General features: G+C 48.0%; 2 protein-coding genes across 4 annotated transcripts; one reads left to right on the plus strand and one right to left on the minus strand.

Annotated features, from left to right (window-relative positions):
- Nucleotides 1-1,617: 1,617 nt before the first annotated feature.
- LOC137299412 (beta-1,3-galactosyl-O-glycosyl-glycoprotein beta-1,6-N-acetylglucosaminyltransferase-like) lies at nucleotides 1,618-18,093 on the plus strand. Its single transcript, XM_067968132.1, has 2 exons — nucleotides 1,618-1,815; nucleotides 11,915-18,093. Exon 2 carries the CDS (start codon nucleotides 12,088-12,090, stop codon nucleotides 13,426-13,428), a length of 1,341 nt encoding a protein of 446 aa, XP_067824233.1. The 5' UTR covers nucleotides 1,618-1,815; nucleotides 11,915-12,087; the 3' UTR covers nucleotides 13,429-18,093.
- A 265-nt stretch (nucleotides 18,094-18,358) lies between these two features.
- On the minus strand, nucleotides 18,359-52,636 carry LOC137299413 (caytaxin-like). 3 transcript variants are annotated; one of them, XM_067968133.1, is made up of 14 exons: nucleotides 52,453-52,636; nucleotides 52,198-52,313; nucleotides 46,781-46,845; nucleotides 45,225-45,446; nucleotides 38,990-39,175; nucleotides 37,710-37,812; nucleotides 30,915-31,046; nucleotides 28,379-28,465; nucleotides 27,238-27,336; nucleotides 25,774-25,809; nucleotides 25,616-25,639; nucleotides 24,863-24,898; nucleotides 24,594-24,626; nucleotides 18,359-22,273 (listed from the first exon to the last, which is right to left on the minus strand). In XM_067968133.1, exons 2-13 carry the CDS (start codon nucleotides 52,272-52,274, stop codon nucleotides 24,596-24,598), a joined length of 1,098 nt encoding a protein of 365 aa, XP_067824234.1. In that variant the 5' UTR covers nucleotides 52,275-52,313; nucleotides 52,453-52,636; the 3' UTR covers nucleotides 18,359-22,273; nucleotides 24,594-24,595. The 3 variants fall into 3 exon arrangements, with proteins under 3 accessions (XP_067824234.1, XP_067824235.1, XP_067824236.1); XM_067968134.1 differs by lacking the exon at nucleotides 25,616-25,639; XM_067968135.1 differs by lacking the exons at nucleotides 52,198-52,313; nucleotides 52,453-52,636 and adding an exon at nucleotides 47,531-47,632.
- Between the last annotated feature and the right edge of the window lie 19,223 nt (nucleotides 52,637-71,859).

Genomic DNA, 71,859 nt, shown 5'->3' on the forward strand with positions numbered 1-71,859 from the left:
TTAGAGGATAAGTTTGACACACATTATTAAGAATACGTAAGAAAGTTCTCCTGACTGCAGCTGATGCTGACCTGTTTGAGGTGTGTATTGCAGTCTTCTCTTATTTAATTGTAGTTGTCCTTTGGGAGGAAACCTTGTCATGTACAGCATACATAGTACAGTGGTCCATTGAGTCAATGAGTGGTTGATTTTGAATGTGACCCCATGGCTCCACCCATAACTGGGTGGAATGAGGCAGGCCCCTGTTATAATCTGAGCTTATCCCCACACTCATATTCACAGCAAAAGATTGTTTCCACAGGCAGAGCCATTCCTCCTATGATTCCAAACTTATAGCGTTGAGTGGAGTGAATAAGTTTAGTGTGCCTGAGTATTAACATTCACCATTTTACCAAGTTATTTTGCATGAGATACCAACTATGCATATCTGACCTCTTTGATAGTTGGGAAAACACCACATTGTAATACTTTATAGTTCAGGCTAATCCACTTCATTACTAGAAATAAATTTACACAGAAGCAAAGTAGATGCAACAGAACAGCACTTAACTTACACACAATTTATTTCTGGACTTGAAAATAACAAAGTGTTCCAGAATCTTGGAGCTACTACGTCTGACATTCTGAACTGAGTTTATTGATGCTCTTTAACCTGGAGTAAACCCCTGCCCTACTAATTCTGTCTTACTGCCATGATATGGAAGCATATGGTTGAAGTCAGTGAACTGTAAAACCTAGGACTGCTGTCCAGATATACTCCTACTTCCCCTTCCTTCAAAGTGGAGGGGCTGTCTTTGAAAAATCCCCCAATCAGCCCAATCCTTTCAGACTAGGCCTGTAAACGTGTTATTGATCAATTTATTTCTTATCAGACAGCTAAGAATATGAATCATCCAACACTCAACTTGGTTATTAAAAGCTCGGCTCTCAACATCCCAAAGTGAATCATTGTAAAATCAAGAAGCATTTTTTCACACAAAGGGTAGTTTGAAATCTGGGACTCTCCTCCAGAAGGCTGTGGATGCTGGGTCAACTGAAATTTTCAAAAACTGAGATCAATAGATTTTTGTTAGGTAAGAGCATCAGGGATATGGATCAAAGGTGGGTAAATAGAGTTCAGATACAGATCAGCCATGATCTGACAGAATGGCAGAACAGGCTGGAGGGGCTGAATGGCTGACTCCCCCTGTTCCTATATATGTTTATTGTGAATCTCCCAGCTGTTGCTTTGTGTTATAATTAACTGTCATGACTTTGAACAGTATTTTATGCATTTTGCTCTACTGCTAGGTCACAAGACAGGGTGCAACGACAAGTTACATTTAGACTTCCCAATACATGTTTCTAGTTAAAAGAATGCATATGTGAAAGAGTTAAATGCAGATCTTTTACGACATGAAGCATGTCCCTCCGTCACAGTCTCTCTAACGTGATGCTAAATCTGTTCAAATTAAACCAGATCACTGAATACTGTAGACTGCAAACTTTCCAACATGAACATGAAAAAATATCGGAAGCAAAGTACAGTTGAGATCAGATTCAGTTTCAAAAACCTACCTGATTAATACATAATTCCTGAATATTTATTTCAAAATTTACAATTTCTGTGACAGGTGAAATGGACCCTTGGGTAATTGACACCGTAGGTAGCCATTCAGAAGAAAAGATGGGTGTTCGTTGGGCCAATCAGCTTGGCAGAGAGACGGGACATCTGGACAGGTGCACCGAGTGCTTTCTACCGTCTCGAGTTAATGGAAAGCGAAAGTTGGAGTGGGAACGGTTGCATTACTGTGTCAGTCTGGCGTCTAAAACGTGGTGAGTACTGTTTGAAATCAGGATTATTCGCAATTAGCAGGAATCTCTGTGCTTGAAGATAAAGGTTGGGGTCCTTGAAAAAAGTTGGCTTATTTTCAAAAATAAGGGGATGGATTTTTAAAAAATCATTGGGAGGAATTGAGTCTTAACATTTCTCCCCTGTAATTCAGGGTTTCTAACGTAGTTTAATCAATGTGTTGGGAAATTGTATATGTTAATAACGAACTTCTGGTTCTGATTAAGTTATGCGGAGGGGTGAGTCATCACGAGGGGTTAATACTTCACTTATATAGGTCTCATGTCTATAAGGTTTTTATAGCAAGAATTAAGAGAAATAAATCTGCAAAAGCAGAAAATACTGAAATTGCACAAGAACTGAAAGCTGAAGCGCCAGCAAGTACTTTAGTAGGATTGGAGGGGGGAAGAAACAACAGATACTCCAGTCAGAGGGGAAGTTAATGGGTTGAATGACCTACAAACTGTTTAGCAGTCAACACTTTTACTCCGTTTAACTCCACATAACCATTTTTGTAGAAATTTTTCAAGATTGCAAAATAAATGAACCTAATGGTCAGCATAATTGGTGAGTAATGAATATAATGTTTTAAGGGCACCACTGATTTTATGTGGCTACATGTGAATTTGCATGTTTAATTAGGTTTCAGTACTTTAACCTGGCAAAACAGGACTCTGAAGCACAAATTATATTGAAATGGGGGAGCATGCTTGATGATTCAATGGGTAAATGCAGTGTTCGGTTGAGCCAGATTCAATCACTGGTCTAGACTGAGTTAGCTGATCTCACCCAGGATGCCAGTTGGGCACTACAGTTGGTTTCTGTGCCCCTGGGAAGGGGGTAAAACCCAGCCAGGGTTCCTGCTCCCAATCTCTGTCTAGTGCCTCCTGCTGGAAAGTGCCTGTATCTCGATTGCCCCTCTCCTTCACGATAGGGACAGCACACACTGTCCAACTCCCTCACAGAGAAAGCTGCTTGAGCAAGGTATTGGAGGGTAACCAACAGAATTGTACCCTGGCAAGAGTCAGCTCATTCTGGAGAGGAAGGCTAGAGGGGAAGTAAAATCAGAATATAAGACCATCTATATTTAGTGTTTGATTAGCACAAGTGAGCACCATATTCAACTGAGCACTAAGTAAAATTTGGGTCTCCCACATTCATATATTGGATTTCAGATAGAGGGAAGCTTGAGCTGGTAGGAGGATGAGGAGTGGAGGTGGATGTCATCTGGTCAAACTTCAGCTTTGCTGACCAGTTTCTGAGTGTTCTGGAGTTCATTGAGTGCCTCCTTGGCTGATAGGTTTTGGGGAGAGGGCACCATCTCTGGTCCCTAAACTGCTGCCATTGATTTTGTGGTTCAGTTCTGAGCCCAGGCTGACTAATCTGGGGCTGGAATCTTAGTTGGAGCCTCCCATCCCAGTCCCAGAGCTGAGGGTATAGCCATAGTGAGGAGGTTGGCCAGGAAGGACACCAGGACTAGATAGGGGTTGAAATGAGTCATATGCCTGTAAAGAAAGGGCACTGCTCCGGAGAAGAAGGCAACCTGAAAACATCAGGGAGACCGGCATTGCAATGTAGGCCTGAGGCTAAGAGAAGGTCTAAGGATAAAGATACAAAGAGCTGTACAGGCGGCCATTGGAATCCCTGCGCATCAAGAGAAAGGGAATTGGAATAACCCTAGCTGGCAAGGATCACCTCGGGCTCCGCAAAATCACCTGCCACAAACACAATGAAGAAGATAGCAAGATCTAAGTATTCCCTGACGTATTTAAGAGTGGTAACCTGGTGTTTAATACTGCTGAAAATTGATTATCAGCAAAAATTAGCATTTTTAATGTGTGTCCAGTCTTCCACATGAGAATAACCTGAAAATCACTTTAAAATGGTTCAGTATCATTTTTTTAAAAGTTTCATTGGTGTACACTTGTCAATTTCTTAGTAAATTAAATATTTTTTGATATATTAAAAACTTTTTTAAAATGTGCTTACTAGTGCCTGTGCACGTAAGAAAATGACCACAATTTGAAGAGCCTTCCCGAACCAGCACAATTGGCAGAATGTCGACCTGGGGGGGCCGCGCGTGTCCAGTTTTGTTGGGGGGTGAGGGGCGGCCCCGCGTGTCCAGTTTTGTTGGGGGGGGGGAGGGGGCGGCCGCGCGTGTCCAGTTTTGTTGGGGGGGGGAGGGGCGTGTCCAGTTTTGTTGGGGGGGGAGGGGCGTGTCCAGTTTTGTTGGGGGGGAGGGGCGTGTCCAGTTTTGTTGGGGGGGGTGGCCACGGCGCGTGTCCAGTTTTGTTGGGGGGGGTGGCCACGGCGCGTGTCCAGTTTTGTGGGGGGGGGGCCGCGCGCGTCCAGTTTTGTGGGGGGGGGGGGCCCCAGCGCGCGTCCAGTTTTGCTGGGGGGGGGGGGCGGCCGCGCACGTCCAGTTTTGCTGGGGGGCGGCCGCGCGCGTCCAGTTTTGCTGGGGGGGGGGGGGGCGGCCGCGCGCGTCCAGTTTTGTTGGGGGGGGCCGGCGCGCGTCCAGTTTTGCTGGGGGGTGTTGGGGGGGGGGGGGCCGGCGCGCGCGCGTCCAGTCTTGTTGGGGGGGGGGGGCCGGCGCGTGTGTCCAGTTTTGCTGGGGGGGGGGGGGGGCGGCGCGTGTCCAGTTTTGCTGGGGGGGGGGGGGGTGGCCACGGCGCGCGTCCAGTTTTGCTGGGGGGGGGGGGGGTGGCCACGGCGCGCGTCCAGTTTTGCTGGGGGGGGGGGGGGGTGGCCACGGCGCGCGTCCAGTTTTGCTGGGGGGTGTTGGGGGGGGGGGCCGGCGCGTGTCCAGTTTTGCTGGGGGGTGTTGGGGGGGCCGGCGCGTGTCCAGTTTTGCTGGGGGGGGGGCGGCCGCGCGCGTCCAGTTTTGCTGGGGGGTGTTGGGGGGGGGGGCCGGCGCGTGTCCAGTTTTGCTGGGGGGTGTTGGGGGGGGGGGGGGCCGGCGCGTGTGTCCAGTTTTGCTGGGGGGTGTTGGGGGGGGGGGCCGGCGCGTGTGTCCAGTTTTGCTGGGGGGGGGGGGGCGGCGCGTGTCCAGTTTTGCTGGGGGGTGTTGGGGGGGCCGGCGCGTGTCCAGTTTTGCTGGGGGGGGGGGGGGGCGGCCGCGCGCGTCCAGTTTTGCTGGGGGGCGTTGGGGGGGGGGCCGGCGCGTGTCCAGTTCTGCTGGGGGGTGTTGGGGGGGGGGGGGGGGCGGCGCGTGTCCAGTTTTGCTGGGGGGCGGCCGCGCGCGCGTGCGTCCAGTTTTGCTGGGGGGGGGGAGGGGCGCGTCCAGTTTTGCTGGGGGGGGCGGCTGCGCGCGCGCGTCCAGTTTTGCTGGGGGGGGGGAGGGCCGCCGCGCGCGCGCGCGTCCAGTTTTGCTGGGGGGGGGGAGGGGCGCGTCCAGTTTTGCTGGGGGGGGGGGAGGGGCGCGTCCAGTTTTGCTGGGGGGGGGAGGAGGGGCGCGTCCAGTTTTGCTGGGGGGGGGGAGGGGCGCGTCCAGTTTTGCTGGGGGGGGCCGGCCGCGCGCGTCCAGTTTTGCTGGGGGGGGGGCGGCCGCGCGCGTCCAGTTTTGCTGGGGGGGCTGGCGGCCACGGCGCGCGTCCAGTTTTGTTGGGCGGGGGGCCCGCGCGCGTCCGGTTTTGTTGGGCGGGGGGCCCGCGCGCGTCCGGTTTTGTTGGGGGGAGGGGCGGCCGCGCGCGTCCGGTTTTGTTGGGGGGAGGGGCGGCCGCGCGCGTCCGGTTTTGTTGGGGGGAGGGGCGGCCGCGCGTGTCCAGTTTTGCTGGGGGGTGTTGGGGGGGGGCCGGCGCGTGTCCAGTTTTGCTGGGGGGTGTTGGGGGGGGCCGGCGCGTGTCCAGTTTTGCTGGGGGGGTGGTGGGGGGGCGGCCACGCGCGCGTGCGTCCAGTTTTGTTGGGGGGGTGGTGGCCACGGCGCGTGTCCAGTTTTGTTGGGGGGGGGGGGGGCCCGCGCGCGCGCGCGTCCGGTTTTGCTGGGGGGGGACGGCCGCGCGCGTCCAGTTTTGCTGGGGGGTGTTGGGGGGGCCGGTGCGTGTCCAGTTTTGCTGGGGGTTGGCCGCGCGCGAGTGCGTCCAGTTTTGCTGGGGGGGGGGGGGGGGGGCGGCCGTGCGCGTGCGTCCAGTTTTGCTGGGGGAGGGGAGGGGCGTGTCCAGTTTTGCTGGGGGGGGGCGGCGGCGCGCGTCCAGTTTTGCTGGGGGGGGGGGGGGGGTGGCCACGGCGCGCGTCCAGTTTTGCTGGGGGGTGTTGGGGGGGGGGGGCCGGCGCGTGTCCAGTTTTGCTGGGGGGTGTTGGGGGGGCCGGCGCGTGTCCAGTTTTGCTGGGGGGGGGGCGGCCGCGCGCGTCCAGTTTTGCTGGGGGGGGGGGGGTGGCCACGGCGCGCGTCCAGTTTTGCTGGGGGGTGTTGGGGGGGGGGGCCGGCGCGTGTCCAGTTTTGCTGGGGGGTGTTGGGGGGGGGGGGCCGGCGCGTGTGTCCAGTTTTGCTGGGGGGTGTTGGGGGGGGGGGCCGGCGCGTGTGTCCAGTTTTGCTGGGGGGGGGGGGGGGCGGCGCGTGTCCAGTTTTGCTGGGGGGTGTTGGGGGGGCCGGCGCGTGTCCAGTTTTGCTGGGGGGGGGGGGCGGCCGCGCGCGTCCAGTTTTGCTGGGGGGCGTTGGGGGGGGGGCCGGCGCGTGTCCAGTTCTGCTGGGGGGTGTTGGGGGGGGGGGGGGGGGGGCGGCGCGTGTCCAGTTTTGCTGGGGGGCGGCCGCGCGCGCGTGCGTCCAGTTTTGCTGGGGGGGGGGAGGGGCGCGTCCAGTTTTGCTGGGGGGGGCGGCTGCGCGCGCGCGTCCAGTTTTGCTGGGGGGGGGGAGGGCCGCCGCGCGCGCGCGCGTCCAGTTTTGCTGGGGGGGGGAGGGGCGCGTCCAGTTTTGCTGGGGGGGGAGGAGGGGCGCGTCCAGTTTTGCTGGGGGGGGGGAGGGGCGCGTCCAGTTTTGCTGGGGGGGGCCGGCCGCGCGCGTCCAGTTTTGCTGGGGGGGGGCGGCCGCGCGCGTCCAGTTTTGCTGGGGGGGCTGGCGGCCACGGCGCGCGTCCAGTTTTGTTGGGCGGGGGGCCCGCGCGCGTCCGGTTTTGTTGGGGGGAGGGGCGGCCGCGCGCGTCCGGTTTTGTTGGGGGGAGGGGCGGCCGCGCGCGTCCGGTTTTGTTGGGGGGAGGGGCGGCCGCGCGTGTCCAGTTTTGCTGGGGGGTGTTGGGGGGGGGCCGGCGCGTGTCCAGTTTTGCTGGGGGGTGTTGGGGGGGGCCGGCGCGTGTCCAGTTTTGCTGGGGGGGTGGTGGGGGGGCGGCCACGCGCGCGTGCGTCCAGTTTTGTTGGGGGGGTGGTGGCCACGGCGCGTGTCCAGTTTTGTTGGGGGGGGGGGGGCCCGCGCGCAGCGCGCGTCCGGTTTTGCTGGGGGGGGACGGCCGCGCGCGTCCAGTTTTGCTGGGGGGTGTTGGGGGGGGCCGGTGCGTGTCCAGTTTTGCTGGGGGTTGGCCGCGCGCGAGTGCGTCCAGTTTTGCTGGGGGGGGGGGGGGGGGCGGCCGTGCGCGTGCGTCCAGTTTTGCTGGGGGAGGGGAGGGGCGTGTCCAGTTTTGCTGGGGGGGGGGGCGGCCGCGCGCGTCCAGTTTTGCTGGGGGGGGGGGGGGCGGCCGTGCGCGTGCGTCCAGTTTTGCTGGGGGAGGGGAGGGGCGTGTCCAGTTTTGCTGTGGGGGGTGGGGGCGGCCGCGCGCGTCCAGTTTTGCTGGGGGGGGGGGGGGGGGGCGGCCGCGCACGCGCGTCCAGTTTTGCTGGGGGGGGGGGGGGGGCGGCCGCGCGCGCGCGTCCAGTTTTGCTGGGGGGGGGGGGGGGGGGCGGCCGCGCGCGTCCAGTTTTGCTGGGAGGTGGGGGGGGGCGGCCGCGCGCGTCCAGTTTTGCTGGGAGGTGGGGGGCGGCCGCGCGCGTCCAGTTTTGCTGGGGGGGCAGGGGGGGGCGGCCGCGCGCGTCCAGTTTTGCTGGGAGGTGGGGGGCGGCCGCGCGCGTCCAGTTTTGCTGGGGGGGCAGGGGGGGGGGGGCGGCCGCGCGCGTCCAGTTTTGCTGGGGTGGGGGCGGCCGCGCGAGTCCAGTTTTGCTGGGGGGGGGGGGGGAGGGGCGGCCGCGCGAGTCCAGTTTTGCTAGGGGGGCCGGCCGCGCGAGTTCAGTTTTGCTGGGGGGGGGGTGCCGGCCGCGCGAGTCCAGTTTTGCTGGGGGGGGGGGGGGAGGGGCGGCCGCGCGAGTCCAGTTTTGCTAGGGGGGCCGGCCGCGCGAGTCCAGTTTTGCTGGGGGGGGGGGGGGGCCGGCCGCGCGCGTCCAGTTTTGCTGGGGGGGGGGGGGGGGGGGGGGGCGCGGCCGCGCGCGTCCAGTTTTGCTGGGGGGGCAGGGGGGGGCGGCCGCGCGCGTCCAGTTTTGCTGGGAGGTGGGGGGCGGCCGCGCGCGTCCAGTTTTGCTGGGGGGGCAGGGGGGGGCGGCCGCGCGCGTCCAGTTTTGCTGGGAGGTGGGGGGCGGCCGCGCGCGTCCAGTTTTGCTGGGGGGGCAGGGGGGGGGGGGGCGGCCGCGCGCGTCCAGTTTTGCTGGGGTGGGGGCGGCCGCGCGAGTCCAGTTTTGCTGGGGGGGGGGGGAGGGGCGGCCGCGCGAGTCCAGTTTTGCTAGGGGGGCCGGCCGCGCGAGTCCAGTTTTGCTGGGGGGGGGGGGGCCGGCCGCGCGAGTCCAGTTTTGCTGGGGGGGGGGGGGGGAGGGGCGGCCGCGCGAGTCCAGTTTTGCTAGGGGGGCCGGCCGCGCGAGTCCAGTTTTGCTGGGGGGGGGGGGGGCCGGCCGCGCGAGTCCAGTTTTGCTGGGGGGGGTCGGCCGCGCGCGTCCAGTTTTGTTGGGGGGGGGTGGCCCGCACGCGTCCGGTTTTGCTGGGGTGGGGGCGGCCGCGCGCGTCCAGTTTTGCTGGGGTGGGGGCGGCCGCGCGCGTCCAGTTTTGCTGAGGGGGGGGGGGCCGGCCGCGCGAGTCCAGTTTTGCTGGGGGGGGGGGGCCGGCCGCGCGAGTCCAGTTTTGCTGGGGGGGGTCGGCCGCGCGCGTCCAGTTTTGCTGGCGGCGGGGGCGGGGGGGGGGGCGGCCGCGCGCGTCCAGTTTTGCTGGGGGGTGTTGCGGGGGGGGGGCCGGCGCGTGTCCAGTTTTGCTCGGGGTGGTGGGGGGGGCCAGCGCGTGTCCAGTTTTGCTTGGGGTGTTGGGGGGGGGCCGGCGCGTGTCCAGTTTTGCTGGGGGGGGGGTGCGCGTGTCCAGTTTTGCTGGGGGGTGTTGGGGGGGGGGGGGGGGTGGCCAGCGCGTGTCCAGTTTTGCTGGGGGGTGTTGGGGGGGGGGGGGCGGCGCGCGTCCAGTTTTGCTGGGGGGGGGGTGGTGGCCACGGCGCGTGTCCAGTTTTGTTGGGGGGGGGTGGCCCGCACGCGTCCGGTTTTGCTGGGGTGGGGGCGGCCGCGCGCGTCCAGTTTTGCTGGGGTGGGGGCGGCCGCGCGCGTCCAGTTTTGCTGAGGGGGGGGGGGGCCGGCCGCGCGAGTCCAGTTTTGCTGGGGGGAGGCCGGCGCGTGTCCAGTTTTGCTGGGGGGTGTTGGGGGGGGGGGCCGGCGCGTGTCCAGTTTTGCTGGGGGGGGCCGGCCGCGCGCGTCCAGTTTTGTTGGGGGGAGGCCGGCGCGTGTCCAGTTTTGCTTGGGGTGTTGGGTGGTGGGGGGGGGCGGCGCGTGTCCAGTTTTGCTTGGGGTGTTGGGGGGGGCCGGCGCGTGTCCAGATTTGCTGGGGGGTGTTGGGGGGTGTTGGGGAGAGGGGCCAGTGCGTGTCCAGTTTTGCTGGGGGGTGTGGGGGGGGCCGCCGCGTGTCCAGTTTTGTTGGGGGGGGGTGTGGCCGCGCGTGTCCAGTTTCGGGGGGGGTGGCCGCGCGTGTCCAGTTTTGTTGGGGGGGGGGTGTGGCCGCGCGTGTCCAGTTTCGGGGGGGGGTGGCCGCCGCGCGTGTCCAGTTTTGTTGGGGGGGGGTGGCCGCGCGTGTCCAGTTTCGTTGGGGGGGGGGTGTGGCCGCGCGTGTCCAGTTTCGGGGGGGGTGGCCACGCGTGTCCAGTTTTGTTGGGGGGGGGGGGTGGTCGCGCGTGTCCAGTTTTGTTGGGGGGGGGGGGGGCCGCGCGTGTCCAGTTTTGTTGGGGGGGGGCGGGGCGGCCGTGCGTGTCCAGTTTTGTCGGGGGGCGGGGCGGCCGCGCGTGTCCAGTTTTGTCGGGGGGGGGGGGCCGCGCGTGTCCAGTTTTGTCGGGGGGGGGGCCGCGCGTGTCCAGTTTTGTCGGGGGGGGGGCCGCGCGTGTCCAGTTTTCTTGGGAGGGGGGGGTGGGGGGGGGGCGGGTCCAGCAAATTGAATTTTGAACCAGCGTAAAGTATTGGAAAACACGAATGTATGTGGGTTTGGGCATAACTCACTTGTGTTTAAAATTCCCCGATCTTTTCCGCTGGTTCGGCCGATTCCGACCAGATTGTGTTGATGTAACTATCGGAAACTCAACCCTGTGCACCCTGACCTAGAAAGCAAGCTGCTTCTGGCCTCTGTGCAGAGACTGCAAAGTTTTGCAGGCTTTTAACTTTTAGAGCTTAACATAAGATGGACTCTTACTAAATGGATTCCTTTACTCGCTCTCTATCTTGATCCCTAACAATATGGACTCTATACCCACACCCCTCACTGTAACACTTGCTGCTTCACCCCACACCTCTTTTGCATATAGAAGCCCAGGCTGAAAGAAAGGACTTGCATTTATATAGTGCCTTTCTCATCCTTAGGATGTCCCAAAGTGCTTCACTGCCAGTGACTACTTTTGAAGTACAATCATTGTTGTTTTGTAGGCAAACACAACAGCTAGTTTTACACACAGCAAATGAGATAAATGGCCAGTTGATCTGTTTTAGTAGTGTTGGTTGAAGAGTTAATGTTGGCAAGGATAGAGTGAATGAAAGCCTCCTCTCCATGATTGGAGAGTGAGTCATGCAGTAGGCCAGACACTTCTTCACCTCTGGGACGTGGGTTTAAATCCAGCCTCCGAGAGGTGAAAGTGTCTAGAAAAAAAAATTTCATTGGGGAACAAAATTGTCAGGTGAGCAGTGCCCTCCCTGGTGCCGCAGGGGATACTGGATAGTGATGAGGAGGAACCATGACTGAATACCCCCTTACCCCAAAGTAATGTCTTTATTGCCACCGCAGGTGAGATCAGTTAATTCAACACAGATTGAGGGTTAAATCTGGGACCTTCCTGTTCTGTATGGGTCAATAGTTGAAGTAAGACATGTGAAAGCCTTGTACTATTTATTAACCCCACCTTTTAAGTAAACACCCTTATCAGTGAACATAAGGTGATTCTTCTTATCCCACTGTATTTTTGAGATGAGTAATAATCTGACATTCTGCACAATACCTATCTATTGCCCCATGATGCTTGTATCACAGACCAGTTATATTGCAGCATCGTTATCAATGCAGCATGGTTTTTGTATCATGTTCATGCTTGTTTGAAGGCTGTGGTGTGAGTGGATTCTGAGGTTTGATGTACACAGTCCTTCACCACATGGGCTTCCCACCAGCTGCGATATAACTGGAAATGTTTCCATTTTAAAGTCCAAAGAGATCCCAGGCAGGACATACCCCTGCACTTAATATTAGTAAGGACCAGGTAGGACCCTAACAGCATGAAACAGGCGATCTGTTCCTCCGTGATATTAAGGGTCCATCTCCTATGGCTAATGGCTGGAATAATTAAAACCTTCTTGAAGAAAGACAGAATTCTATTTATATAGAACTCTATCACATCCTGAAAGTGCTTCACATTCGATTAATTACTTTTGAAGTCCAGTGACTTCTTAAGTAGGTAAAGGTGGTGGCCATTTTGCACAGAACAAGATTCCACTCTCGGTAATAAGATTGTTTTTGGTGATATTGGTTAAAAACACCAGGAAAGCTCCATCTCTTTGATTTTTACATCCACCTGATGTTTTTGGGAAGTGCTGTTTATTTATAAAGTTGTACAATATTGTCTGTTTTTGTTTCAGCTTTACACAAATAAAGGAATCCCATTGTCGAAATAAAACCCATAATTATATCCATGATAAACTTCATTTAACACAGTTCGCATTGAGAAAGACATTGAATCATCAATCAAAATCGTCCATTCACAATTCAACGTTGTTTAAGTTTTTTTTTAAAGCTTGTTTTCCGTTTCTTGATGATGCGGAAATGTAAAAGGTGTCTACGACAGTCCCCCATAATCCTTGTGCTGACTTGTGTCATCTTTTTAGTACTAAACCACTTTGCCAGAAAGGGCCTCGTAACCAATGACCAGGATCAGTTTCCTAAACAAATCCAACATTTTTCAGGGAATGGCAACCTTTCCACGTCCGGTGCTCACAACATAAGGTGTTCAGAGCTGGAGATATCTACAGAATCTCTTTATGTTGTAAATTGTACAGCTGTCTTACAAGGGGAAGCCGGGGCAATCAAGAGAAGTCAGTTATTGAAGACTCCACATAAGGCTGTAACTCACAATGACTCCTATTATACTGATGCCATACAAAACTGTGAGAATTTCATAAGGAGCAGAAAGTACATCACATTTGCCCTCAGTAAAAGAGAGGAGCAAGTTTCAATCGCTTATTCTGTAGTCATTCATCAAAGAGCTGACCAGTTTGAAAGACTATTGAGGACAATCTACATGCCCCAAAATATTTACTGTGTACATATTGACAACAAATCGTCCATTGATTTCAAAACTGCGGTCCGCAACATCGCATTCTGTTTCCCAAATGTTTTTATTGCAGGGCGACTGGAGAATGTTGTCTACAGCTCATGGTCCAGGGTTCAAGCAGACCTGAATTGCATGGAGGAGCTACTGGCAAGACATTTAACCTGGAAGTACTTCATCAATCTGTGTGGCATGGATTTTCCCATCAAAACTAACTCTGAGATTGTCCACCAACTACAGGATTTGAAAGGGAGGAACAGTTTAGAGTCTGAAGTAGCTACGGAGAAGAAACGATTGCGCTGGAAATTTCATTTCAACGTCGTCAATGGGAAAATGGTAAAGACGAATGTGATCAAGAAACCAATATCTACTGTGGCCTCCATATTCTCGGGCAGTGCCTACATTGTAGTCAGTAGATCATTTGTTGAGCACATCTTAAAGGACCCAATAGTAAAGCAACTTATTGAATGGTCAAAAGATACCTACAGCCCCGATGAGTTTATCTGGGCCACTCTGCAGAGGATGCCCAGCGTTCCTGGCTCTGAACCTTCCCATCCCAAGTATGATGTGAGTGATATGAGGTCCATGGCCAGGCTGGTGAAGTGGAAATACTTAGAAGGTGATGTGACAAAAGGGAAACCCTACCCATTGTGCACTGGTTCCCATCGTAGGTCGGTCTGTATTTATGGGGCTGGTGATCTCAACTGGATACTTCAACAACACCATCTATTTGCCAATAAATTTGACGCAGATGTGGATCCCATCGCACTTCAGTGTCTGGAGCAGTACATACGGCAGAAAACCTTGCTGGGCTGCAGCACATAAAACTTAGATCACACCTTCTCACAATGCACCTTTGCACTATGTACGACTGACTGTCTCAATGATCCTTAAAACCCCAGGGGCCACGTGGAGTGGAGTAGGTTGCAGGCCTGCCCAGGTAAACAAGTGTAGCTGTTGTAAAGTGGAATCAGCTGGAATGTAAATGGTTTATACAGCACCCAGGACATTGAACCAGTGCAGATTAAACAGTGGATCGGCAAACTGTCAAAGCCCTCATGCACTGCTCAACCTCTCCATCCCCTCAGAGTACCTGAGGAATTTTAGAAATTTAGCAGAAGTTTGTTGAGCAACTGTTTAAACTGTCAGTAAAAACTAGAGAAGAACTGGATTTAATGCAGCAAGTGTAAATGAGCTACATCTTATCTTGGCACCTCAAGGCTCTTAATGAGCACTTGCTGTCAGTGATCTCAACAGCCAAGCAGCATCTGCTCAAAGTGTCGCACTGTGGGACTGACTCCTTATCATTCCATTATAATGAGCATTTGGGGACCTGTGCAAAATTGTGCACTATAACTGGATTCTATTCTACTGCAACTAGGCAGCAATACAGGGCCGTACTATCCGCGTGTCTCTAGCTGTGGTCACTATTCAGTGATTCTTGTTGGAGTGCATCTGTATGAATGTCAGGTAAGGACAAGATTGGCTTCGGTAGTGATGCACCCCATAGTTGAGTAGCCTTTTGACATTCACAGCCTAGGGTCGCAGATGAAAAACGGATGCTTGGGTGTGGGGGCCTGCTGCCCATAGAAATGTGTCCCGGCAGGAGTCAACTGGACTACATTTTTGGGTATTGCAGATCAACTTTTAATAATCAATGGGACAGCTGCAGAATCCAGCCACTGGAATGTCCCTCATAGCACATAAAGCCATACTACAATTAACCTGCACAAGGTGACAGATGTTAGTGCTGGGAATATTTCATATATTGCAATTCAGACATTCAGTGTCAACATCATGCACTCCCAAGGCAGGTACAGTATGGGTTAGATGCAGTGTACGTACAGCACAGGTTAGATTCAGTGTAGACCATGCTCTACAGACAATGTAGATCGCTCTACACTGTCCCATCCAGCACTCCCAGGTCAGGTACAGCATGAGTTGGATGCAGTTGAGCTCACCAAAAATGTGCCCGGCTCCAATCTCAGAAAAGTTACCCCAACTGCACCAGTTTGACATTTTTCCATTGCCCAACACTGACATCTCTGAGTTAGATTGTGTCAGTTAGTGCCAAATTAGGAGCAGTTTTGTGCTGTGGGCCCATGACACTGGGTGAAACTACCCGTAAATATATCTCTGGACCTGCAGACTGAGGAGCCTTTTGTTCTATTAGTTTAAACTGAATTTGGAACCATGTCACAGGGATGAAAGGGTAGATAGAGGTGCCTAGTCACCCACAAGGGTTGAATTGTCATGGGGATACTTTTTCCAGTAGGCAAGATGGAGATGGAGCCACTGTATTCCAAAACCTCTTATCAGACGCTGAACCTGGGCACGCTCTATATTTAGATCTTAATATGCAGGATGTGCCCATCAACAAAGGCCTCCAATTCCTGGCTTCAAAAGTCGACTTTTCTGTGCATGGATAAAGTGATGAGCTAGATGAAACAGAGCAAGCTCACAGCTGAGTGGAATCAGATTAATTCTGATAGAAACCAGTTTTCTGTGCTCTGTGTTCAGTTTGAATGAAAACATTTGTCCTCCTTCCATGTTTCACTTCACTCCAGGCAGAGGTACAGCTGTGCTTTCTAGTCTTATGCAGTTTGCGCCTGCAGTTTATTCCCGACTCCCTGCAGGTGCCAGCCACCCTCTGCATCCGGAATAGTGATTTTTTTTCATGTTAATACAGGCTGAGTTCCAGTAGACTATTCAACTACAATGGGCATCACAGCCAGACTGAATCCTGCCTTCACTCACTCCATAGAAATGCACTTTCCAGGAGAGGTTGTTGGACGGTGATCCAAAATCCTTATTTTGTTCCCCCTCAGAAGGGGAAGATCCTGCCTGACCAATCTCCTTGACTTACTCAAGGAAGTATCATCCCAAGTGGACTGCAGAAACCCCATGACGAGGTGTACCTTGGCCTTCCAAAAGCTTTAATGAAGTTCCACATGAAAGGCTGTTAGAAGGATCCTGGGTAAACTTTGGAAATGGATAAGAAACTGGCTGATGGGTAGGAAACGAGGAATTATGCTGGAATGGGGTGGTGAAGTACTGAAGCTCAATGCTGGGATAACTACTGTTTTTAACTTACATAAATAACCTGGAATCAGAAACTCATTCAAAGTGGTCAAATTTGGTGATGATGCTAAACTAGGAGGAGCAATGGAATTGGAAGAGACAGCTCAGAAAATATAGAATGAGGTGGGCAGAAAATGGCAAAATAAACTTAAAGCAAAATGCTACACGTAGGCAGGGGAAAGTACACAACACGCATACTCCACAAATGATACTGAAATAGACGTAGAAATTTTAGTAGACTCGTGCTACTCATATCCAACCATTGTAGGCAGCAAGCAACAAAGCCAATGAAATGTTGAACTGTATAGTTTACAAGTCAGAGAATGTAATAATAAGAACATAATAGGAGTATGCCATATGGTCCCTTGAGCCTGCTTTGTAATTCAATCAGACCATGGCGGATCTTCGATCTCAACTCCACTTTCCCGCCCGATCCCCATATCCCTTGATTTCCCCTCGAGTCCAAGAATGAAACTTTATAGTGCTCTGGTCAGACCACACCTAGAATGCAGCATCCAGATGCCAAGAAACAAGGAAGACAGTCAATGCTGGAGATAATGCAGAGAAGAGCCACAAGGTTTATCCTTAATGTCAGAGGTCCGAGTTATGGAAAAACTTGGGCTTTTCAGCCTAGATGAAGGCATATGAGAGGAGATCTTATAGAAATGTATAAGATTGTTAATAGAATGGAAAAGGTAAACCTAGAATGTATTACTTTGAATTATATAAGTAGAACAGGGGGACACATTCAAACTAGTAAAAGATCATTTTAGGGCTCTCAGGAAATTCTCCACACAGAGAGTGATCGCTGTGTGAAATAAACCTTCAGATAGAGTAGTGGAGGCAAAAACCCAGTAATCATTTAACAAGTAATTGAATGCTACAATGGAGAGGATTTTAGGTTCTTTTTGGATTGATGAATTAAGGTGGGTCAAACAGCCTTCCTAATCCATAATTATCTTGTGATTTAAACTATGTAACTGTAGCCTGTATTCACTCCATTCATCACCACCCCTTCAGGAGCTTTTCACTAGAAATTTGAGTCAGAAGGCAGTTCTGCAGGGAGTGCCTCAGCACTGCTCTGGGTTTGCTTCAGCAAGAATTACAAACCCAACATGGGAAATAAGGGGAGAAAAAATATTTTTTATAATCATGTAAATAACTGAGAAAAGGATTATGCAGAAGGGAGAGAAAAATAAAGTATTTGCATCTTAAGCAAGAATAAGAGGTTTTTGTGACGGAAGAACAAAGTTACTTACATTTTAACTAATGAGGATCCAACTTGTAGCAGAAATGCCCCAAGAATTGCCTTAAATGTGTCCTCAAAATGGAGTCAATAGTCAGACTGAATGCTAGGAAAGGAAAAGGCTAATGCTAAGGTTTATGTAAACAAAACATTCCTTACCAGGGATAGAAGACAAGCCATCAAGATACAGGCCCAGAGACAGCTCATTAAGGGGGATATAAATACGTCCTATCTTCTTGGGATCTGTGTCCGACCCCTTTGTTCGCAAAGACCGGAGAAGCTATGGAATAAACTAGTAACCAGGCATGTCCAGGTGCTAGTGCTTCATTGATTTGGGGGGTCATCGGGAGAACTAAGAGGGGTGTGTGAGGTGATTGACACCAGAATGGCTGAACTCTTTTAACACGTCACTCAGATTGGTCAATAGAATTAAGGAGGTTTCTTTGGAAATTAAGAACATAAAAGGTGGTGTTTTTAATACTAAAGTTTAGTGTTCAGTTCCTAGTTTTTAGTTTAGTTCTAGTTCTTTTAGTAGTCTTTGCAGTCGAAGGTGTTGGCGTTCTGTGTCTAGTGCATGTAGAAGAGTATCTGTAAAATCAGGAAGTGCATCTCTGATTGAGAGAGAGGAAGGTTACAGAAGGTAAGATTGTATGGCTATACCAGCCAGATACAAGCTTCCCTGAGATCAAGGGAGATGAGATTTAAGACAGCTATCTGTGCAGAAGGTGAATTTATCCAGGAGGAATGGATAGCAGCTCTACAGATGGAGGCTCAGCCTTCTGAGACATCAGATTGATAACACTATCCTCCCAGAGGAAGGTGAGGCAACCAGTTCATCCATGCCGGCTCATAAGGATGAGGTCGCATAAGTTCTAGAAACATCGCCAACTACAAGGATATAGACTTTAATCCACTTAATAGGCTATCTAATGCTGTTAACTTGTTAGCTATTCAAGGAGTCAAATCCTAAATTAATCTCACAATTCATATCAATCTCAAATACTGATCTCAACTGTAAATTTATAATCAGCCAGCAGTTAATTCTGAAGTGTCTTTGTAACCAACGTTACTTATTTTGTCAATTAACCACTATCTACTAATTATTTGCATACTCAAGTGCTGCTAACTATGATTCTAATCTTAATAAATAATTTAGTTCAGGACGTTGACATTTTCTTCGATAATTGGTAAGAGGGTTAATTTATTCACTCACTCAGTAACTTATGCGAAGCCTGATGGGACGTTGATGGTGTAAATGCTAATATAATTCAAACTGGTTGATGTAAAAGTTTGGTGAGCCAAATTTAGGTGTCATTAACTCCTAGGCATAAACTGGGTGGTAAACTGGAACCAAGCCATGGATGAACACTGTTAGGAGCCTATTTTACCAAAAGAAAAGCTCCATCTTAATAGTGATTACACTGAGGCTGTACCAACTGATTTATTTTTATAACATTTGAGAACATTGAATAACCATAACATGAGGCATCAACTGGTTAAATGTCCAGTTCACATTAACAGTATCTCTAACATTGTAAACAGGGCCACAACCAAAGCCAGTATCACACTCAAGGGACACTCAGGAATGATGCAGCACACTGCTCCGTGTAGTGATGGGTATGGGGACCACACCTATGATTTCCCCAATACAGCGAGCTGCTGATTTAAGTCATGCTGCTGTAGGCATTTGCCAAATGGAGGGCAGGTCCTTCCATAGAAGGAAGAGTAAAAATACAAACCCAATAGTTTATTTTAATAGGGCCCTTTCACCCTATATGGAAGCTGGGATAACCCTGCCTCCTAAAAGCCCCTTGCTGCCTTTGCCTCAGGAAGGGACACATTGAATCCTAGGTTGGTCAAAATCCCACAGCCGGTCTGGTCTTGAGTAGAGGCCCATGGAGCAGCAAATCTTGGGGAACACAGGTGAAGGGGAGGTGGCAGGAAATTACTGTACTCTGAGTATTAGTGGCTTGAGAGACTTCCCCGTGTCCCAATCCAACCCACTTAAAATTTTAACCAATCTGTATCTTTACTGCCCTGTTGTTATGTTAGACTAGAATACAGTTCAGTTTGTGACCTGCTATTACAACAATGTCACCACACCTTGTGGAACAGGATGTTAATGACCAGGTTCAATGCATGAGGTACTAGACCATGGCGAATCAGACCCAATGAGCACAGTACTAGATCACAGTTAATTAGACTTAACAAGCACAGAACTAGACCACAACCAATCAGACCCAACACGTGCATTACTAGACCACAGCTAACCAGATCCAACGTGTGCAGTTCTAGACCATGTCTGACCATCTAGTTGGACAAAACCGTTCATTTTCAGTCAAAATATAAAATTGATTGATATGAATTTAGTTGCCACAGCTGAATCCATGTAATTAAGAGATTTTGCACAAGGTTCGAATCCAGTAGGATAGTTATCTGAAGACCACAAGGTGGATTTGGATGAAGATGGCCCATCAGCCCATTTGACCTCATCCTTCCAGAATATTAATTCTACCATCTCCCATTTACACCATCCAGCTGCTTCTTAAATGAGTCCCAGTATCCTGCCTCAAGCACCCTCCCTGGTAACCTAGAAAATCAATATAATGCAGTGGTATTTATAATGTGGCCCAAAGGCCATTTGCAGCCTGTGGCACTGGGCAGACCCATTGCTCCAGCTATCTGCCTTCGGGGCTCTGTTCAAAGACTGGGAATTATTATCAGAGCTGGGATTCATTTTTTTATTCATTCATGGGATGTGGGCGTCGCTGACAAGGCCAGCATTTATTGCCCATCCCTAATTGCCCTTGAGAAGGTGGTGGTGAGCTGCCTTCTTGAACCGCTGCAGTCCATGTGGTGAAGGTTCCCTACCTAATAGCCCACGGTGCTATTAGGTAGGAAGTTCCAGGATTTTGACCCAGCGACGATGAAGGAACGGCGATATATTTCCAAGTTGGGATGGTGTGTGACTTGGAGGGGAACGTGCAGGTGGTGTTCCCATGTACTGCTGCCCTTGTCCTTCCAGGTGGAAGAGGACGCTGGTTTGGGAGGTGCTGTCGAAGAAGCCTTGGCGAGTTGCTGCAGTGCATCCTGTAGATGGTACACGTTGCAGCCACTGCGCGCCGGTGGTGAAGAGAGTGAATGTTTAGGGTGGTGGATGGGGTGCCAATCAAGCGGGCTGCTTTGTCCTGGATGGTGTCGAGCTTCTTGAGTGTTGTTGGAGCTGCACTCATCCATTGCGATCCCCTCCTCCCGTTTTCCAATGACAGAAAGCGAACAGGATGTTATTAGGAGGTGGAGATATCCTAGAATCCATAATGCAGGTTCAAAGGCCCTATTAGGATTGTGGGACCCAGTGAGTTAATGGAACTATTAATTTTCTTGGTTTTCTCTTCTTCCCAAGATCAGAACCCCAACATTTGGGGGAAACCTATGTCCCATTGTTCCCTGGTATAGAGTTCCTAAAAACAGCTGTGACAGATGCTGAAAAACACTGACATGACAGAATTTGGCTGTAAAATCTTCAATAAGAAGGGGTTTCACAAGAGTTCTCCACTAAAAATTCTGAAATAGACAATAGGCAAAAGATCATCACGGTGTCACCTTTAAGATTACAATGTGGGACAAATACTTCCAGCAAGTTTTACAATTTCTGCAGCTGTTAATTAAACACTGGGCTGTTCACACTGAGTTGAGGGAGAAAGCACTTTAGGCGAGAGCTTGGATTTAACTCCACAATTCTGAAAAATTGGTGACAATAAAAGACTAAATCAAAAAAATGTTTTAAAACTGTACACATAAATACATCCAAAGTGTTAACTGTGATCGATTACAACTAGAATCATTAAACAAACGAAAAATAGCTGCAGTAACTGATCCATCAATGGAGCATTTTTCAACTTATTTGACATCTGATTGTCAGCTAGGTGTATGTCTACCCTGATCGATCAGCTCCTCACTGTCTGCTTCCACAGCGGGTTAATCTCCAGTCAGTCCTGTCTTCCACTCATTAGCTGATCCAGTGAAACAGTATTTCTGTGGTTTTGCTTCAAATTCTCCCCCCTTCCTCTCCTCAAAGTGCTGACTCTCGCTGCGGTACAGGTTCCACAGGCAGTGGCCGCCCTTCAGCACCTTGCCCATTCATATGTGAGCCTAGAGAGTGAGTAGTGGCAGGCTACTTGATCATAGGAAGCATCACAGTTGAGCTCGACCATTTCCTCTCCTAACATCCCGCACACTTTCCGGCAGGGGTTACTGGACTGTGATCAGGAGCTATTCCCCCCCCCCAGCAGCACAGAGGCAAGTTGTAGTGCCCCTGTACTGCCACCCTGGCTGAGATCAGCTAACTCAGCACAGACCAGAGATTGAATCTGAGACCTTCCTGATCACACCAGAGGTGCACTAACCCAGCCACCAGGGGGAGCATTTTATTTTCATTGTAATTTAAGTACTTTGTCCCTCGCAGAATCCTAAAACTATTGGGATCGCTGTACTACTAGAGAATGCACTAGTCGTGACTCCCCACAGTCTAATTCATTTTTTATATTTAGTGCTAATCAGGATGATGCTGGCGACTGCAACAATGTTTTACCTTTGCACCAATGTCAGCCTCAAATGATTATGGGTCGGATGCCATAAACGCTCCTACTCTGCCTCAACTCCAACCCCTAATGCACCAATGTGACCTTTCCACACATCCTTGTGGTCTCTGAATCGGCCATTGCTGCTAAAGGTGGAGAAACCTTTTGTGGAGCCTTTTAATAAAGGGAAAGTGGGTTAAAAACATCTGGAGCTTACTTCACCTAGAGGTCTTATAGCCTTCAGTCAGTGTTGGATTTTTATCCAGTGACTCCTGTCGTAAAGCAGGAGCATGAGTGTCGGGCGAGGAGAGGTTCGAGCCTGGCTGTGATACCGCCACAGTGGAATATCCTACTGAGATTTGATGCCTGAGCTAACGTGTGAAGAGGTTGGTGCCTATGGAACCCATAGCACAGTAAAAGTCTGTGTCTTCAGGAGATACGGGGGGAGGGGAGGTCTGGAGTACTAAATGATTCACCCACATCTATGCAAAGGGTACTCTTTTGGCAATAGAATTATGGACATACCCCAAACATTTTTCATAAGCCCCATGTCATGTTAAAATGGCCTGATTAATGGCAGCTGAGTTCAGATGTACTCGGGGCCCAGAGTCTGTTGCCTGAATCCTGGAGTCAGTGGCAGAGAGTGAAAGTCAGGTTTTTATAGCCATCAACCCCAGTCACATCTTTCAAAAGAACTTTCTTGTCACGAACTTCATCCAGTTTTCTCTGAATTCCAGCCAATGATGTGAAGCTTCTTAATTTCCTAAAACCGAAAGATAATTAGATCACTCTTTGGTCAAAACCCTTCTTAATGTTTCAATAATCCTTATTGAATTCCTTCGTTTAAGCTTGAACTTCAATATTTCATGTCAGAATTGTCAACCTCCGTGATGCCCTGGTAGCAAACTCACTGCTACACAGACAAAGAAGGTCCCAATAAAGGGACCAAAATTTAACAGTTTCCTATTTCCCCACTGCCCTCACTTTTTTTTGCTGTCCCCCAAGTTGGTGAGGGGAATAATCAGCCAAGGTTCCCGCTCATTATTACTGTGCAGCGACCTCTGCTGGGAAGTGCATGGGTTTGGATGTTGAGTCCAGGCAGGATTGGGTCAGCTGCAATGCCCCCACGGGGGAATATCCTGGTGACACTTACCGTCTAGGCTCACACATAAAGAATGGTCACATCAGCGAGGCACCAGAGGTCAGAGAGACCTGTACCCCAGTGAGAAACAATAAGATCACTGTCTTTTTATACACGCATCTGTGCCTGTTCCTTCTGCCATGCAGCACTGGGTTGTGGGGCTTTGTTTTAAATTGTTCTCTCTAACTTACACTGCTCAGAATTTAAAACTTTATTTCTAATCTGGAAGAACTTTTTCTTTAAAAGATAATGCATCTCGATGTTTTTGAAAAATAATTTAAATGTGTGGACTTGAATTTTATATTTTACAATTGTGCTGATCTGATTACATAGAATTTACAGCATAGAAACAGGCCATTCGGCCCAACTGGTCTATGCTCCACATGAACCTCTTCCCACTCTACTACTTCTATTCCTTTCTCCCTCATGTATTTTCTAGCTTCCCCTTAAATGCATCTATGCTGATTAGGTAAGGAAAGTCTGATTCTCTTTTTTATGGAATGTATTTCTGAAGTAATTCAGATCAGAGGGATGCACAAAGGAGCAGAGCTGTGGTTTAGGGTATAGGGTTACAGTTCAGAGTTTCCACCCAATCTCAGAAACAGGTTACAAGAGGCATCAAGTAATGGGAACAGCTGTCTGGTTCCTTGCTGAGAAAATCATCGGGGACTGTCCCTAGGCCTTGCTCAGTTGCCAGCAGGACACCAAGAAGTATCGAGAGAGATGCTGCAGCAGGACAACCATCTGGGTGGAGGGACGTAAAGAGAAGAAAACACAAAGGTGTAGAACAGCATCCAATTCCAACAACCTGGGAGCACTGGAATTCAAAACATTTGCAAATAGACACTGATGAGAGTGATTAGGTGCCCATGCTGGTCTCACTGAGTACTGCAGGATTACACCTCCTCACAGAGCCATCAGAATCCTTTAATAATGCCAAGAATTCAGATCGACTTGAAATATTTAAGAATTAAAGTGACTAATGCAAGAATGTTAGATTGAAAACAAGATTTTGAAAATATTAAATCTGCATCAATTCTCAAACTCTTAAAATCTAGGCTTAAAGTGGCAAACTTGCTTAATAATTTATAAAACACTTAGCTTAGAAAACATCTGAAGGCACTTTAAAAAGAGAGAGAAAAATGAATGAAATAGATAAAGAAATGGGTGCCAAGCCATGGTGGGAGAATTAGGAGAGGTGACCGAAAGTTTGGTCAAACAAGTGGGCTTTGAGAAGGTTATTAAAAGTTCAGATGAGAAGTAGTGCGATGGAGGGATTTAGAGGGAAAGCAGGGCCGAGACTTCTTAAGGATCTGCCACAGTGGTGGGTGAAGGGGAGGGATATACACACAAGGCCAGAGTCAGGACTGAAGAGTACAAGGAGATATAAGGATGGAGGAGATATCAGAGATAAGATGCAGCAAGGCTATGGAGGGATTTGAGGATGAGGACAAGGATTTTAAATTCAATGTGGTGATAGGGAGCCAATGTAAATCAGAGAGGACAAGGGTGAGGGGCAAGTAGTTCTTGTTGCAGGACAGAATACGTGCAGCCGAATGTTGGACATGTCGGAGATTTTGGAGGTGGGAGGCCAGCAAGGAGAGCATTGGAGAAATTGAATCTAGAGGTGAGGCAAGTGTGGAAAAGGGTGTAAGCAGCAGCGAGTCAGAGGTAGGATCCTTGCAACAAGCACGCAGAGGGAACTCTGCTGGATTTAAGCAAGCTCTCACAGATGAAAGGATAGCAGCTGCCAGCTTAAAGGTGAAACTTTAATTGGGGGGTTCAGAGAACAAGGGAATGTGATATAAAGAATGAAGAGTTATATACTTTTTCAATGTTACATTTTCAGATATAACACGACTTATTTGCACCCTAACTCTCAGTTTCACTATCCTTTCAATGAATCCCTGAGAACCCACTCTGAGCACTACAAGGTACAGACCTTTACTCCTCCTCTTCAGCTGCAGCTCCAGATCTGAGTTAAAGAGAAGAAAAATCTCATTAATTCCTGCACAGCCAAGCTACAAAAATGCCATCTCAAATCTAATGCTATTTTTCTCCTTCAGATACTGACTGGCCTGCTGGGCACTTTAAATTTTAGCTTCGCTCCACACTTCCTCCCTTCAAATTAATCTTCATTTGGTTTACAGTTTCTTCTCACAGATTGTGAGAAAAAACAATAAACTTGTACTTTTAAAATGATTAACTCACCTGTTTTTCTCCGTCACGTTCTGATCATCCTCTGTCCTGGAAAGAACGCACACAAAAGAATTTCATTAATAAACAAACATGCTGTTTTAGTGTACAGGACAGTCAGCCGCTGAATCTATTACACCAGCGACTTCTACTCATTCTTCCGCAATGTTCTACCCTAGAAAATAGTCATCAAAATTCTTCCCTTCCACTGCATCTCAGGGGATAGAGAGGTGAAATTCAATAAAGTCACGTGTTCCCTCCACCCCCACCCCCCTGCTTACTACCCAGCAACTCCTGTTGGTGTGGCCTCTGGGTGAGGGACAGGATCAGGCTTGGCTGTGTCCACGCACTGGTACTTTCCCTCTACATTTGAATAGCCTGCTGACACTCACTGTCTAGGCTCATCACAATGTGGCCACTTATGTGAGGTATTGGAAGAGTGTGAGGGCCCATGGAATCTGTCCCCCAGCTCAAATCAGGACAGGAGGGAAGAAAATTGGAGGAGAATTATATTAAGACAAATGGACCTTATAGAAGTTGATTTTTCCAGCCCCGCACCTGCCAACAAATCCACGAAAATGGGGCCTAAAAACTCGGTACCAACTGGACAATCTTATATATGGGAACAGAACAGAAAAGCAGTGAACGAGTTCAAGAGACAATTATCTGTGCTCCTGGCGAGTGGATTTATTGAGAGATATAGCAAAAAGGAAGGTAGGTAGATGGGGTTCAGATTAGTTGAGAAGGGACAAACTTGTTGGGCCTTACCTTATTATCCTGCTTCCAAAAATTCTTATGTAGTAACAGAAAACACATCATCAGATGAAAGTAAAATAAACATACCAGCCTTTAATGAAAAACAATTAAAAAATTAATTCTTCTCAACTCAAAGTGAGGCAATGAAAGGGGCAGTTCTGAGTATTTACCTGGGCCTCCTTGCTTTGATTCTTTCTTCCTCAAATCTGAAAGATAGATTGGGATTTAACCAGTACCTTAATCATGTCTCTGAAACTTCCCAAATCACTTCACACACAACAATCCACTTTCAAGTACAGTCACTTGTTATGTGGGTAAATTCAGCAGTCATTTTGTTTACAAAAGCATCAATGAAATGAATGACCAATTAATCTACTTTTGTGGTGTTGAGGGGGGACACCAGGCAAACACTCTATTGTATTCATTCTTGGGATGTAGGTGTTGCTGGCAAGGCCAGCATTTATTGTCCATCCCTAGTTGCACTGAGGAGGTGGTGATACAACTGAGTGGCTTGCTGTGGGACTGGAGTCATGTATCAGCCAGACCAGGTAAGGACAGTAGGTTTCTTTCCCTAAAGGGCATTAGTGAACCAATTGGGTTCATAGTCACTTTTACTGATACGAGCTTTATATTTCCAAACTGAATTCAAATTCTCAAACTGCCCTGGTGAGATCTGAACTCATGATGTCTGGGTTATTAGTCTAGCCTCTGGATTACTCATCCAGTAACATAACCACTACACTTCCTTACCACATGTCAAATCATGCCATGCCAAACCAGTGGAATCAGGCAGTTCAACACCTCTGAAAGATGGCACCTCCAACAATGCAGTACTCCCTCTATACAGCACTGAAGTGTCAGCCTAGATTATGTTCAAATCCTGGAATGGGGCTTTATTGCACAACCTTCTGACTCAGAGCTGAGAATACTACCAACAGAGCCAAAGTGGCAGCTATAAGGGAGATAGCATTGGAAGAAAATAAAACTATATTGAATAACAATGTTAATTTAATCATTTTTAATCTCCCTTCAATCTTCTTTCCCCCCTCTCCTGAAGGCAGTGACCTTTGTTGGGACACAGTTCCACAGGCTCTGGGCAGCCTTCTGTACCTTTTCCAAGAGGCTATTCCCCATAAGCGAGCCTAGACAGTGAGTATCGGCAGGGTATTCAATCCTGTCCTTGCCCAATGTCCGCACACTGGCACTTTCCAGCAGGGATCATTAGATGCTTCAGGTATGAGCACAGAAAGTGATATTCAATCAAAGGGGCATTACAGCTGAGCCAGATTCTATCTTCACCCAATATACACATAATGCAGGAGTCACGGGACAGAAATTCGGAGTGGGAACCGTGGCTGATTTCCCATCTCCCTAACCCAGGCACTGAAGCCAAGTGGAGCATCTTTACTGCTCCTCCAGCTGATAACACCTAATTCAACACAGGCTCGGGATTGAACCTGGGACCTTCTGGTCTCTATAGCTCTATAACACTGGGCAGTGTATTGAAAACTGAGTCACTGGTAGGAGCCTTTAGGAGATTTTTAAACCAAGATATAAAAAGCCTTTAAAGTCCTTTCCACTGAGAACGTAGCCATGTGCCACAGGGGCCGGTCTCGGTCAGTGTCGATACGTACTGTGAAACGCACTCGGGGATCTGCACCTGCTCCATGGGAATGACCTGTCCCAGTTCTGAGAGACTGTGAGCGTACTGAATCTTACTAATGAACTTAAAACTGAAAAAAAAACACAGGACAGAATCACGTCAATTGGAGAAAAATCCACACAGAAAATTCAAGAGATAGTCAATGTATTTCAGCAACAAAACTAGACAATCTTTATTTTACAATATCTAGTGCCTCAAGCCCTCAGATGACATCCTGATGTCTCATTGAAAGCGTTGATAATCCAGGTGACTATAATCCTTGGAACACTGACACATCCTGCACCCTAGTGTTGTTTCTTCCTTGTTTCTTCAATAGGGGCATTTTCTGGGTAAGTTTTCTTCCTTTTTTCCTTTGTCTGTCTGGCTTGTCATCTCGGCAGCTGAAGCAGCACCAACACAGCCGCTGTGAATGCCCCTGTGACCCAACAAGTTTAAAACCCCTCCCCAGGCCTGACTTTTTTTCCCTCCCCACCACCCCCGCCACTCAGGCCTGACTCTTCCTGATGACCTCCCCCACCCTGCCAGGCCTGACTCTCCCTCCCCTCCCCCAGTAGAAGATGCTGAGGCCTTGGCGCCAGGCTTTACCTCTGCTCAACGGGCCTCAGCTCACTAACTAGGCTGAAATAGGACTTGAACCTGTGTCTATCCCCTCTATGACATTGAATGTTAGTGCACTAACCCTCAGCGTAATCACTACTGCCCACCTGTGCATCGTTTTCATTTCCCATCCTCTTTATCCCTGCTTAGTCAGAAAACTGAATTACTGTAAGCTAGCGAAGAACTTAAGAGCAGAATTGTGCGGAGGGCTAATGTCTGCTCTTTCCAGCAGAAGTCAGTGAACAGCAGTGAGGAGCAGGAACCTGAATCATTTTCCCCCTCCTTATCCCAAGGCACTGGGGGTAATTGTAGCCCCCCTACCGCCACCCGGGCTGAGGTCAGCCAACTCAACGCAGGGCAAGGAGCAGATCTGTTCTCTATGGCTTAGTAGCTTACTATGCTGTCCGGTTACCGACAGAGCCAATGTGTACGTGTGGGGATTTTACAGTAAGCTTAATATAAATACAGTCAAATAGGCACAAGTGATAGAATATGTCTTAGTTAGAGCTAGTTACCTAATGAACGGCCTGGAGATTGCCAGCACGGTCCTAATAAACCAGGACGGGTGAACAATTATTAACGATTTCAGGTTCTTCCTCAGCCTGTAGATGGGAAACAGCAAATCTGTCATCAGTGGTTGAATCTCACAAAAGACCCCAAAAGTAAGTAGAGATGAGGGAGGCCAGTTGGCCCGTCTAGCTTGTTCTTCCTGAGAAACCTATGTTCCCACATCACAGCGTACAACTGCCTCTTAAATTATCCATGGTTTCTGTAGGCAAACACAGTAGTTAATTTGCACACAGCCAGGTCCCACACACAGTACTGAGATGAACTGTCAGTTCATCTGTTTTATTGTGATGTTGGTTGAAGGATGAATGTTTCCCAGGAGATAGAGAGAATTAGAATGCTCATCTTCAAATTGTATCAAGATCTTTTGTGTCCATCTGAACAGATAGATAGGGCCTTGGTTTAATGTTTCACTTGAAAGACAGTACCTCTAACAATGCAACACTCCCTCAGCACTGCACTGCACAGCACAGTCAACCTAGATGATTTAATCCTGGAGGATGCAAGAACCCACAACCTTCTGGCCCAGGAAGCTACCAGCTGAGCTGAACTGATAATTTTGCTGGAGAGCAACAGAAGGAGAGGAAGCAGCATTGAATCCCAGCTCAATCCATGGGTCATGAATGGAGGCCCAAAGGTAGATGGAGTAGCAAGTCTGCTGAGGACCACAGGTGAAGAGGAGGGTGGACTGGAAATGGTCCCAGGCTATGTTATAAATACCACTGACTTGAATGAACGTGTAATAGATCCACAGAGAGCTCTAGTTTTTGTGAATCCGACTGTATGTGTTCAATAAATAACTCAGCCTGGAAAAAAACCCTACACCAACACACACTGAACACTCTACACAACTTGTGTACAATTCCTTACATCTCTGGGTCTGCAGTAAGTGTGGGGCAGAGGTAGCTTAATAAAGGCCTGTTAGGAACCAACAAGGGAAGGGTTGTGGTCTTCTCACTTTCGGTCTGAATTGGACCAGTTCCATCCGTGAATGGACTGCTCCGCACTGTGTGAAAATACCTTCTACTCATGCTGGCATATTATACCTGGCATGGAAAACAATTGCAAGATAAGAATCAAGACAAAGTTGAAAGTTATAAAGCAGATTTAGAGGGCATAAGAAATATCAAGGAGAAGAAAGGCCCATTAAAGCTCATCTCACTCTAATACCCTAACTCTCACCACCCCAGAATCCAACTCTGTTTTGAATATCCCTGTCTCTATTCCCTGGCCTGCCAGATTATTACAGACATTTATTGTTCTTTGTGTGAAGAGGTGCCTTCAAATTTACACATCTTTGGTCCCACTCTTTTATTTTAATACAGTGAATCTTCTTATACTGATCGCTGTTAGTAGTGCACTATCATAATGCACTTTCCAAACCAAACCTGACTGATACATGTAATCATTCATAGTGAACGATGCAGTTCATTTATAATGATTAATTGGTGCAATTAATTTATAGTGATCGGTGCAGTTCATTTATAGTGATATCCTACACTCAGCACATTGGGAACAGTTTGAACAGCACATGTGAAAGTAGAGGCTGCGCAGCTATTTAAAGTGGGTTTAGCAATACCACTTTCTGACATACTGATCAGTCAGTTATAGTGATTATTTGGGCTACCTGCTGAATCAGTCACGATAACAAGATTCCACTGGCCATTTCATTTTTTAAACTCCTCAACAATTATTTATCTTCTCTCCAGACCTTGGAGATTGAGATTTATTAAAACCTTTCCTCATATGTCATATAAATCCTTCTTGTTGCTCCTCTCTGCATCCTCTTCAGTGCTTGCACGTTCCTTTTGTAATGTGGTGACCAGAACTGCACACAGCACTCCGAGTGTGGTCTGAACAGTGCACTGACAAGTCTCGGCACTACTGCAAGAGCCTGGTACCCCACTGTTCGGGCTATGTACCCCAGCATTTTATTAGAAAAGGTTTGGTACTGACAATGGGGAAAACACACATGGCTAAATTTAAACACACAGCTACATTTAAATACAGCAGATAAATTTAAATATACATAGTTAAATTCAAACGCAGCTAAATTTAAACACAAGTGTAATTTAAAGAACATTATCAAAAGAGACTAAATTGGAAAATTCCCAAAGAGCAAGGCCCTGATTTGTGGTTTGGACTTGCAAAATTCAATCCCTGTAAACAAAAATCCCTGCATTTCATGTAATAAAAGTAAATATTCAGTCACTGTAGAACGTTGGCCCTGCAAAACACAATTGAAGATTACAGGGGAGTGGGCAAGAGAATTGAAGTAGTAAGTGAGAGAAAAGGAACAACTGGAGATGGGGGGCGGGGGGAGGAGAGACAGTCCACAACCTGACAGAATCCTCCAAAGCACTTGTGCGAGCCTGGTTTGATACAGGGCTTAAACAGATGGAGAAGAGAACAGTAATACACTGAAGGACCTTAACTCCCTTGCTGTATATCAAACTGCCACATTGGTCTGCTCTCTGCACTTACCTCCTGTCTATCATCTGGTAACACTTCTTCAGCCAGCCCAAGCCTGGCATCCTCCTGCGAGGCGTGGCCCCATTAAGGTACACAATCATGTAGTCTTCAGCAACCAGTAGCTCCAAGATGCTGATCACATAACTAAGAGACAGAAAAAGGAACAGCAGCATTCGACCAGGTCACAGTGACATGGACAGAATCAGAGTATTTAACTTTGTTCTAAATTTTCTCTGGCTGGGGTGTGGTTCTGCGGGTGTTGTCAGCCCTCTGTCTCACACACACACACTCAGGAGCAGGCTTATTTCCCCAACTCTTTTTTTGAATTTTTGCACTCAAAGTGAATGATATTAGTGCTGGGAACAGAACTCTTCAGGATCCAGTGTCAACATCAAGATGCAGAATAAAGCTTTCTTTACCCTGGCCCAACAACGTGCCTCAGGCCCAATCATCAGCCATCCTGTGACCTCTCTGATTGCCAATTAGTGCTAAATTAGGGACAGTTTTGTATTGCAGGCCCATGTCCAGCAGGAACTGTATTGACAGACCCAAACTCACACAGGACCCTCACAGAAGAGGAGATTTTAACCAATTACCTGGTCTGGATTTTAACCTAAGTTCCTTGGATGAAAGGGCAATGTCCCACCCCCTGCATTACCTAGTTCCCCTCCCCTCTCAAATGCAGAACGCTGACCCACATTTTTCCACCCCTACTGCTGCACCCCTCACAGTACATTTTAGTTACTGTAAGAAATGTTCATCACAAAAGATTAGAAACCATGAACAAATTACTGGAACCCCAAGGAGTTATTATTGGTAATTAATGGTAAATGTTCACCCTACGTGATATAGTTGCAGCAGTGAGTCATCCATTTTCAGCGAGCTTAAACAGTAGGAACCTCTTCTGATGGTTCAATGAGAATAACTTAGCCAGACAACTGTTCAGTTGCCTCTGCTGCTTTCTGCCATTCCTCTTGACCAGCAAGCCAAACCTCCCACCAGGCTTCCTCTCTGGACACACGTCTTTCTCCAGTTTCTCTCTCATCTCCTCTCATGCCCTGTCCAAGCTTATCTCATCCACGAGACCCACCTCCTGCTCCCTTGACTCCATTCCCACTAAACTGCTGACCACCCAACTTTCCTTCCTAGCCCCCATGCTAGCTGATATTGTACATGTTTTCTCATTTCAGGTACTGTCCACATCCCTTTCAAAACCACCATTATCACACCACTCCTCAAAAAAAAACCACCCTTGAACCCTCTGTTCTTGCAATTTACTGCCCCATCTCCAACCTCCCTTTCCTTGGACGTGATGGCACCTCCTAATTTCCCTGTTTGAATTTCTTCAATCAGATTTCTGCCCATGCCACAACACCGAGATAGCCCTAATCAGAGTCAGAAATTACATCCTCTGTGACTGTCTTCATGGTGTATGATCTGTCCTTGTGCTCCTTGACCTTTCTGCAACCTTTGAAACAGTCGACCATACCATCCTCCTCCTCCAACGCCTCTCCTCTGTTCTCTGGCTCAGTGAGACTGCCCTTGCTTGATTCCACTCTTACCTATCCAATCGTAGGCAGACCACCTCCAGCAATGGATTTTCTTCTCACCCACGCACCGTTACCTCTGGAGTCCCCCAAGGATCAATCCTTTGCCCCTTCGCTTCCTCATCTATGTGCTGCCCCTCGGCAATGTCATCCACAGACATGGGGTCAGCTTCCACATGTATGTTGTCAACACCAAGCTCTACCTCTCCACCACCTCTCTCGACACCTCCACTGCCTCTGTGTTGTCAAGCTTACTTGTCCAACATCTAGTCTTGGATAAGCCACAATTTCCTCTAGACTGAAGTCATCATCTTCAAACCCTGCTACGAGCTCCATACCCTTGCCACCAATTCCATCTTTCTCCCCAGCCAACCACAGGCTGAACCACAGTTTGCAACCCGCCATCCTAGTCAACCACAAGCAGAGTTTCTCATCCCATATCCTCGCCATCACAATCAATGCTGCAGGAGTTCCTCAGGGCAGTGTCCTAGGCCCAACCATCTTCAGCTGTTTCATCAATGACCTTCCCTCCATCATAAGGTCAGAAATGGGGATGTTCGCTGATGATTGCACAGTGTTCAGTTCCATTCACAACCCCTCAAATAATGAAGCAGTCCGAGCCCGCATGCAGCAAGACCTGGACAACATCCAGGCTTGGGCTCATAAGTGGCAAGTAACATTCGCGCCAGATAAGTGCCAGGCAATGACCATCTCCAACAAGAGAGAGTCCAACCACCTCCCCTTGACATTCAACCATCGCCGAATCCCCCACCATCAACATCCTGGGGGTCACCATTGACCAGAAACTTAACTGGACCAGCCATATTAATACTGTGGCTACAAGAACAAGTCAGAGGCTGGGTATTCTCTGGTGAGTGACTCACCTCCTGACTCCCCAAAGCCTTTCCACCGTCTACAAGGCACAAGTCAGGAGTGTGATGGAATACTCTCCACTTGCCTGGATGAGTTCAGCTCCAACAACACTCAAGAAGCTCGACACCATCCAGGACAAAGCAGCCCGCTTGACTGGAACCCCATCCACCGCCCTAAACATTCACTCCCTTCACCACCGGCGCACAGTGGCTGCAGTGTGTACCATCCACAGGATGCACTGCAGTAACTCGCCAAGGCTTCTTCGACAGCACCTCCCAAACCCGCGACCTCTACCACCTAGAAGGACAAGAGCAGCAGGTACCTGGGAACAACACCACCTGCACGTTCCCCTCCAAGTCACACACCATCCCGACTCGGAAATATATCGCCGTTCTTTCATCGTCGCTGGGTCAAAATCCTGGAACTCCCTTCCTAACAGCACTGTGGGAGAACCTTCACCACACGGACTGCAGCGGTTCAAGAAGGCAGCTCACCACCACCTTCTGAAGGGCAATTAGGGATGGGCAATAAATGCCAGCCTCGCCAGCGACGCCCACATCCCATGAACGAATAATAAAAAAAAAGAACATTTACGTCCACTCCTGCCTCAACCCACATGTTGCCAAAACCCTCATCTGTGTCTTTGTCACCTCCAGACTTGACTATTCCATTGCTCATCTGGCCGGCCTCCCATCAATAACCATTTGCATTTATATAGCGCCTTTAACGTAGATATTAATTCAGGTGACCAAAAGCTTGGTCAAAGAGGTAGGTTTTAAGGAGCGTCTTAAAGGATGAGAGTGAGGTAGGGAGGTGGAGAGGTTTAGGAAGGGAATGCCAGAGCTTAGAGCCTAGGCAGCTGAAGGCACGGCCGTCAATGGTGGAGTAATTAAAATCGGGGATGCACAAGAGGCCAGAATTGGGGAGTGTAGAAGTCTCAGATGGTAGTAGGGCTAGAGGAGGTCACAGAGAAGGGGACGGCGTGGCCATGGAGGGATTTGAAAACAAGAATGAGAATTTTAAAATTGAGGCATTGCCGGTCTGGGAGCCAATATAGGTCAGCGAGCACAGGGGTGATGGGTGAACGGGACTTGGCGCAAGTTAGAATACTGGCAGCAGAGTTTTGGATGAGCTCAAGTTTACGGAGGGTGGAAGATGGGAGACCGGCCAGGGCAGCATTAGAATAGTCAAGTCTGGAGATAACAAAAGCATAGATGAGGGGTTCAGCGGCAGGGGCGGAGACGGACGATGTTAGGAGGTGAAAGTAGGCGGTCTTGGTGATGGAGCAGATATATTGTCGGAAGTTCATCTCCGGTCAAATAGGATGCCATGGTTGCGAACGGTCTGGTTCAGCCCCAGACAGTGGCCAGGGAGAGGGATGGAATCGGTGGTTAGGTAATGGAGTTAGTGGCAGGAACCAAAGACAATGGCTTCGGTCTTCCCACTATTTCGTTGGAGGAAATTTCTGCTCATCCAGTACTGGATGTCGGACAAGCAGTGTGACAAATCAGAGACAGTGGAGGGCTCGACAGAGAGAGGTGGTGATGAGGTAGAGCTGGGTGTCATCAACCTGATGTCGTGTTTTCAAATGATGTCGCGGAGGTGCAACATGTAGATGAGAAATAGGAGATTCTCTAATTTAAAATTCTCACATATGAGGAGAGGTTGAGTAGATTGGGACTCTACTCATTGGAGTTCAGAAGAATGAGAGGCGATCTTATTGAAACATATAAGATTGTGAAGGGGCTTGATCGGGTGGATGCAGTAAGGATGTTCCCAAAGATGGGTGAAACTAGAACTAGGGGGCATAATCTTAGAATAAGGGGCTGCTCTTTCAAAACTGAGATGAGGAGAAACTTCTTCACTCAGAGGGTGGATAAAGGGGAACCAGTGGACATAGTGTATTTAGACTTCCAGAAGGCATTCGACAAGGTGCCACATAAAAGATTATTACTTAAGATAAAAAATCACGGGATTGGGGGTAATATTCTGGCATGGGTGGAGGATTGGTTATCGAACAGGAAGCAGAGAGTTGGGATAAATGGTTCATTTTCGGACTGGCAACCAGTAACCAGTGGTGTTCCACAGGGGTCGGTGCTGGGTCCCCAACTCTTTACAATCTATATTAACGATTTGGAGGAGGGGACCGAGTGCAACATATCAAAATTTGCAGATGATACAAAGATGGGAGGGAAAGTAGAGAGTGAGGAGGACATAAAAAACCTGCAAGGGGATATAGACAGGCTGGGTGAGTGGGCGGAGATTTGGCAGATGCAATATAATATTGGAAAATGTGAGGTTATGCACTTTGGCAGGAAAAATCAGAGAGCAAGTTATTTTCTTAATGGCGAGAGACTGGAAAGTACTGCAGTACAAAGGGATCTGGGGGTCCTAGTGCAAGAAAATCAAAAAGTTGGTATGCAGGTGCAGCAGGTGATCAAGAAAGCCAACGGAATGTTGGCTTTTATTGCTAGGGGGATAGAATATAAAAACAGGGAGGTATTGCTGCAGTTATATAAGGTATTGGTGAGACCGCACCTGGAATACTGCATACAGTTTTGGTCTCCATACTTAAGAAAAGACATACTTGCTCTCGAGGCAGTACAAAGAAGGTTCACTCGGTTAATCCCGGGGATGAGGGGGCGGACATATGAGGAAAGGTTGAGTAGATTGGGACTCTACTCATTGGAGTTCAGAAGAATGAGAGGCGATCTTATTGAAACATATAAGATTGTGAAGGGGCTTGATCGGGTGGATGCAGTAAGGATGTTCCCAAAGATGGGTGAAACTAGAACTAGGGGGCATAATCTTAGAATAAGGGGCTGCTCTTTCAAAACTGAGATGAGGAGAAACTTCTTCACTCAGAGGGTGGTAGGTCTGTGAATTTGCTGCCCCAGGAAGCTGTGGAAGCTACATCATTAGATAAATTTAAAACAGAAATAGACAGTTTTCTAGAAGTAAAGGGAGTTAGGGGTTATGGGGAGCGGGCAGGAAATTGGACATGAAGCTGAGTTCGGATCGGTCAATGCCCTGTGGGTGGCGCAGAGGGCCCAGGGGCTGTGTGGCCGGGTCCTGCTCTTACTTCTTGTGTTCTTTAGATTTGTGGTTGGGATCAGATCAGCCATAATCTTATTGAATGGCGGAGCAGGCTCGAGGGGCCGATTGGCCTACTCCTGCTCCAATTTCTTATGTTCTTATATTTAAATCCCTCCATGGCCTCACCCCTCCCTATCTATGGAATCTTCTCCAGCCCTACAACCCTCCCTGAACTTTCCAGTCCTCTCACTCTGGCCTCGTGCATCCTCCTCCAATCGTCCCAACACGGGTGGCTGTGTCTTCAGCCATTTAGGCCCCACACTCTGGAATTCTCTTCTTAAACCTCTCTGCTTCTCCAACTTCCTCTCCTTTAAGACCCTCCTTAAAATCCGTCTCTTTGACCAAATTTTTGATCACTCCTCCTAATATCTCCATATTTGACGGTGTCCATTTTATGATTATGGCTCTGTGAAGTGCTTTGGGAGAATTTGTTCTACATTAAAGGCGCTATTTAAATGCACGTTGGTGTTGAGGGCCCAAGGTTGATCCCTGGTCTGTGCTGAACCAGCAGATCTCAGCCAGGGCAGCAGTAAAGACGCTACAATCTCCCTGTGATAGGGAGGTGGGAAAAAAATCAGCTCGGGTTTCTGCTCCTGATTACTATCCAGTGACCCCTGCTGGAATGTCCATGTGTAGATGTAAGGTGGAGTCAAGGTATTTGATCTGACACCCACTGTCTAGGCAAAACTCAACATTGTCTGGACAGGAGAAAAGAAAGCTAAATTTCTACTCCTTGTATGGAACCAGGTTGCTGAATAATTCCATAAAAGCGATACACAAGGAAAATGAAACACAAGGAAAAACTTGTCGTCTTATGTCATCCTTCCCTTGCCTTTGGCCCCCACTCTCTGTCTCAACCTCTCTTGTCTCTTGCTATTGTCAGTGCTCATTTGAGCTTTCCTCTCTTGTTCCTTCTGAACTCCAAATACTCCGTCCTATTCACGCTTCTCCCTGAATCGTTACTGTCTCCTACTCTATATTATTCTTTTCCGGGGCCTCAAGGCTATGGAATTCTTTACCTCCCTTACTGTAAACTTCACTCTACAATCTACAAGTGTTTGAAACCCAAGCTTGGTGTCACCTTGTTTATTTCATCTTCTCTCCTTGGTGTTGTCCTGCACTGTGGGCCTTGGACCTTGACCTTTCACTTGTGTTTATCAATATTAAAATAATACACAGCTGAACTAAAGGATTGAACCAGTTACTGCTCCCCAGACAACTGCAGGATAGTTTGGAAACTAGTGACTCTAACAGGGAGGGATGGTGAATAAGAATTGGATCAGGCACTTACAGGAAGAGGTTTTCCATGATGTACGTATAGTCTGCACAGCCGCTGTCAGGCAAGTAACACGCAGCAAAGACGATAATTGCATTCAGGCCTTCACCATAATAACCTATGAGGAAGAAACACATGTTAACTCTGTATGATGCACAACAGCTTCAAGCAGCAGGGGTTAAAGAATGTTGAACACTGTAGTCTGAACTGGCACAACTGGCTGGAAAAGGTCACCAGCTTCGCAGAATTAAGCCTGTTTTCACTGGAGAAAAGGCTGCGAGGACATGATCAGGTCTTCAGAATGCTGAGAGGCAGAGTTGGCATAGGTGGAAATAGGCTATTTGGTTGGTACTGTGAGCACAGAACCAGAAGACACAGGTTTAAAATGAATGCACTTCAAATGAGAATAGAAGCAACAATCCGCCTCCCTCAGGTTAGTATGTGTGGAACAGAATCTCGCTAAAAGCAGTTTAGCCAATTAAAAAAGAACTGGGTAAATATCTGGTTGGGAATGGGTCCGGAAATTATAGGAACAGGTACAGACTGACATAATTAAATATTGCAGTTGTGGGGGGGGGAGGTGGAATGTTGTCTGTGGAGGGCATAGTCCAGAGTTGAAAGTGGAGCTGTGAGGATGGATGAATATTCTTGGAGACTTGCTTGATTATTTTTGGCCTTCAGGGAGTATTTGTACAAATCTTGTCCTCAGGACATGAAATGGTTGGGTAGATTGTACATGGGTTGTGGAAGGAGATTACATGGGTGTTGTAGAGTCCATGATAGGGTAGACTCTACATGGGCTGTGGAAGAAGCGAGATTGATGGTCTGAATGGCCTTTTCTCATTCTGTGCTTTATGTTCCTAAATCCTTTCCACCAATTAAGATGATGCCCCATTTCTGTGGTTGGGGTGACTCTCAATCTACATGTGTTCTCATTTCCCCCTCCCTACCCTTTAGTGGCTTACCTCTCCCAGCCATCACAGTGCGGGAGCTTGCCCATGCAGTCACACATCCCAGCGTGCCATGGTGCAAAACGTCAGCGCGTCAATAAAGTGTTGCCACCAGATTACCCATGTGGCAAGTTCATTCAAAATAGTTAGTTTCCAACTCTGTCCACCCCAAGGGGCGATGGGAAATCACTGGGACCTCTTGGCACCTTTTTGAAAATTGCAAATCCTATTTTGACACAGAACACATTGATGATATCAGCCATTTTTCTTCATTCTCTTATAATATGAAATTCAAGAAATTAAAACTCCCCTCACTCTCCATCAGCCATGGTTGACCATCCCTACCTCCATGTGTCACCACTCTCATATACGGCCTGATGATTTTCATGTCAATCCTGTGTTCCTGCTCTCCGATGATGATTGTCCTCCACAGCCTCCCATTGGTAGCGTCCCCATCCTCACCAGCACAGTCTCCAAAAGAGCCCCCTTTTGCACTGGGAGAGTTTTTAGCACTCGCAACCGGGGTATCATCTGGAAGACAGATAGTAGAATGTCCTTAATCAGCCCATTTTAAATATGATATCACCATGTTCATTTGATCAAGGATTTTTCCCTCTAATTTTTCTCCCCTCCTCTTCTGAAAGAGCAAACTCTTCCTGGGTCATACCTCCAGGGGGACCAGCAGAGCTTGGTACCTCACCCAAATGGATACTCATCAAGTGTAACCCTAGACAGTGGGAAATGGCAGACTATTAAACCATGGACAGCTTGTAGCTGAGCCCGATTGTGCCTTCACCTGATATCTGCACATGCACTTTCCAGCAGGAGTTATTGGACAGCATTCAGGAGCGGGAAGGCTGAGTGATTTTTTTTTCCCATTGCTTGTCCATAGGCACCAAAACTGCTTACCACTGGCCCAGCTGAGATCATCTAACTCAGCACAGACCGAGTATTGGTCCATGTAGCTCAATACCGTATTGGAAAGCAAATGTACCAACCAAGTCATTGGAGGGTCATCAGTGTTAAAACAAAACATTTTTACAATTTTCAGGCATTTAAAAAAAAATCCATGTAGATATAAAATGATTGATGTTAATGAGTTAAGAGAGGGGAGTTTGAAAACATTGAATCCACTTACGAGATACCAAGTAGGTGCGAGTCTCAAGGCCACAAGTAGTAAAGGCAGATCCACACAGGAGGAAAAGTAAGATGGCACTTGTGGCCTATCCACAGACTGATGACGGCAGTGACCCCAATTTGGTATTATACCTTTATTCCCTGACCCAGTTAAACCCCAGGGACCAAGAACAAATCATTCCAACCCCTAAACCCACATTGCTCTCGGTACAAACACAACCATGTCGAGACATCCTAACGTATCAGCATCTGCCGCCTGTAAGACCCGTGGAATCAAAGTGTATAATGCTTTCATATAATTTATTTATAACACTAGTCGATCTCCAGTGGCATTGCACACGTGGAGTCAAGACCACACGTAGCCTTCGAGGTTCGAGAGCAGGGATAATTAGACCAGGGTGCATACATAACTCAGTCCCCATTTTATCTTTCTTGTCCTAATCTTTAAATAATACTTTGATTTTATATTATTTATATAGCTGGCTGGAGCATGAGAGTTTTTCTGCAGTACAGGCCAAGGAGCTGGGAGACACAAAGCTGAGATGCTACAGTTCCACCACTAGCAGGAGGGTGTATTTACAGTGCAATGGGTTTATATCAGCATTTTCCATTATAAATATGGATATAAGAATTTATAATGGGTAAAGTTAACACTAAAGAGTAACAAAAACATGACAACAAGAAGTACGGTTTTGTAGATAGGAAGTGATTTTAAAATATTACCAGTCCATCTCCCTGGTGTGTACATGGTAAGTTAGAGAATATGGTCACTCCCTTACCTGTCTCTGATATCTACAGTTTCCCTCTCTGTCTTCCCTCCTCTGATTCTCACTTTCTTTTCTCTTTCGCTCGTCTCCCCTTAACTCTTCATTTTATTTCCCTGTCTGTCATCTTCTGCTCCTCTCCTTTTCTTCTTTCCTTTCAGGTGAGAGGTTTTGGGTAGTGTGACTACCAACACGTGCATTTGGAGTGTGGAAATCTGGCAAAATGTGATGCTCAGCAGCCCTCTTCTCCCTCGGTCTCTCATGCTTCCACCAACCCCTCACTCTCATTGCAGTCCCTACTCCTTCACCTTTCCACTCCAGCTTCCGGTTCATACCACCATCTCACTCCCAGCACTACCACTGTTTCTTCCCCACAGAACTACCCATTCAAACTCTTTTTATTCTCTCCTGCCATCCCCCCCCCCCCCCCCCTCCACAGTCACTCACCTCACCCATAACCCTCCATCTACTCCCACTCGCTCCCGCTAAGAGCTGATGGTGGGAGGCCCTACACTCTCAATCAGCTTCCCACCTCCCCTCAACCTCCTATGCTCTCTTCCTATCTGTTTACCTCAAAGAGACTTTGTTTGCTTTTAAAATTCAATTATTTTTTAAAAACAGAAGTCAATTTAAAATGAGGGAAGAAATTGCTTGTCTGCCTTTTGATCTATTTGTCTTTCTCTGTCTGTCTCTCTCTCTCAACTCATCCTTTCTTTCTCTCTCAGCCCCTTCTCCCTCAAACCCTCTCTCCCAACGCCCTCTCTTTCTCTCAAGACCGAGGCCTACAAAGGTTAGTGCCCGAGGCCCATGTAGAGGGAGAGTTGGCTCCCTCCGTGCAGGGCCTACCACCACCTTTCTCCTGGTGATCCCTGGGGTTGGCAGAGACAGTGGCTATAAGTGGGGAATGGGGCAGCTTGCCAGGCCTGTCTCCCCGATGGGCAGGGAAGGGGCAGCTGGAACAATGGGGGTCATGGGAAGGGAATCTGAGCTTAGATCAATATGTGGAGGTAGACCTCACTGTCCAATTAAGCCCCGGTTCTTGGTTTCGGGTGGGACAATGGAGGAAAATCCAGCCTCTCTCTCACCATCTCTCTCCTCTTTCTCATGTTAATGTTTTCTGAAGTTTACACAAAACAAAAGCTACAACAACAACTTGCATTTATATAGTGCCTTTAACATATTAAAATGTCCCAAGGCGCTTCACGGGAGCATTATCAAAGAAAATTTGACACCAAGCCACATAAGGTAGGTTTTATGGAGCGTCTTAAAGGAGGAGAGAAAGGTAGAGAGGTTTAGGGAGGGAATTCCAGAGCTTAGGGCCTAGGTAGCTGAAGGCACAGCCGCCAATGGTGGAGCGATTAAAATCGGGGATGCGCAAGAGGCCAGAATTGGAGGAGCACAGAGATCTCGGAGGGTTGTAGGGCTGGAGGAGGCTACAGAGATAGTGAGGGGTGAGGCCATGGAGGGATTTGAAAACAAGGATGAGAGATTAATAACTGAGGTGTTCCCGGACCGGGAGCCAATGTAGGTCAGCGAGCACAAGGGTGATGGGAGAACGGGACTTGGTGCAAATTAAGATACCGGCAGGAGATGAGCGCAACTTTATGGAGGGTGGAAGATGGGAGGCCAGCCAGGAGAGCATTGGAATAGTCCAGTCTGGAGGTAACAAAGGCATGGATGAGGGTTTGAGCAGCAGATGAGCTGAGGCAGGGGCAGAGATGGGCGATGTTACAGAGGTGGAAGTAGACGGTCTTGGTGGTGGGGCTGATATGTGGTCGGAAGCTCATCTCAGGGTCAAATAGGACGCCAAGGTTGCAAATGGTCTGGAGCAGCCTCAGACAGTAGCCAGGGAGAGGGATGGAGTCGGTGGCTAGGGAACAGAGTTTGTGGCGGGGACCAAAGACAATGACTTCGGTCTTCCCAATATTTAGTTGGAGGAAATTTTTGCTCAACCAATGTGACAAATGAGACACAGTGGAGGAGTCGAGAGAGATCATGGTTAGGTAGAGCTGGGTGTCGTCAGCGTACATGTAGAACCTGATGTGTGTTTTCGGATGATGTCGCCAAGGGACAGCATGTAGATGAGAAATAGGAGGGGGTCAAGGATAGATCCTTGGCGGACTCCAGCGGTAACGGTGCGGGAGCGGGAAGAGAAGTCATTGCAGGTGATTCTCTAGCTATGACTGGATAGACAAGAATGGAACCAGGCGAGCGCAGTCCCACCCAGCTGGACGACAGAGGAGAGGCGTTGGAGGAGGATGGTGTGGTCAACAGTGTCAAAGGCTGCAGACAGGTCGAGAAGGATGAGGAGGGATAGTTTACCTCGGTCACAGTCACACCGGATGTAATTTGTGACTTTGATAAGGGCCGTTTCAGTACATTGGCAGGGGCAGAAACCTGATTGGAGGAATTCAAATATGGAGTTGCGGGAAAGATGGGCACGGTCCAGAACTTTGGAGAGGAAAGGGAGGTTGGAGATGAGGAGGGGTGTGATGACGGCAGATTTGAAGGGGAGGGGGACAGTATCTGAGGAGAGGGAACCGTTAACAATATCAGCTAATATGGGGGCCAAGAAGGGTACAATTCGTACACTGTCTGTTTTACCTCAATTAAGTTGTTAAAATTTATCCTCTTGCTTTTCAAAATTAATTGAGGAATAGCTGGGAGACACAAGACCCAGTGAGCTACCTACCTTCTAACTGAAGATGTTTGCCATTCTCAGGAACTTGTCCAGCTCCCTTTCGAATGCTTACGGTGAATTCATGCTCACATGTGATATGTTTACATTGGCAAATCCCATTATAAATGTGATGTAGAAACTTATAATGGGAAAAAGTTGTCACAAAAATATTGATAACACCTGCATATTGTATTGTCTGACTCAACCTGAACGTCATGGTGTCATCCTGCTTTATATGCTGAATGCTGGGAGTCATCTGCAGAGTATTATATAAATGGTGATAGATTGGGAAATGTTGATGTACAAAGGTACCTGGGTGTCCTTGTACACCAGACACTGAAAGCAAACTTGCAGGTGCAGCAAGCAGTTAGGAAGGCAAATGGTATGTTGGCCTTCATTGCAAGAGGATTTGAGTATAGGAGCAAGGATGTCTTACTGCAGTTATACAGGGCCTTGGCGAGACCACACCCGGAGTATTGTGTGCAGTTTTGATCTCCTTACCTAAGAAAGGATATACTTGCCATAGAGGGAGTGCAGCAAAGGTTCACCAGACTGATTCCTGGGATGGCAGGACAGTCGTATGAGGAGAGATTGGGTCAACTCGGCCTGTATTCACTCGAGTTTAGAAAAATGAGAGGGGATCTCATTGAAACATATAAAATTCTGACAGGGCTAGATAGACTGGATGTAGGGAGGATGTTTCTCCTGGCTGGGGGGTCCAGAACGAGGGGTCACAGTCTCAGGATACGGGGTAGGACATTTAGGACTAAGATGAGGAGAAATTTTTTCACTCAGAGGATGGTGAACCTGTGGAATTCTCTACCACAGAAGGCTGCAGCGACCAAGTCATTGAATATATTTAAGAAGGAGCTTGATAGATTTCTAGACATAGAGGATCAACCATGATCATGTTGAATGGCGGAGCAGGCTCGAAGGGCCGAATGGCCAACTCCTGCTCCTATTTTCTATGTTTCTATGTTTCTTGGCATTGGGTTTGTTAAGTCCTGTGGTCACAAAACACAGGAAAAATCAAACTTTTCAATATAGTGCAATCCATTTCTTGTGTGATAATCCTAATTCATTCCCTCAACTTGTTCACCCTGCTAACAGACTTGTAACCATCAGTACTTCACCCTAGTGTTGTACAGCTTAAAATTCTCTCTCTAGACACATCCCACGTTTGGAAGGACAGGATCTAAAATGGTACTGTTTCTCACAGTTCATGTGGACATGGTATGAAAGATTCACACACCCACCATTACACATACAGTGACAATACTGAATACTCTCACCACTACTAAACTAGAATTTGTCATTTCCACAGGAGACAGCTGCACCACCCCAGTGCTGGTAAGCTCTGTTCGCATTACATATATATTATTTGTACTTTACACGCTAGGGGTAATTTTGCAAGGCTGCCCTGCCAGTGTGGAGCCTTGCTAGCAATTAGCACTGGTAGGAAAATCGGGGCTACAATCTTTTAGTCCGTTACTCACTCCTGTGCCAGGGAGCTCCGCGCTGGCAGTGGAGCCTATCAGAATTAACCCTTATACTCAGTGCTGCTCTTTATTCGGAGGAAGCCATTTTATTCACCCTGAAACAAATGTCCAGGAGGGAAAGATGACCCACCACAGAGGAACCTCCATGGGCATGATCAATGGTGACCAACCAGAAGGAACAATCAAGAAACACAGCGGGAATCCTTCCACAGGTAGCACTGCCTCTCTTTCCACCATTTGTGATTGAAATTGGGAGTGAACTCCAACTTCACAGTTGGGGCTTCAGTGCTGTGGCATTGTAACTCTTGGATGCTGCTCACAATTGAATACCTGGCTAGGCTCATATATAAAGAATGGCCACTTGGGTGAGATCCCAGAGGAACCAGTGCTTGTGGAAGATGTAGTCCAACAGTAGTCAGCCCCCTTCTGGATATGATGTGGAGATGCCTTCTGGATAGGAGGGGAGAAAATTGGAACTGAAAGAAATTTTTCAGCATTACCTTCCCATTCCAACTCATTTCCATTTCCTAAATATTCCAGGGAGTCTGTCTCGTCCGGAGTCTCCAGATCATCTACATTAATGTCGAGGTCGTCAGGCGTATCCAGGTAGTCATCTGACAAGATGGAGCCCTCACTCTGATCCAGGGAGATGTTAATTTCTGGGGCAACAAGAGTCTTGCGCTTGGGATGATTTCCATTAATATTCAGTGTGTTAGGGGGCACTGATCAGGAACAGAGACAGTTATTAGTATTACTGAGTGTGTGCACTTTCAATCATACATTAACATGCAAAATTAGATCGCACAGTTATTGGAACACTGCCCTTTGACCTCTGTGACCCACATTATGGGCTATGGTCTTTTGACCTCTATAACCTAAGTTAGATATTTTGATAAAGAATCAAAGTCTCCTCTAATGGTTAGATGGTTATACATTTGGACAGTGTCAGCACAACTTCTTGGGTATGTCCACACACCCAGCTGTATGGCAGTGACTGGCACACAGACCGCAAGAATTTTAAAAATTCATTCTTGTGATGTGGGTGTCACTGGCAAGGCCAGCATTTATTGCCCATTTACTGCCCTGAGAAGGCTTTCTTCTTGAACTGCTATGTAGCAATTTGACATAACTGAGTGGCTTGCATGTTAAGAGTCAACCATATTGGTATAGGCCAGACTGGGTAAGGATGGCAAGTTTCCTTCTTTAAAATATCCAGTTGGGATTTCATGACATCAATTTTACTGATCCTAATTTTTAAACTGAATTCAAAATCTCAAACTGCAATGGTGGGATTTGAACTCATGATCACTGGATAATATAACCACTACACTACCATATCCAAAGTGGAACTGACAGACAGAAGGAGTACTGCTCTGAGGCTGGGAATCATTCTTTGTTTATAGTAGCAAAAGGGAGCAAAATCATCACAAAAATATTATAAACAGGGGGTGGAGGTGGATTACACAGCCGGTTAGAAAAGACCTTTCACGTCTTGGTGCAAATCCAACCTGTGCAGGGGCATTGAAGGTCTCCTGTCTCTGACGGGGAGTTGGGTGGTGCAACAAGTCAGGCTCTATCCTTTTACCTCAAAGATGTGGGTTCAAATCCAGCTTAGACAGAGAGGATGAAGTCTCCTCTTTCTGTTTGCTATAAGACTCCAAAGTAAAATGGGTTTAAGGCAGTTTTAATTCAACTTCTACAACACATGCTGCTTCTAATTCAGCACTAATTGGCCTCTCACTCAGAAAGATGACACGGTGGCTGGTGTGGGAAATGGGAAAAATGTCACACTGGTGCAGTCTGGTTGCTCTTCTGAGGTTGTGGCTGAGGCACATTGTTGGGACAGTGTCGAGAGAGCATTATTCTGCTTCTATTCTGTGCTCAACTTGACCTGGGAATTCTTAACGGAGCAGTGTAGAGGGAACTTTACCCGTATCTAACCTGTGCTGTATTGCACGGCAGGTGACTGGACTGGGAAAGTATCCCATTCCCAAGCACAAACAACCCTCACACTGAAGAGCTCAAATTTACCAAAAAAAAAACCAGATTGACTCACAAGTTCTGTTTTCTGGAGCTGGTAATCGTCCAAGGATTTCCATCCCTGGTTCCTCTGGTATTGGTCTGCAGAGCAAAAAGAAAATGATTACGTTTCATCAGAAACTCAATTGTGGAATTGAATTCCATATCAAAATGGTCAGCAGTCTGGGGTTTGTCTCACCGGTGGTCTCAGCACAGACTGGGGATCAAACCTGGGACCTTCCCAGTCTGTGTGGCTCAATTCAACTCTGGCCGGCGCATTTACCCACTGAGCCACCAGGAAAGCCAAAACGATCAAACTTCAGAAGGTGCTGGCCGGAACCCAGAAAGGTTAACACTGTAACAGTACTAGGCAGCAGGGGCTTTACATTCAGCTGCTCTCTATGTAGGGGGCTCTCCCACAGACTCTGGAACTGTGCATTCAAGGGCAGCAGGAATAACAGCAGCGCACCAGAGGAATCCAGATTTAAACAGTGCAAGGAGAGACAGGACAACTGGATTCAAAATGGAAGTCAGCTGGTGAACAGAGCTGCACAGCACTGGATTCAGTCAAACTGGTCCAATAATTAAATGCTGTCTCATAATCAAGTATTCATAAATGCCGACAGACTGAAAATCTGACACGTCGAATAAACAAGCCAAAAAAAAATTAACTTAATTTAATGTATTTAATTCTATTTTTTAATTTAAATTTTCCAAATATTAATTTTTTTCCCCATTTTAATGGAACTATTCAGAACATCACGCACAAATTGAAATGATAGCTCACCTTTTTGAAATTTTTTTTTCATCAGTAGACAAGTAAATAAATCCTGGAGAGATGATCTATTCCTTTCAGAAACATGTCTGGAGAAACAGCTGGGATTTACAGTCCTGCCACCATTTTGATGTTAGTGTCACATGATTGAGACATTTTTCCTTATACGGGATATTACAGTCACCTCCCCCTCACTCCAGACTAAATGGAATAAGCTAAGCAGTTCTAATGAGTGGGATGTGGACTGAGCATGCCCAGCATCCCCACAGGGGAATCAACATCTCTTCAGGCTGATGGGAACAAAGGATTAAGCCTAGTCAGAAGAGTACCGCATTATGTCTGCTTGCACAGGCTGGATTTCAAACCTATCTCTTCACACTGAATGATTCTGTTCAATCCTGCAGTTAAGTCACCTGCATTCCTCAAGGACTCAGGAAGGAAAAACAAAAGCGTCTTCAATTCTGCTTAAGAAATCTATTAATTACTGTAATTTCAGTTGACGGAAGGGTTCTCCACCTCTCCTGAAGGTGTTGAATCCTTGCTGCAGCATAGATTCCACAGGCACTCTCTGGTACCTTGCTCAAATGGTTATTCTTCACATCTGAGTCTGGACACTGAGTGTCGGCAGGTTATTCCACATTAGGGGCATCACAATCAAACCTGAGCATGAATTAGCATCTTCAGGAAAAGAGGGAACAAAATTGGACGGATGGGAATGTTATTTGTAACGATGACAGTCGATTCTCTTTTTTCATAGCGTTCAATTTCCACACACATTGTGTAAGCCAGCTCTAACCTTGTGCCTATTCAGTCCAGTATCGCAAAGAGATGTCGACAGCTCGAACCAGTGTCTCAGCAGGTAAATGAACTGCCTGATGTGATGTTCAGCCATGCAGAGCGGAAAGACCCCATGTTATGTGGGTTAGAGTCCAATTCAATTAGGTGATATATAATTAACAAATGGCTTTTTTGGAACTGCAAGTGGATTAGAGGGAACACAGTGCATTGCTCGCAGATTAAATCTTAAATGCTACCGTGTCAGTCAGGGTCTGTAGTGATCACAGACTCCTGTCATTGACTCACTGTAGCTGCTATTTATTTCCACTTCATTCAAACAGACAGAACAACCATCTGTTGACCTTTGTGACCCTCAGGGCACATCCACTTAATAGAGAAATACAATTAACCTTCCTGAAAGGGGATGCTTGCTGTGATGGTCTGAGGGAGCGTTTGCTGTGATGTTCCGAGGGAACATTTATTGTGACAGTTTGTAGATGTGTTCCGTCTTCAAATTTCAAGTTTTGCTACTTGTTTGGTCATTTTCTTTATTTCAATGTTCTCCTCTCGTCTCCTCACTGGCAATGGCTGTCCTCCAGCAGCTCACCCAAGGTCCATTCTTCACATTGGAGCACAGGCAAGTAAATAAATCCCATAGAGGAAAGTGTTGGCTTTCCATAGGTTCACTGGAATCCCACTCAGACCGATTGGATGAAAATCTCCCCTGTCTTCTGGCTACAAAGACCCTGCACAACATGAATTTGGGCCCATTTCAATCCAGTTACTAGTGCGCATGGGCCATTCTCCACAATTCCAGGAAAACTGAATTGCCAATCTCACTCACAAGGGCCACGCACTATGTAAAATAAATGCAATGTTGCTAACTAACTTTGTGTTATGAGCCACTCTCAGGGATGCTGTGCCAGGGAGTGATAAGCTACATGTGCAATTTGCTCGTTCACTGTTGGCTCAGTGAGCTCCTGATTTCCCACTATGGGCAGTTGCCAAGGGAAGGCCAGGCACTTCTATTTTAATAGGGTCCCTTTCACTTGCTATCTGGAAATTGGGATCACTCCACCTCCGAATAGCAACCCTGGCCAATATTTATCCCTCAACTAACATCACTAAAAAACAGATTATCTGTCCATGTATCTCATTGCTGCTTGTGGGATCTTGCTGTGCGCAAGTTAGCTGCGGCGTTTTCTACACCACAACGGTGACTACACTTCAAAAAGTACTTCATTGGCTGTAAAGTGATTTGGGATGTCCTGAGGTCGTGAAAGGCGCGATAATTTTCTTCGCCTTCTTTTGCTGCAAAGCAAGAAAAGGAGAGGGGACTGTTCTGAATCCCAGCTCGATGAACTTGGAACATGCCGGAGACCCCATGAGTACAGGCCCAGAGTCACGTGGAGCTGCCGAGGGCCACAGATGAAGGGGTGATAGGCTGTGTGTCCCCCCCTGCTCCAAACAACCACCACCACCCCAGCTGTGTTATGAGCACTGTGAATCTAGGATGTAATAAATTGATAACTTGTGGCCAGTTCCTTGTTCCAAAAGCATGCTTTGATCATAAGCACAAACTCTTTCCTTTTCATTCACCGTTACCAGAAAGCAAAGTTCAAAGTCAATCTAAGCTTTTTGTGTCAAAATACATACCCCTGACTTTTACCCTACTATGCTGTGTGGACTCTGACAGACGGCATCCAGGGAATACTGGAGTTCTAAACCGGAGACATAGCCCGTTTCACACTCACTCAGCACCAAATACTGTAGCTCTGTTTAATCACCTGTATCGGTGACAATATACAACGTCTAAGCACCTCACTCACTTCAGACAATGCTAAGGGAACCATCTATAGTTTATTAAAAAATCTTCCACAGGGTACCTACTTCCTGGCTGCATACCTGACTTCCTGTGAGCACGATTTTTGGTCACACTTTTCTGTCAACATTTACCATTCTAAATCGCTATAACGACATTTCCCTTTCAATTTTGCTGTCAGCTATCATGGTGTAGATGCAAGCTCTGGCCACCAGTTTCTGACTGTCTTTCCCAATTCCATGGGGTACATTAACTGTCTATTAGGTTGGTATTGTTTGGTTAGGAACCCCTTCGGATGATGAAATTAAACTTTTTGGCAAAGCAGAAAATCGAGCATCTGAACTTTGAGCGTCTAGATGCAAATTCTTTAAAACAACCTCTCTGTAACGTGGTACTGACTCTAACACACCTTGTGTGTCAGTTTGGCTCAGTCGGTAGCACTCTTGCCTCTGAGATAGAAGGTTGTGCTTTCAAGCTTCACTCCAGGACTTGACACAAAACCTAGGCTGACACTGAGGAAGCACTGCATTGTTGGAGGTCGCATCTTTCAGATGAGATCATAGAATTATACAGCACAGAAGGCTGCCATTCGGCCCATCGTGCCTGTGCCGGATCTTTGAAATAATCAATCTCACTCCCCTGCTCTTTCCCCATAGCTCTGCAAATTTCTCCTTTTCAAGTATTTATCCAATTCCCTTTTGAAAGTCACTAGAATCTGCTTCCACCAGCCTTTCAGGCAGTGCATTCTAGATCACAACAACGTGCACGTAAAAAGAATTCTCCTCATCTCCCCTCTTGTTCTTTTGCCAATTATCTTAAATCTGTGTCCTCTGGTTATCGACCCTCCTGTCAGTGAAAACGGTTTCTCCTTATATTCTCCATCAAATCCCTTCATAATTGTGTACACCTCTATTAAATCTCCCTTTAATCTTCTCTGCTCTAAGAAGAACAATCCCAGCTTCTCCAGTCTCTCCACATAACTGAAGTCCCGCATCCCTGGTATCATTCTGCTAAATCTCTTCTGCACCCTCTCTAAGGCCTTGACGTCCTTCCTAAAGTGTGATTCCCAGAATTGGACACAATACTCCAGCTGAGACCTGAACAGTGATTTTTAAAGGTTTAGCATAACTTCCTTGCTTTAGAACTCTATGCATCTATTAATAAAGCCCAGGATCCCGTATGCTTTTTTAACAGCTTTATCAGATTGTTGATGTTAAAGTTGTTAAACTGTGACCCCAGCTGCCTTTTCTGATGGTTCAGGTGGACACTAAAGATTCCATGACATTATGTGAAGAAAAGCAGAGTTGTCCTGGCCAACATTCCTCCTGCAACTGGTCATTTATCTCATTGCTGTTTGTGGGATGTTGATGGACTGATTGGTTTCTGTCACTGTACTTCCATGTCATTCATTATGTGAAGCACTTTGATACATTTTGACATGAAAGTCATGATAGGAATGTAGGTATAATTATTTTAGATGCATTGATATAAAAGGGATGGGCTGTGTGCTTAATCCATTGTTACAAACATTGCCTTTAAGCTGTTAATAGTTTTTTCCTCCTAGTTTTCTTGCCTCTCTCCTGAAGACACTGATGGTTATTGGACTGCAGCTCCATACATGCCAGCTACTCCTTCGGTACCTCACCCAGTCAGGCAGTCGGCTATTCAACTGTGGGGAGCATCACAATATGTCTGATCACCTGACATCAGGGGTGTGCACTTTGCAGAAGGGATCATAGGAAAGTGATCAGGAGTAGGAACCCTGGCTGCCTTTCCCCCCACTCTCCTCTTCCCCCCCCCCACCCGCCCCCCAGATCAGAGGCACTGAGGTCCTTTCTTTGGGGCACAGAGGGAGAAAATTGAGATTGAAAATAACATTAGTGAAAGCCTGAAAGGACAGTCACATCAGCCAATTAATCTGTGGTGAGGCAGGCGGTGAAAGAGTTAACCATATAAATATTTGCATCGCTGCTTTGTATCCCTGCAGGCTCACCCCCTTAGTGGGGATGCTCCCTTGAAAATTAGTGGGCTCCCAGTTCTAATGTAAATGAGGAGATGTGCGAGCATCTGGATAGCTAACCTGGGAAAATCATCGTCCTGCCATTCCTCCTTCAGCTCAACATTTTCCATTCGAAGCGCTGCCTCGCTGGTCCCCATCAAAATCCCGAAGATGGAGGGCACAAAAAATTTCAGCAGCTGAACAGATATAATAAATGATATATATTAAAAGCATTAAAAACAACCCTCCAACAAAAGCACATAAAATCACAATTACACCCCATTTAACCAGCATCAAAATAACAGTAAAAATGCCGATTTGAAAAGGGCTACATACATTCTGTCTCTGATCCTTTGTGGCTCGTTATATTAATAAGAAATGGTCCTTTTGTCCACCTCCGACATACTCCTCCGTCTGTTGGTCCTCAAGTAGACGGTTTAAATTGTTTATTCTGAAAGTAACGGCTTAACCAACTGATCCTTTACCCCCTTCACATCGAACCTTGCTCTGCTGGGTATATCTCTGCTCTTATCACCAACATGGGTGCAGATGCCTATCACAGGCTTATTTTTTTCATTGCCAGTAGACTCCTGTCAGGCACAGTGCTGCGTAGAGAGGTAATTATCAGATTGGCTGGCACATCAGCAAACAGCAGCTGTATCCTGATTGGTGGTAAACTGTGATGAAATCTGCAAGCACCATCCAATCACCAAAAGAAGGGAGAAATCAGAATATATTGTTCAACCGGCTTCCACATCTCCCGTTTCTTTATCTGTACATTGTTCGATGCTCCTTTATCTGCTTCCTCTCCCTGTCCTACTCCTACAGCCCTCTCCACAACCTCCCCCTTTCTCCTACACACAAACATTACCTCTCACTCGTCCGACAAGAATTGGCAGAGCATCCAAATGCTGCATGGTGTCAGTCAGAGATTTGCGCAATGTGTATCAGAGAGTTGCCAAGTGTGTGCACAGCATGAAAATGGCACAGGACCAGCAGTGAATGTATAAAAGGGAGTGAAGATGGGCAGGATGCTTATTCATGTGCCTGATAAAGGTCTGCTAAACTCACTCTACGGTAAAAAAAAATGTGTTTCTAACTTTCTCCCCCCTCTCCTGAAGATGCCATCTCTTGTTGGGGTACAATTCTATGGGTACTGGCTGTCCTTCAGTACCTGAGTGTCTCATGCTTCATCTGTAATCCCAGACAGAGAATTTCTGCAGTATGTTCAATTGTGGGAGGACATGACAGCTGGGCCTGATCCTGTCCTCATCTAATGTCCATTCTTCCTGTAGGAGTCTCTGGATACCAACAACAACAACTTGCATTTATATAGCGCCTTTAAAGTAGTAAAACATTACATGGTACTTCACAAGAGCGTTATCAAACACAATTTGACACCGAGCCACATAAGGAGATAAAAGGACGGGTGACCAAAAGATTGGTCAAAGAGGAAGGTTTTAAGGTAAGACTTAAAGGAGGAGAGGTAGAAAGGTGGAGAGGTTTAAGGACGGATTTCCAGAGCTTAAGGCCTAGGCAGCTGAAGTCGATGGTAGCCATGATGTGGAGATGCCAGTGATGGACTGGGGTTGACAATTATAAACAATTTTACAACACCAAGTTATAGTCCAACGATTTTATTTGAAATTTACAAGCTTTCGGAGGCTTCCTCCTTCCTCAGGTAAATGTCAGGAACTCCTCGAAGCCTACGCATTTATAAATCACAGAACAATACATGGTGATTACAGATAGTCTTTGCAACTGCCCGTTGCCAAGGCAATCACAGTGTTCAGACAGAGAGGTGTTACCTACAGAGCCCCCGAATATACAGTCAACAAAAAAAAACAAACAGAAAAAAAAAACAGAGAGAGAGAGGCAGAAACATCCGGAAGGCAGAGAAAGCCAGCAAATGACCCGTTATATTAAAAACAGATAGCTTTTGTTCGCTGGTGGGGTTACGTGTAGCGTGACATAAACCCAAGATCCCGGTTGAGGCCGTCCTCATGGGTGCGGAACTTGGCTATCAATTTCTGCTCGACAATTTTGCGTTGTCGTGTGTCTCGAAGGCCGCCTTGGAGTACGCTTACCCGAAGGTCGGTAGCTGAATGTCCCTGACTGCTGAAGTGTTCCCCGAGTGGAAGGGAACCCTCCTGTTTGGCGAATGTTGCGCGGTGTCCGTTCATCCGTTGTCACAGCATCTGCATGGTCTCGCCAATGTACCATGCTCTGGGGCATCCTTTCCTGCAACGTATGAGGTAGACAACGTTGGCCGAGTCACAGGAGTATGAACCATGCACCTGGTGGGTGGTGTCCTCTCGTGTGATGGTGGTATCTGTGTCGATGATCTGGCATGTCTTGCAGAGGTTACCGTGGCAGGGTTGTGTGGTGTCGTGGACGCTGTTCTCCTGAAAGCTGGGTAATTTGCTGCGAACGATAGTCTGTTTGAGGTTGGGTGGCTGTTTAAAGACGAGTAGTGGAGGTGTGGGGATGGCCATAGCGAGGTGTTTGTCGTCATTGATGACATGTTGAAGGCTGCGGAGAACATGGCGTAGTTTCTCCGCTCCGGGGAAGTACTGGACGACAAAGGGTACTCTGTTGGTTGCGTCCCGTGTTAGTCTCCTGAGGAGGTCTATGCGAGTTTTCGCTGTGGCCCGTCGGAACTGTCGATCGATGAGTCGAGCGTCATATCCCGTTCTTACTAGGGCGTCTTTCAGCGTCTGTAGGTGTCCATCGCGTTCCTCCTCGTCTGAGCAGACCCTGTGTATTCGCAGGGCCTGTCCATAGGGGATGGCCTCTTTGACGTGGTTAGGGTGGAACCTGGAAAAGTGGAGCATCATGAGGTTGTCCGTGGGCTTGCGGTAGAGTGAGGTGCTGAGGTGCCCGTCTTTGATGGAGATTCGTGTGTCCAAGAAAGAAACTGATTCTGAGGAGTAGTCCATGGTGAGCTTGATGGTGGGATGGAACTTGTTGATGTTATCATGTAGTCTCTTCAGTGATTCTTCGCCGTGGGTCCATAGAAAGAAAATGTCGTCGATGTATCTGGTGTATAGCGTTGGTTGGAGGTCCTGTGCAGTGAAGAAGTCCTGCTCGAACTTGTGCATGAAAATGTTGGCGTATTGGGGTGCGAATTTGGTCCCCATGGCTGTTCCGTGTGTTTGGGTAAAGAACTGGTTATCGAAGGTGAAGACATTGTGATCCAGGATGAAGCGGATGAGTTGTAGGATGGCGTCTGGAGATTGGCTGTTGTTGGTTTTGAGTATTGATGCTGTTGCAGCGATGCCGTCATCGTGGGGGATACTGGTGTAGAGTGCCGAGACGTCCATCGTGGTGAGAAGTGTTCCTGGTTCAACTGGTCCATGGGTACTGAGTTTTTGTAGGAAGTCTGTAGTGTCGCGACAGAAGCTGGGGGTTCCCTGTACGATGGGTTTCAGGATGCCCTCGATGTATCCAGAGAGGTTCTCACACAGGGTTCCGTTGCCTGATACGATAGGACGTCCGGGTGTGTTGGCTTTGTGTATCTTTGTGAGGCAGTAGAAGTCTCCCACGCGGGGAGTACGTGGGATGAGAGTGCGTAGGATGCTTTGAAGGTCTGGATCGAAGGTCTTGATCAGTTTGTTGAGCTGGTGGGTGTGTTCTTTGGTTGGATCTGCGGGTAACCGTCTGTAGTGTTCCTGGTTGTCCAGTTGTCGGTATGCTTCTTTGCAATAGTCCGTTCTGTTCTGTATGACGATGGCTCCTCCTTTGTCCGCTGGTTTGATGACGATGTTGCGGTTGGTCTTGAGAGCGTTGATGGCGTTGCGTTGTGCTCGGGTGACATTCTGGACTGTCTTCTGAGTGCGCCTGATGAATCTGGCATTGACGCATTTCCTGACAGCTTGGGCATACATGTCAAGCTGAGGGCAGCGACCCTCCGGAAGAGTCCAGTTTGACTCTTTCCTCTTCGGTTGCTGTACCGCGGATCCCTCTGTCTGCTGTTCCGGATCATTGATTGTCTCATTGGGTTCGCTGCTGAAATCTTGGGGTTTGTGGTAGAATTCCCGAAGCCTCATTCTCCTGATGAATTCCTCTGTGTCCGCCGCGAGACTAATGGGGTCCATTTTGGTCGTGGGGCAGAAATTGAGCCCTCGGCTGAGAACTTCGATTTCGTCTGGTTGAAGGGTGTGGTCGGACAAATTGACGATAGACTTCCCTGTGGTTGCAACCGTGGTACCAGGGGAAGCTTGGTCAATGCTGGTGGTGATGCCGAGTTCCGCACCCATGAGGACGGCCTCAACCGGGATCTTGGGTTTATGTCACGCTACACGTAACCCCACCAGCGAACAAAAGCTATCTGTTTTTAATATAACGGGTCATTTGCTGGCTTTCTCTGCCTTCCGGATGTTTCTGCCTCTCTCTCTCTGTTTGTTTTTTTTTGTTGACTGTATATTCGGGGGCTCTGTAGGTAACACCTCTCTGTCTGAACACTGTGATTGCCTTGGCAACGGGCAGTTGCAAAGACTATCTGCAATCACCATGTATTGTTCTGTGATTTATAAATGCGTAGGCTTCGAGGAGTTCCTGACATTTACCTGAGGAAGGAGGAAGCCTCCGAAAGCTTGTAAATTTCAAATAAAATCGTTGGACTATAACTTGGTGTTGTAAATTTGTTTATAATAGACAGTTGAAGGCATGGCCGCCAATGGTGGAGCAATGGAAATTGGGGATGCGCAAGAGGCCAGAATTGGAGGAGCGCAGAGATCTCGGAGGGTTGTAGGGCTTGAGGAGGTTACAGGGAAAGGGAGGGGCGAGGCCATGGAGGGATTTGAAAACAAGGATGAGAATTTTTAAATCGAGGTGTTGATTGATCATAGACTTGAAAAATTGGGGCTTTATTCATTCAAGATTATGGGGCAATATGATAGAACTGTCTAAAACTATGAAAGGATAGGACAGGGTTGTTAGAAACAGACTGTTTCCAGTAGTTGAGGGGTCTAGAATGAGGGGCCATAGATAGAAGATTAAATTTGAGAGATTTAAAACAGAGCAGGAGAAACATCTTTACACAGAGAGTCGTGAGGGTGCGGAATTCACTTCCAAGGTTAGTGTTTGAGGCAAAAACCAAGTCAATATTCAAGATCAGATTGGATAGGTGGATGAATGAAAAGGGATGAAGAGATATGGTAAGTGCGATTAGGACTATTTACTCGCGTGGAGGGCAAAAATGCTGTTACGGACTGGTTGGGCCGAATGGCCTGTTTCCATGTTATGGCTTCTATGTAGTTCAAGAGCCTGGAACACTGGTGATTTTTTTCCCCCTCACTAGATTAGGGGACACCAAAACAACTGTGTGTGTGTAAATGAAGCGAAGGATAACCAGGAGATTGTTTAATTTTGGTCCACTTATTGATTGTGGGGGCCATGGGAGGGAGGGAGGGATGGGGGTTGTGAGAAACACACAAACAGCCTTTTCTTTGCCCTGTGTATCCAGTCAGTATTCTCTGAATATTGTGAATCCTCCCAATGTTTTATTATAGAGGTACAAATGTTAGTTTGAATGAGCTGACAGTGAGCGTTCTGTTTCCCTTTCATTATTTCAGGTCAAACAAGCATTTTCTTGCTGAGTGTATCCTGATAATGTGCAGAAATTACTTAATGTGGGGTCTTGCACAGTGCAGTCTTTCATTTCTCCTTTTAAACCAATTCTTTCCCCATCTCTTCTGAAGGCCCTGACGCCTGCTGGGGGATGTTCTACAGGTACTGGCCATTCTCCCCTACCTCACCCAAAGGGCCATTCTTCGCGTGTGGGTTTTGTAGTGACTGTCACCCGGCTATTCGACTGCAGAGGGCATCACAGCCAGGCCCAGCACTTGTGGAGCCCGCACCCCCCGCCTTCAGGAGAGGAGGGGAGAAAATTGAAATAAACAGAAAGCGTGAGAATACTCGAGTGTGACACGTTTTTCGGAGCACACTGGTGGGAATGTAGGTTCTACCCCCCCCCCCCCCCACAACCCCAAGATCGTCGACTGTTTTATGTAGCAAGCTGCTTTTACATTGTGCAAGACCCGTGCCAGTGGCACCGATGGGTCTCACACAGCCGGCTGCAACTACCGAGTAAATCTGCCAGAATCCACCGTTGTTACCGGGGTCTTCCTGGCAGTCGGCCTTACCGAGTCATGTCACATGACCTTCGGGGTAGCGTTAAGTACCTGACGACGTTTTACTACGTTGAAGGTGCCATATAAATGTAAGTTTTTGTTGCTGAGAAGCCCCGCTGCTAGCAGGGCCCTGGTGCCAAATAAAAGCAGCTGCTGCTCTATCAATGTTTCCTCTAAAATAGTGGATTCAAAGTTATGTCCTTATCAGTTTAGAAACCAAACATTTGCTCACTGTTTCATTTCTTTCTTTCTGTTATCTTTTGGCACCAGACTCCAGGAAAATGTGGATTTTTTATTATGTAGCTTGCCTTCTTAACAACTGGTTGATTGTGTTCCATTTTGGCAACTTGATCCTCGAAGTACAGTCCATGACATTAATTTATTGCACATTGTGACAAAAGGCGTTTATAAATCCAAGTCGTGTATTTTTACACATGATCTTCACAGTGAATTTGGGGGCTGCACATCTGCTTTGCGATGCGCTTTTAAAGCAGGGGCATCACAAACTTTTCTGTGCGAGGGAGCGTTTGCGATCACTGACATACCGCAAAGACCCTTGCAAGTGTTGGAAAATGCTGACACCTCCTCCTGCAAATACTGCCACACTACTGGCACCCTCTGCAAATACTGGCACCCTGTGCAAATACTGACACACTGCTGGCACCTTGTGCAAAAACTGACACACTACTGTCACCTGTGCAAATACTGGCACACTGCTGGCACCCTGTGCAAAAACTGACACACTACTGGCACCTGCTGCAAATATTGGCACCCTCTGCAAATAGTGACTCACTCTCAGTGACCCTCTGCAAATACTGACGCACTCCCAGGGACCCTCTGCAAATACTGACGCACTCCCAGGGACCCTCTGCAAAGAGTGAAGCACTCCCAGGGACCGTCTGCGAATACTGACGCACTCCCAGGGACCCACTGCGAATATGGACACACTCCCAGGGAACCTCTGCAAACACTGACACACTCCCAGGGACCCTCTGCAAATATTTACACACTCCCAAAAACCCTCTGCAAACACTGACACAATCCCAGGGACCCTTTGCAAATACTGACATACTCCCAGGGACCCACTACAAACACAGACACACTACTAAGCCCCTCTGCAAATAATGGCACACTACTGTCCCCCTCTGCAAATACTGACATAATACTGGCACCCTCTGCAAATACTGACACACTACTGGCACCATCTGTAAATACTGACACACTACTGGCATTCTCTGTAAATACTGACACACTACTGGCACTCTCTGCAAATACTGACTCCCTGTGCAAATACTGACACACTACTGGCAGCCTCTGTAAATACTGGTACCCTGTGCAAATAATGACACATAACTGGCACCCTGTGCAAATACTGACACAATATTGGCACCCTCCGTAAATACTGACGACCTCCCAGGTACCCTCTGCAAATACTGACGTACTCCCAGGGACCCTCTGCAAATACTGATGCACTCACAGGTACCCTCTACAAATATTGACGCACTACTGCCACCCTCTGCAAATACTGACGTACTCCCAGGGACCCTCTGCAAATACTGATGCACTCACAGGTACCCTCTACAAATATTGACGCACTACTGCCACCCTCTGCAAATACTGATACATACCCAGGGACCCTCTGCAAAGACTGACACACTACTGGCCCCCTCTGCAAACACTGACACACTACTGGCCCCCTCTGCAAATACTGACACACTACTGGCACCCTCTGTAAATACTGACTCAATACTTGCACTCTGCAAATACCGACACACTACTGGCATTCTCTGTAAATACTGACTCAATACTTGCACTCTGTAAATACTGACACACTACTGGCATGCTCTGTAAATACTGACACACTACTGGCACCCTCTGCAAATACTGACTCCCTGTGCAAATACTGACACACTACTGGCACCCTCTATAAATACTGACACACTACTGGCAATCCCTGCAAATACTGAAACAATAAGGGCACCCCCTGCAAATACTGACGCACTCCCAGGTACTCTCTGCAAATACTGACACACTACTGACACCCTCTGTAAATACTGACACACGGCTTGCACTCTCTGTAAATACTGACACACTACTGGCACCCTCTGCAAATACTGACACACTACTGGCACCCTCTGCAAATACTGACACATTACTGGCACCCTCTGTAAATACTGACACATGACTGGCACCCTCTGTAAATACTGACACACTACTGGCACCCTCTGTAAATACTGACACACTACTGGCATCCTCTGTAAATACTGACACATGACTGGCACCCTCTGTAAATACTGACACACTACTGGCACCCTCAGCAAATGCAGACACATTACTGGCACCCTCTGTAAATATTGACACACTACTGGCAACCTCTGTAAATATTGACACACTACTGGCACCCTCTGGAAATACTGACACGCTACTGGCACCCTCTGCAAATACTGGCACCCTCTGCAAATACTGGCACCCTCTGCAAATACAGACACTCTACTGGCATCTTTTGTAAATATTGACACACTACTAGCACCCTCTGCAAATACAGACACACTCCCAGGGACCCCCTGCAAATACTGACACACTACTGGCACCCTCTGCAAATACTGACGCATTACTGGCACCATCTGCAAATACTGACACACTACAGGCACCCTCTGCAAATACTGACACACTACTGGCACCCTCTGCAAATACTGACACACTACTGGCACCCTCTGCAAATACTGACACACTACTGGCACCCTCTGCAAATACTGACACATTACTGGCACCCTCTGTAAATACTGACACATGACTGGCACCCTCTGTAAATACTGACACACTACTGGCACCCTCTGTAAATACTGACACACTACTGGCATCCTCTGTAAATACTGACACATGACTGGCACCCTCTGTAAATACTGACACACTACTGGCACCCTCAGCAAATGCAGACACATTACTGGCACCCTCTGTAAATATTGACACACTACTGGCAACCTCTGTAAATATTGACACACTACTGGCACCCTCTGGAAATACTGACACGCTACTGGCACCCTCTGCAAATACTGGCACCCTCTGCAAATACTGGCACCCTCTGCAAATACAGACACTCTACTGGCATCTTTTGTAAATATTGACACACTACTAGCACCCTCTGCAAATACAGACACACTCCCAGGGACCCCCTGCAAATACTGACACACTACTGGCACCCTCTGCAAATACTGACGCATTACTGGCACCATCTGCAAATACTGACACACTACAGGCACCCTCTGTAAATACTGACACACTACTGGCACCCTCTGCAAATACTGACACACTCCCAGGGACCCTCTGCAAATACTGACACACTACTGGCACCCTCTGCAAATACTGACACACTACTGGCACCCTCTGTAAATACTGACACACTACTGGCACCCTCTGTAAATACTGACACACTACTGGCACCCTCTGCAAATACAGACACACTACTGGCACCCTCTGTAAATACTGACACACTACTGGCACCCTCTGCAAATACTGACACACTCCCAGGGACCCTCTGCAAATACTGACACACTACTGGCACCCTCTGTAAATACTGACACACTACTGGCATTCTCTGCAAATACTGACACATTCCCAGGGACCCTCTGCAAATACTGACACATTACTGGCACCCTTTGCAAATACTGATGCACTACTGGCACCCTCAGCAAATGCAGACACATTACTGGCACCCTCTGTAAATACTGACACACTACTGGCACTCTCTGTAAATACTGACACGCTACTGGCACCCTCTGCAAATACTGACACACCTCTAGCACCCTCTGTAAATACTGACACACTACTGGCATCTTTTGTAAATATTGACACACTACTGGCACCCTCTGCAAATACAGACACACTCCCAGGGACCCCCTGCAAATACTGACACACTACTGGCACTCTCTGTAAATACTGACACGCTACTGGCACCCTCTACAAATACTGACACACCACTAGCACCCTCTGTAAATACTGACACACTACTGGCATCTTTTGTAAATATTGACACACTACTGGCACCCTCTGCAAATACAGACACACTCCCAGGGACCCCCTGCAAATACTGACACACTACTAGCACCCTCTGCAAATACTGACACATTACTGGCACCATCTGCAAATACTGACACACTACTGGCACCCTCTGCAAATACTGACACACTACTGGCACCCTCTGCAAATACAGACACACTCCCAGGGACCCCCTGCAAATACTGACACACTACTGGCACCCTTTGCGGCGAGTGACTCACCTCCTGACTCCCCAAAGCCTTTCCACCATCTACAAGGCACAAGTCAGGAGTGTGATGGAATACTCTCCACTTGCTTGGATGAGTGCAGCTCCAATAACACTCAAGAAGCTCGACACCATCCAAGATAAAGCAGCCCGCTTGATTGGCACCCCATCCACCACCCTAAACATTCACTCCCTTCACCACCGGCGCACTGTGGCTGCAGTGTGTACCATCCACAGGATGCACTGCAGCAACTCGCCAAGGCTTCTTCGACAGCACCTCCCAAACCCGCGACCTCTACCACCTAGAAGGACAAGAGCAGCAGGTACATGGGAACAACACCACCTGCACGTTCCCCTCCAAGTCACACACCATCCCGACTTGGAAATATATCGCCGTTCCTTCATTGTCGCTGGGTCAAAATCCTGGAACTCCCTTCCTAACAGCACTGTGGGAGAATCGTCACCACACGGACTGCAGCGGTTCAAGAAGGCGGCTCACCACCACCTTCTCGAGGGCAATTAGGGATGGGCAACAAATGCTGGCCTCGCCAGCGACGCCCACATCCCGTGAACGAATAATAAAAAAAATACTGACACACTCCCAGGGACCCTCTGCAAATACTGACACATTACTAGCACCCTCTACAAATACTGACACATTACTGGCACCGTCTGTAAATACTGACATACTACTGGCAACCTCTGTAAATATTGACACACTACTGGCACCTCCTGCAAACACTGACACACTACTGGCACCCTCAGCAAATACAGACACATTACTGCCCCTCTCTGTAAATACTGACATACTACTGGCACCCAATGCAAATATTGACAGACTACTGACACCCTCTGTAAATACTGACACATTCCCAGGGACCCTCTGCAAATATTGTGCTCTCCCAGGGACCCGCTGTAAATACTGACACACTACTGGCACCCTTTGTAAATACTGACACACTACCAGCGACCCTCTGCAAATGTTCACACATTGCTGGCACCTTCTGCAAATACTGACACACTCCCAGGAACCCTCTGCAAATACTGACGCACTCCCAGGGACCCTCTGCAAATACAGACACACTACTGACACCCTCTGTAAATACTGACACACTACCAGCGACCCTCTGCAAATGTTCACACATTGCTGGCACCTTCTGCAAATACTGACACACTCCCAGGAACCCTCTGCAAATACTGACGCACTCCCAGGGAACTTCTGCAAATACAGACACACTACTGACACCCTCTGCAAATACTGACACACTCCCAGGGAACTTCTGCAAATACAGACACACTACTGGCACCCTCTGTAAATACTGACACACTCCCAGGGACCCTCTGCAAATACAGACACACTACTGGCACCCTCTGTAAATACTGACACACTCCCAGGGACCCTCTGCAAATACAGATATACTACTGACACCCTCTGCAAATACTGACACACTCCCAGGGAACTTCTGCAAATACAGACACACTACTGACACCCTCTGCAAATACTGACACACTCCCAGGGAACTTCTGCAAATACAGACACACTACTGGCACCCTCTGTAAATACTGACGCACTCCCAGGGAACTTCTGCAAATACAGACACACTACTGATACCCTCTGCAAATACTGACACACTCCCAGGGAATCTCTACAAATATTGACACACTACTGGTAACCTGTGTAAATACTGACACACTCCCAGGGACCCACTGCAAATATTGACACACTACTGACACCTTCTGCAAATATTGACACACTCCCGTGGACCCTCTGCGAATACTGACACACTGCCAGGGACCCTATGCAAATACTCACACACTACTGGCACCCTCTGCAAATATTGACACACTCCCAGGGACCCTCTGCGAATACTGACACACTCCCAGGGACCCTCTGCAAATACTGACGCACTCTCAGGGACCCTCTGCAACTACTAAAACACTACTGGCACCCTCTGCAAATATTGACATACTCCCAGGGATCCTCTGCAAATAATGACGCACTCCCAGGGTCCCTCTCCATTAATAATGCATTACTGACACACTACTGGCACCCTCTGGAAATACTGACACACTACTGGCACCCTCTGGAAATACTGACACACTACTGGCTCCCTCTGGAAATACTGACACACTACTGGCACCCTCTGGAAATACTGACACACTACTGGCACCCTCTGGAAATACTGACACACTACTGGCTCTCTCTGGAAATATTGACACACTACTGGCACCCTCTGGAAATAATGACACACTCCCAGGGACCCTCTGCAATTACGGACATACTCCAAGGGATCCTCTGCAAATACTGAAGTACTCTCAGGGACCGTCTGGAAATAATGACCCACTTCTGAGGATACCATCAAATTGTGCACATGCCTGTCCTAACTTCCCAAAGATAGCACCCCCAAAAAAATTGTTGTATTCGCTGAAAGCTTTATCAGTATGCAGCAAAAGCAATGTGCTAGTCAAGCAATGTGGAAAACTAATGATGTCAGATAGCCCTTTGAGATACTCTCATGGGCCCATTTCGACCCCAGTGTGAAAACCTGTGCATCATGGGCGCTGTTATACTAAGCCTAGCTGTTTGAGAATAGTACCAGTTTACAATGACACAGAGCTAGCACATCCAAGTTATACTGCTGCCTCTGCATTGAACGTTGGCTGGGGAGAACAGATTTCACCAGCATCTGAATGTTGGCTAAACATTAACAAAAAGATGACCTGGCCAGTCAGCTCCCAGCAAACAGCAAGAAATTGTGAAACTCCCCTTCAGACTGGTGCAGTTGCACTGAAACTGAGTGGGAGACAGCGCGACACTGCTTGTCTACTTTTGATTTTTGGCAACTTGATCATAGAATCATAGAAATTTACAGCACAGAAGGAGGCCATTCGGCCCATCGTATCTGTGCTGGCCGAAAAAGCGCCATCCAGCCTAATCCCATTTTCCAGCTCTTGGTCTGTAGCCCTGTAGATTTTAGCACCTCAAGTGCACATCCAAGTAACCTTTAAATGAGTTGAGGGTTTCTGCCTCTACCACCCTTTCAGGCAGTGAGTTCCAGACCCCCACCATCCTCTGGGTGAAAAAAATTATCCTCAACTCCCCTTTAATCCTTCTACCAATCACTTTAAATCTATGTCCCCTGTTTATTGATCTCTCTGCTAAGGGGGAAATAGGTCGAACACATGAACATACAAATTAAGAGCAGGAGTAGGCCGTTCGACCCCTCGAGCCTGCTCTGCCATTTGATAAGATCATGGCTGATCTGACTGCGACCTCAACCCTACTTTCCTGTCTACCTACTATCTTTGACTCCCTTGTTACTCAGAAATCTAACTCAGCCTTAAAAGTATTCAATGACCCTGCCTCCATCGCTCTCTGGGGAAGGGAGGTCCACAGACTCACGACCCTCTGAGAGAAAAAATTTCTCCTCATCTCAGTCTTAAATGGGAGACCCCTTATTTTTAAACTGTGGCCCCTAGTTCTAGTCTCTTCCACAAGGGGAAACATCCTCTCAGCATCTACCCCTTCTAGTCCCCTCAGGATCTTATGGCCCCGCCCAGTAAAATCCGTCCGTTCCCCACGCGATCGTGGGTGAATTGAAGCCATTTAACGTAGCTTCCGGGTTTCCCGACGGAAACCTGCGCAGCGGGCGGACTGCGCACCCGCAACACAGGCTGTCAGCTGGAGGAGCCCTATTTAAAGGGGCACTCCTGCAATGACTGATCCTGCAGCAAACAATGACACAGGACCATGGAGCAGCCCAGGGGAAAGGCTGCCCCCAGGTTTAATGATGCCTCATTCCAGGTCTTACTGGATGGGGTGAGGAGGAGGAGGGAGATCTTCTACCCGGCGAAAGGGAAGAAGTGGCCTGCCTCTGCCACCAAGAAGGCCTGGCTCGAATGGCAGAGAAGGTCACCAGCAGCAGCAACGTCTCCCGCACCTGGATGCAGTGCAGGAAGCGCTTCAATGACCTAACTAGGTCAGCCAAAGTGAGCACACTTACTCATCCTCCTACACTCCGTCTTCCACATCACCACCCCCACTCCACAACTCCTTCGGCAGTGCCAACACTACTCTATCACATCACTCCTCACACCCACTCAAACTTCATCTTACCTGCACTTACTCACCTCCCCAGTACTCAACCCACCACTACCACTCAACCCAAACCTCATACAATGTCATGGCTCTGTCTCATACTCACCCTCTGATGCATCTCTTTCACGGTCAGCCTCACCCAAACCAATGCATTCAGCGATTGGCCACGTCACCATCCCTCACTCATGCCTCTCTACTTTCTCCCCTAATAGAAGAGAGGCCAGAATGCACGGGAGAGGGTGAAGACCAAGGTAGGGCCGCAACATCAGGTCGTCCTCACGGACGCAGAGCAGGAGGCTCTTGAATTGAGCCGCACCCTCGAGTGCCTGCCCGTCGGGGACGCCGAGACTGCCACCCGACAAACGACTGGTGACAGAACTTTAACATTCAGCACTCACAATAGCAAATGATGTTAACATGCCTTGCCATCTTCAGCACCTCAACATCTGTCATCATGCTTAATATTGCCTTCTGTTCTCTTACAGGGCTATCAGCAACCGCTGTGACGGTGGAGGGCGATTCCTTAGAGGACGTGCCGGCCTCTGAGGGGGCACCGTCACATCTGAGCGAGCCATCCACCAGCGCAGATACACACACCTCGGTGGGTTCCCGCCCTCAGTTAGTTGGGGTTGCACATGGTGAGTCACCACACACATGTGAGCACGAGCAGACACTGGTGGCAGGGGCAGCTGTGGAGAGTCCGCGTCGGTGGGAGCACTCTTCTCCAGTCTCTGCTCAGCTGGACACTGATGCTGAACCCTGGGGGCCATCCTTTAAAAGGAGAGTCATCGAGGAGCAGCAGCACATTTGCGAGGTGCTGGAACAGGTGCCACGCGCACTCTCCACAATCGCGCAGAGGATGGAGGAGTCCAACTCCTGCATGAGTGGAATGGTGGCACAGGTACAGGAGGGGATCTCCGAGATACTGTCACAGGGACGTGAGGGCATCTCTGAGATAGTGTCGCGGGTAAGTGCGAGAACGTCTGCGATGGAGGGAAGGCTAGCCTCCATCGAGCTTCCAGCATGGCTCAACAATGAGTCCATTAAGGCCCTGACAACGGCCGTTCGGACTCAGGGTGAGCAACTTTCTGCCACCTTAAACAGGCAGGCAAATACACTAGTACTGGCCTTACAAGGCTTCACACATATCCTCCAAACTGTTGTCCAGCAGGCTGGTAGGAGTGATGTGGGCCTGGCCCAGGAGAGGGATGATGGCGAAAGGTGACATAGAAGTGGGGACGCCACTCAAAGCGCTCCCATGTCTCACCTGTTGTCCCCCTCTCAACCAGTACCGGCAATGCTGCCCCCTCTCCAGGTGGTCGAGTCTGCCCTTGCACAGGTGCAGGTAGAGCAGTCTTTGGAGGGGCTATCACGGGCACCTAAACCCAGAGGGCGTCGGCGCAAAGCATGAACAAGAGCAACCTGGCCACTACCTCAGCTGCAGCCACAGGGGAAGCACCACGTAGGAGTAACAGGAAGCGTAAGGCAAAGATTTTGTGAGCACAAAGGGGATGCACAAGGGTGTTTGACCCTTTGTCGTTTTTTATTTATATTTCTTTTTTGTTCAACTCACATTAAATATTATTATTGTCACCACTACTGCCACGTCTTGGCCATTTTTGACTGGCTTGTGTAATAAGTCCCTTCCATGAGGTTCTCCATGAACACCCACACTTGATGCCACCCATTGGGTCACCCTACAGCGGGTGTATGTGTAGTTGCACGACTATTTTGTGCAGGTGCCTGTGGCGCAGCACTGTGTTGTGGAGCTCCACGTGGCGGAGGTGGACGGCGTGCCTGGCGAGGCTGGTGATGTTGCTCGTCTTCGGATGAAGTGATGAATGCAGCTATGGCGCTCTCCATCCTGACGGTGTGAGTTTAAGGGGGTCCGCAAAGTAGGTAAATGTGTTTGCACAGCAGGGTTTAGGGTATAAAGTAATAATTTTGAGTGGAAAGACAAAGGTGTTGCAGCCAAAACTTTGTCTGAAGTGACAGAGTGCCCTGCTACAATAAATGAGGTATTCCCCCCAACTGTCAAAAAATCCTTTGCATCTCCCACTGGCTGCTGACTGAAACACGTCTGCTCCAACACGGAGTGTTTCCCACAGCACGGGAAACACGCTGAGGATCCTTCAAAATTGCACCCCTACCAAAATCTCCTGTCAATGAGGTCTCTCAAGGACCTCAACTAGCTATATAAGTATGTAAATTATCATCCTGCCAGCTTTAATTGCCGGTGGGAGTCCCGCACATGGGAGCTGCGCGCGCACCCGAACGCGTCATTGGGGAACCCGAGGTGAGCGGGTTGGAGCTCCAAACCCGCTCCGGGATTTCGCCATTTTAGGAGCCCCCAACGCACCCGCCTGGCCATCCGAAAGTCAGCCCCTATATGTTTCAATAAGATCACCTCTCATTCTTCTAAACTCCAATGGATACAGACCCAACTTATCCAACCTTTCCTCATAAGATAACCCCTCATCCCAGGAATCAGTCGAGTGAACCTTCTTTGAACCACCTCCTAAGAAATTATGTCCTTTCTTAAATAAGGAGACCAATAATGCACACAGTATTCTAGACGTGGTCTCAGCAATGCCCTGTACAACTGTAGCAAAACATCTCTACTTTTATATTCCATTCCCCTTGCAATAAATGACAAAATTCCATTTGCCTTCCTAATCACTTGCTGTACCTGCATACTAAGTTTTTGTGATTCATGTACTGGGACACCCAGATCCCTCTGTACCTCAGAGTTCTGCAATCTCTCTCCATTTAAATAATATACTGCTTTTCTATTCCTCCAGCCAAAGTGGACAAATTCACATTTTCCCACATATACTCCACCTGCCAAATTTTTGCCCACTCACTTCACCTATCTATATCCCTTTGCAGACTCCTTTTGTCCTCTTCACAACTTACTTTCCGACCTACTTTTATGTCATCAGCAAATTTACCAACCATACATTCGGTCCCTTCATCCAAGTCATTGATATAGATTGTAAATAGTTGAGGCCCAAGCACTGATCCCTGTGGCACTCCACTTGTTACATCTTGCCTTCCTGAAAATGACCCATTTATGCCTACTCTCTGATTCCTGTTAGCTAACCAATCCTTTATCCATGCTAATACGTTACCCCCTACACCATGAGCTCTTATTTTATGTAGTAGCCTTTGATATGGCACCTTGTCAAAAGCCTTCTGGAAATCCAAATACACCACATCCACAGGATCCTCTTCATCCATGTTTCTTGTTACTTCCTCAAAGAACTCTAATAAATTAGTCAAACATGATTTTCCTTTCACAAAGCCGTGTTGACTCTGCCTGATTGCATTGAGATTTTCTAAGTGCCCTGCTATAACCTCCTTAATAATAGATTCTAGCATTTTCCCTAGTACAGATGTTAAGTTAACTGGCCTGTAGTTTCCTGCTTTCTGTCTCCCTCCTTTCTTGAATAGAGGAGTTACATTCGCTATTTTCCAATCTGATGGGACTCTTTCAGAATCTAGGGAATTTTGGAAATTAATACCAATGCATCTACTATCTCTGCAGCCACTTCTTTTAAGACCCTAGGATGAAGTCCGTTAGGACCTGGGGACTTGTCAGCTTTTAGTTCTAATAATTTTTTCAGAACCCTTACCCTGGTGATTGTAAATGTTTTAAGTTCCTCCCTCCCTTTTACTTCTTGATTTACAATTATTTCTGACATGTTATTCGTATCCTCTGCAATGAAGACGGATGCAAAATATCTGGTCCTTTCTATCCACTCTATCTAGTCCCATCATAATTTTATATACTTCAATTAAATCTCCCCTCAGCCTCCTCTGTTCCAAACCCAGCTTATCCAATCTTTCCTCATAGCTAAAATTCTCCAGCCCTAGCAACATCCTCGTAAATCTCCTCTGTACCCTCTCTAGTACAATCACATCTTTCCTGTAATGTGGTGACCAGAACTGATCGCAGTACTTAAGCTGTGGCCTAACTAGTGATTTATACAGTTCTAGCATAACCTCCCTGCTCTTATATTCTTTGCCTCGGCTAATTAAGGAAAGTATCCCGTATGCCTTTTTAACCACCTTATCTACCTGTCCTGCTACCTTCAGGGATCTGTGGACATACATTCCAAGGTCCCTCTATTCCTCCACACCTCTCAGTATCCTACCATTTATTGTGTATTCCCTTGCCTTGTTTGCCCTCCCCAAATGCATTTATCCTCACACTTCTCCAGATTGAATTACAGTCCATTATGTGAAGCCAAAATCACTTTACGTTGCTGCTAACTGTGTGATATAACTGGCATAAGATATAGAAATATTGGACATTGGGTAGCAGGGCTCCAGATTGCTTGCAAAAGTGAGGATCTGTTTTAATACAGATACATGGGGTAGAATTGTGCCTGTTGAGATGGAGGGTGGGAAACGCCCAGCACTGCAGCAAAATGCAAACAAATTTAAGTTTAGAATCAAAACACTGGGGGCTAGAAATTGAGCCATGTAGCGCCCGTTGTTTCGGTGCTACGCGGCCTCCCGAAGTTCCAAAATGGCATCCGGAATGCGCGCACGCTTCTAGCCTTACATGCGCCGGACACCATCTTGGTAAAGGGTTTCGCGCACGTGCAGATAACAAACGCCGGCAACATGTAAAGTAGGGAGAATATGCCTTAGATCAGTGTGCAACGGTGATTTAAAGTGATGGACATCATTTTGGCACTTAACGCTCCACTCAACACATTGTCTTAACCACGAACATTTGAACATGTCTTAGAGTGCCTGGAGGACCCCCCTTACAGCGCTATTTAAAGGGATCATGCTTCTGGCTGCTGGTTGTTGAAGCTCCCTATACTTACAGTGAGTTGCTATAGTGTATTTGAGAGTGGGTTTGGCAGGTACTGCCCTACAGTTGGTGTAATTTACAACAGTGTTTGAACAAGGTTCCTGGCAACCATGGGTGGTCTGCTGGGGCTCCCGCTGGGCATAGAACATGACTGGGAGCATGCAGAGAGGCCACACAGAGCAGGTCAAGCTGCGAGGAGAGGGAGGAGGAGGTGGTGCAGGGCACTAAGCAGGAGGCCATATCCCATGAGGGCCTTCAGGGAACACCACTCTTACCTCCAGATGAACGAGGATCAGTGCATCCGACAGCTGAGGTTCACCAAAGAGATCGTGATGGAGATCTGTCACCTGCTGCAGCCACAACTACAGCCTCAGAGCAGGGCAAGGACAACATTGCCTGTGGCTGTGAAGGTAACCATGGT

This window comes from Heptranchias perlo, chromosome 29 (assembly GCF_035084215.1).
Source record: "Heptranchias perlo isolate sHepPer1 chromosome 29, sHepPer1.hap1, whole genome shotgun sequence".
Classification (NCBI taxonomy): Eukaryota; Metazoa; Chordata; class Chondrichthyes; order Hexanchiformes; family Hexanchidae; genus Heptranchias; species Heptranchias perlo.

Bases quoted from the DNA above. Each gene is read 5' to 3' on its own strand.
- LOC137299413 (XM_067968133.1), bottom strand. From the start codon at position 52,274: ATGGGGACCAGCGAGGCAGCGCTTCGAATGGAAAATGTTGAGCTGAAG. The intron at 25,640-25,773 runs GTAAATACTCAG...TTACTACATAAG, and splicing joins ATCAAAGCAAGGAGGCCCAG to AATTTTTGGAAGCAGGATAA. The intron at 24,627-24,862 runs GTGAGTTAATCA...TCTTTAACTCAG, and splicing joins AACGTGACGGAGAAAAACAG to ATCTGGAGCTGCAGCTGAAG.
- LOC137299412 (XM_067968132.1), top strand. From the start codon at position 12,088: ATGATGCGGAAATGTAAAAGGTGTCTACGACAGTCCCCCATAATCCTT.